At 43.2% G+C, this 72089-nt stretch overlaps 2 protein-coding genes across 2 annotated transcripts; both read right to left on the bottom strand.

Moving 5' to 3' along the window:
* Positions 1–9962: 9962 nt before the first annotated feature.
* Positions 9963–23945, bottom strand: kmt5c (lysine methyltransferase 5C). Its single transcript, XM_072694295.1, has 9 exons — positions 23666–23945; positions 22144–22276; positions 18915–19080; positions 18527–18636; positions 16818–16981; positions 16611–16630; positions 16313–16449; positions 15950–16107; positions 9963–15732 (listed from the first exon to the last, which is right to left on the bottom strand). The coding sequence occupies exons 2-9, from the start codon at positions 22254–22256 to the stop codon at positions 10040–10042; spliced, it is 6561 nt and encodes a 2186-aa protein (XP_072550396.1). The 5' UTR covers positions 22257–22276; positions 23666–23945; the 3' UTR covers positions 9963–10039.
* Positions 23946–32705: 8760 nt separating this feature from the next.
* Positions 32706–69175, bottom strand: ppp1caa (protein phosphatase 1, catalytic subunit, alpha isozyme a). Its single transcript, XM_072692912.1, has 7 exons — positions 68723–69175; positions 43445–43576; positions 41155–41385; positions 39355–39459; positions 37201–37424; positions 36594–36728; positions 32706–33945 (listed from the first exon to the last, which is right to left on the bottom strand). Exons 1-7 carry the CDS (start codon positions 68775–68777, stop codon positions 33829–33831), a joined length of 999 nt encoding a protein of 332 aa, XP_072549013.1. The 5' UTR covers positions 68778–69175; the 3' UTR covers positions 32706–33828.
* Positions 69176–72089: the final 2914 nt, after the last annotated feature.

The following is a 72089-nucleotide window of genomic DNA, read 5'->3' as shown; positions in this document are numbered from 1 at the left end:
CTGTAGCGGTGTAGCAGTGTAGTACTGTAGCAGTGTAGTACTGTAGCAGTGTAGTACTGTAGTACTGTAGCGGTGTAGTACTGTAGCAGTGTAGTACTGAAGCAGTGTAGTACTGTAGCAGTGTAGTACTGTAGTACTGAAGCAGTGTAGTACTGTGGTACTGAAGCAGTGTAGTACTGTGGTACTGTAGCAGTGTAGTACTGTAGTACTGTAGCAGTGTAGTACTGTAGTACTGAAGCAGTGTAGTACTGTAGTATCTTGAGATTTGTACAGGTTTATAACACACTGGTTATTTATACAGAACCAGTGCAGTGCCAGTTTGGCACTAGAGAGCTTTAGCTATTGCCTGCTATAGTGTTGCGAGGTGGTTGCTAAGGTGTTGCTATGGTATAGCTGTTGGTTGCGAAGGTGTTGCTAAGTAGTTGGTAAGGTGTTTCTATGGTTCACCTCTTGGTTGCTATGGTGATTTTAAGTGTTTGCTAAGAAAACCAGGGAAGAACCAGCAGCTTGGTTCAGCACCCTGGAGAGCGTGGTGTTGCTGGGCGGGTTTGGCTTCAGGCATGCAGCAGCCCAGCCAGGTCCTTCCACAAGGTGGTTGTAGTATAGGTGTTGGTTGCTAAGGTGTTGCTATGGTAGAAGTGTTGGTTGCTGTGGTGTTGCTAAATGGCTGTTAAGCTGTTGTTATGGTATTGGTGTTGTTTCTAAGGTGTTTCTGGGTTGTTGCTAAAATATGTTGCTAGGAGATTGCTAAGAAAATGCTAGATGGTCCCTAAGGTGTTGCTAGGTGGTCGCCAAGGTATTGCTATGGCATAGATGTTGATTGCTAAGGTATTGCCAAAGTGTTACTAAGTGGTGGCTAAGGTGTTGCTATACTTTAGCTACTGGTTGCCAAGGATTTCATGGGTGGTCGCTAAAGTGTTGCTAGGTTGTTGCCAAGCTGTTGCTTGCAAGTGGTGGCTAAGGCGTTGTTATACGTTAGATATTGGTTGCTATGGTTTTGAAAATGGGTCATAAACCCGTTTTTGGTGCATGAGCGCATACATCATACGCTGTGTGTGACTGATTGTATACGTGCTTCCACGGCAATCGGATGTGAGTCTGTTTTAATGCACCAACAGATCCTCCCAGAAACCCTGGCACACTTTCTACATCCTTTGATCAGCACAGCCCTGCCAGAGAGAGAGAGAGAGAGAGAGAGAGAGAGCGAGAGAGCGAGAGAGAGAGAGAGAGAGAGAGAGAGAGAGAGAGAGAGAGCGCATCTGCATAGTGGTGGTGGTGTTGGTGGTAGGGTGGGGGGTTGTAGAGCTCGATGGCATTGTCATGTACAGGAAAGTGGGATGTAGGGAAGCTGGTGGGGTGGAAGCTGGTTGGGTGGGTGGAGGGATTACTGAATAATTGAATGAGGGGCTCGAGCCCCTTTCACTCACTGTGAAATGGAGGACAGTGGAGTGTGTAACGGGGGCAGGACTGCATGCAGAAGCTCGAACAGGGAACAGGACTGAGATGTTGGGGTGTAGAGACACGTCGAGGTGCAGTGATCTGAACTCTGCACTGTGTCAACAGCCCCTTCAGTCTTATCTGTGTTTAACCCAGTTCTTACCCCAGTTCTAGTCATTTCCAGACCCCACCCACTAGCGAGGTCTCCCCCATTCCATGAGGGGTGCAGGGCTGCTGAAGGCTGGATTGAGCTTCCTCTAAAACACACGAGGCTTCATCTTTCAGGGTTCTTTCGTAAAGGCACGCCCACTGAGGGGCAAAAAGACAGAGTGGCAGAGAGCTGTAGTGCGACTGACTGTAGAAACAGTTCAGAGCTCTGCTGCTGCAGACTGCTGAAGGCTCTAGAGGAATGGATGGGTTTGCTGTAGTTCACAGAAACGACTGGAATCCAGGAACTGAAACATGTGGAATTTCACTGTTTGATGATGACTGACTCTAAAACAGGTGGGAAAACATCAAGCCCTCCGTGGTTCTGAGTTTAGGGACGGGCGAAGTTCTACTAAACTGCAGAGCAGGCAAACTTGGAGGCCTTCTACGAGATGCTCAGTGGAGAAACAGGGGAGAACTCTCCTGTTCCCTCGACTCTGTGCTCTCAGATACTCAGAGAGAATCCGGGTGGGATTTGAGCCTCAGTTGGTTGCTAAGGTGTTGCTATGGTATAGGTGTTGTTGCTAAGGCGTTGCTAGGGTGTGCCAAGTGGTGGCTAAGGTGCTGCTTTACTTTAGCTACTGGTTTCTAAGGTTTTGCAGGCAGTTCCTAAGGTGTTGCTATGGTACAGGTGTTGTTGCTAAGGGGTACCTATATGGTTGCTAAGGTTTTGCAGGCAGTTGCTAAGGTGTTGCTATGGTATAGCTGTTGTTGCTAAGGGGTACCTATTTGGTTGCTAAGGTGTTGCTATACTTTAGCTAAGGTTTTGCAGGCAGTTGCAAAGATGTTGCAAGGTGGTGGCTAAGGTGCTGCTTTACTTTAGCAACTGGTTGCTATGGTATAGGTGTTGTTGCTAAGGCGTTGCTAGGGTGTCCCAAGTGGTGGCTAAGGTGCTGCTTTACTTTAGCTACTGGTTTCTAAGGTTTTGCAGGCAGTTCCTAAGGTGTTGCTATGGCATAGGTGTTGTTGCTAAGGGGTACCTATATGGTTGTTAAGGTGTTGCTATACTTTAGCTAAGGTTTTGCAGGCAGTTGCTAAGGTGTTGCTATGGTATAGCTGTTGGTTGTAAATGTTTTGCTAAGTACTTGGTAAGGCGTTGCTATGGTTTAGTTTAGAGACTGAGAGACTGCTACCTAAGAAAGAAGCCAGTGCTCCAAAATTGTTAAACATGGTGGTGGTAGTGTCATGCTCTGGGGCTGTTTTGCTGCCACAGGGGGAAAATGAGATGGGGAAATGGGCGGGGTTTGGTTATTGGAACGTATGAGAATGGGCGGGGCTACACATTATACTGCAGCCAGCCAGCAGAGGCGCTGGAGGAGCATCAGCCCGGTTCTGAAGCTGCTGTTTGAAGGCTGACAGCACTGTGGGTGACCGGTCAGGCCTTGATCATGTGGGTCAAACACAGTCTTATGAAGTTTGCTTCGTCCGGCTGCTGTTTCTCAGAGCCTGTATCACTGACCCCCAGTTACTGTGGTCTGACAGGCAGGGCTTTTGGGACCACCCCCACCCCCCTCGCCATAGTTTTAGCAGAACCTCCTCAAGGGTCCGGCCTTTCACTGCACAGGCTGAGATCCGCTCGCTGAAGCCGCTGCCTCTCCGCCTCTCCGCCTGTGTCCTCGTTATGAAAAAAGCTGCCCCACTTGGCTTCGGAGTTAACCCGTCGCTCTCCACTGAGGAAGTAAGAAAGTGGGTCAGGAGCTGGAAGCGAGCGAGGCAGGCGAGGAGGAGCCGAGAGAGGAGGCAGGTTATTGAGACGTACAGAGGGAAGACAGCTGAATGAGGGAATGTGAAGAGGGGAATGGAGAGGAAGAGGAGGAGAAATGGGGTAAAGCTTGTACAGCTGTGGGGGGACGTTTCCGTACGCCCATCATGGACATGAAAATCATTAAAATCATGGCGATGTTGGGCTTTTAGGCGATTCCTGTTCTTTATCTGGGGCGGAATGAGTGACAGCATATTTTGTTTAAAGAAAATGGTTTATTTTATTTATAAAATCAATATGGTCAAAATTACAGGGTGAAAAATGTCCACACACACACTTAGATTATTAACTCCGTGCTGAAAGTAACCAGCCCTGGCCAAGGCCTCCCAACGTCCTGCTAGTGATCATGATGGACTACAGCTGGTAGCGTCTCCAAGCAACACCAAAAAGGTTCGTTTGGCAGCACCCCTTAAATCAGAAAACTCAATGATCGTAAATTTGAAGTCAGGAATGTCTCTTGGAGCCATTTTTATGTAAGTGGGAATTATTGGGAGGCGGAGCCACTTTGCCAAGGTCTAAAAGAACCAGCAAACAGTCACCCTCAGCTGAGAGGAAGCTGGTTGGGACGGTCAGAAACATCCCAAGAACCACCAGCGCAAGCTGCTGGAACAGCACTGTCACCGTCTACAGTCAGAGACTGAGCGACAGAGAGACTGCTGCCTCAGACAGAAGGCTGTGCTCCGAAGCTGTTAAGCATGGTGGTGGTGGTGTCATGCTCTGGGCTGTTTTGCTATTGAAACATATGGGGATGGGTGGAGCGGCAGAGCCACCAGACCTGTGGTTGCTTCACTTTTAAGAGAAGCATTTGAATATTAAGTGGTGCATGCCCTTTCTGCACCCCCCCCCCAATTATTTATTTAATAGGGGTCAAAAAGGGGTCGCTACCTCTGTCACACCAGCATGTGAAGCCAGGCACCGCCTCTTTTCGATCAGGCAGCCATCACACTCGGAGGAAAGTGCCGGGTCGCTACCTCTGCCACACCAGCTAACAGATGCCGATGCCGGCCAACATCGTTAAGGGGTGATGTGAGCAGAGAGCGCCATCTACCCATCCGGAGGTAGGGCAGTCGATTGTGCTCTCTCGGCCTCCGGCTGCTGATGGCAAAGCGGCATCTCTCGGGATTCTCGATCTTTTTTTTAAAGGTATTAATTAAATGTTGAATAAATTATGTCTTCAAATATCAAACTTTACAAAAACGTCCGTCCCGTTTTCATCTTTTTCCGCTTGTCCGAGTTAGTTTCCTCCGGGAAATCAGATTTTCCCACGCCTCCCAAAGATACACATGGTAGATGACCCTGCGATGGATGGGTACGCTGCCCAGGGGGGAATACCTGCACCAAATGATTTCAGGCAGGCTCCGGACTCGCCACCATCCTGACCGGGAATATGCAGGTACTCTGCCAAGTTAGATGGACGGATGCCCATCCCGGATGGGGGGCCTCCAGTTTGGAAGTCACTCAAGGCCCCCATGTGTTCAGAGACAAGCCCCCTGAACACTGCAGAAAAGCAGGAAGCCGGAGTTTCAGGAGTACAGACACCCAGGATGGGAAGATCCGGAGAAGATCCGGAGAAGATCCGGAGAGCGAAGGATGCAGCTGCAAGGAAAGCTGCTGCCAGTGGGAGAAAAGGGTTTAAGACAACGTGCGACGGAAAAGATGAAAGTGGAAGCGGGGGGAGGGGGTGGGGGGCAACAGAGGCTTAGTGATGAGAATATAAATGAGCAACAGACAAATATGGAAAATACTGTAAAGAAAAGTGCATTGTGGGTAATGTAATTCCGACAAGGGCTGGCACACTTACACACTGGCAGCTGAATCGCTCAGTAATCACCCTGGTTTAACCCACAGCATGGCAACCGCATGATCCTGACAGTCTTAACTCCTCCGCGTTGCCGACGCTGGAGGTGACTGTGTGTAATCCGGACCGGAGGCGCCGAGTCGCCTTTACCAGAACCTCTTCACATTTTTATTACTGTGGACGACTTCAGAGGAATCCTCTGCTTAATATTCCGGGATCGTCACTGAACCAGTTTTCCGCTACAGATCCAAACAAAGCAATTTGTACTCTGACAGGCTCTAGAAAAGCAGCGCCATAACCCTGTTATAGAGGTTTAATCAAACGTAAAAACAAAAAACTAAACACATTAGAGCAAACACTGAATTGTCAAAAGTATTGGGACACCTGCTCATTCTGTTTCTTCTGAAATCAAAGGTAATACATAAAGAGCGGATCCTGCTTTTGTTGGGAGTAACTGTCTCTACTGTCCAGGTAAAAAGCCTAGCCTAGATTTTGGAGGAACATTGCTGTGAGGATTTGACTGCATTCAGCAACCAGAGCTAGTGTTAGTGAGTTCGGGATGTTGGATGATCAACACCCCACCTCATCCCTAAAGTATTGCATGGAGCATCATCCATCATTCCAGAGAACACACAATTTCTCCCAGCTCAATGCCTCAGGGCTTTATACCCCTCTGGCCCACGCCTGGCATTAGGTGGCATGGTGCCAATAGGTCCAAGTCCTACCAGTTGTGATTTGGGGCCTCTACAAGCTTCATTGAGGATTGGGCACCCTCATGACAGTCTTGCCGGCTCACCGGTTGTCCCTCCTTGAAGCACTTTTGTAGGTACTGACCACTGGGGACACTGGGAACACCCCACAAGAGCTGATGCCTGATGCTCTGGAGATGTTCTGACCCAGTCTGACCCGTCTAGAACATCACAGTTTGGTTCTAATAGAAAGCCTCCTTCTTCTCTGGAAAGTAGAGGCAGTTACTCCAACAAAAGCCAGAGAAACTCTTTTTAATAGCCTTGATTTCAGAGGAAATGAGGTGAATGAGCAGGTGTCCCAATACTTTTGTCCAAATTGTGTTTATGTTTTGGCTGATTAGCTTTATACAAGATCCGTTTCCCGACCCAAAGTAAGCCTATGTTTAGACTAAAAACAGGGTATTGCAGTTTTTAGCCTTAATCCATGTTTAGGAAACTAGCCTTAACCCCTTCATCCACAGAAGGGTCTCTCTGTGTGTGTGTGTGGGGGGGTCTATGCTTCAGTTTAACTCTCATAACCACATTAATATCACTGGAGGTTCTAAACTAAACTTAGTGAGAAAGTCTTTAAATTAATAACAAGTTTAGGGTTTAAGAGTTATCGTCTGTAAACATAGCTAGCTTTAAATTCACCAAATATGGGCACTTAAATATTATTATAACCATTATCAGTAATAATAATAAAACATAATACAAATACCTATTATAATAAATAATACATAAGAATTATTAATTGTATGATATTAGTATTGTGTACATTATTATTAATAATACAAATGAAAACAAAAAAAAGAATAATACAAATGAAAACATTGAAAATAAAAAAAGAATAGACACAAAAATATTACATTACTGTTTTTTCATTAATATTGTGCAAATTATTAATAACAATATAAACAATGATAAAATAAAACTGATAATTTTAATAATAATAATGATGATGATAATAATACTTTTTTCTTTCTTTTATTTTTTTCCATGTTTGTTGGGATCAAGCTAACTTTAGACTCACTGTTCAGGCACGATTTTGCCCAGAAAAACTAAAATTAAACGTTTCCTCCTTTTACAAAAAGCAAAAATCAGCCAAACCTTTACACACGACATGGACAAAAGTATTGGGACACCTGCTCATTCAGTGTTTCTTCTGAAATCAAGAGTATTAAAAAGGTTTCTCCAGCTTTTGTTGGGAGTAAAAAACCGTAATGCCCTGATTTTAGTCTCGGTTCAGGCTTCATACTGGACCTGAAATCAGAAATAAAACGTTTAAACGGATCATTTTAAAAGAATCTGTCAAACATTTGATTTTATTTCGATCATTTCATCGTTACATCTTTACAGTGGAACAGTACTTAAGACTTCAACTAATCGTGTTACAAACTCTCTAAAAAGAGGATGGTCATCGGAGACACGTGGGGCAAAAGGGGGACATTACATCTGTAATCACTGATGTTCTAGATGTTAAAAAAAAGAGAGAAGTAAAATACATTGTGTTTTACAGTACAATCAAAACATTAAGTTATATTAAAGCACCATGTTTAGAGCATATTGAAATAAATAGATCATATTGGCCTTTTTTTTGTACACTGAGGAAACGCTGGACACGACATCACAAACATCAGTTTAATGTCCACTGCTCTCGGAAATCTGCAACTGGTAAGAAAACGTCCAGATAAAACTCACAAATCTGCTTCCAGTCGCTTACATAGAGGAGCTCAAATGCCATACACAGCATGCAGAGTTAGAAAAGTAGTGTCAGGCCTCGTGCCACAGCACCTGTAGAGCTACAGCACTTCTGTCCTGATCCGCCCGAACTTCCTAAGGCTAACAGTAAGGTTATTTAGTTATTTATTTATTTATTTAAAAACAAAAACAAAAAAAGACTAAACTGATCCCAGATCAGAAAACACTCATGCAGAAATCTCGCCTTAGGACCGTTTGAGCTGTAAACTCGGACGATGGAGGAGAAAAAAAAAAAAAAAAAAAAAAAAAAAAAAAAAAAAAACCACACAGGGAGGATCCCTCCATGACGATGTACCGTAAACTACTGCCATACGGGAAATAGGCGGGGGGGGATGTGGGGCGGGGGGATGTGGTAAACAGGCGGGAGCAGATTTCCAAATGTATCCAGCATCAACGCTGTAGAAAGACTACAGTACTACAAACACTAAAGGCTGTCATGTCCTGCTGTGATGTGCTCTCCAACACATGGTGAGGGAGTGAACAGTGTGTGTGCATGCCTTCAAAAACTCAACAGTACTCTCACTTCAAAATAATAATAAAAAAAAAACCAAACAAAAAAAATAATAATAAAATAAAAAATAAAAATTCCATAAGAACTCATAAGAACTTCGCCTCTGTGCTTAGAGCTTGAGCTGATGGCTTATCCAGACCAGCATTTTCACACATCACAGTCACACAAAAAAACCCAAAAAACCCATTTCCAAAATCTCAATTTTACAGGAGGAAAAAAAACAAACAAAAAAAACCACCTTAACTTTCAATGGAAGTCAATGTCAAAAAAACTTTAATCCGAGTTATTATTTTGGAGCGTTTCTATTGGTCCATTCATCGGGAAATTAGGTAAAAAACGTCCAGAAAGTCCGACTCACGTTCCGTCAAAAAGTGAAAACTGTCAGAAATGGAGAAATGCAGGACGTTTGCTTGTGTTAGCATGTGCCATCAATCATACGAGGCAAGCAAATTTGGCAAAATTCCAAAAAAATAATAATAGAATTAAAAATAAAGGGCTTGCTGAACCAGGACCAGTGGTTTCCAACCATGGTCCGGGAAAACCCCCCACCCTGCATTTTACTGGTCTTCCTGCTCCAACACGCCACCTTCAGCCGAGGGTTTGTTAACGAGCCGATTAGCTGGATCAGGTGTGCTGGATGCAGGGCAGGGGGTCCTTCCGGACCAGGGTCGGGAACCTCTGAGCTAGACGGTGTACATTCCAGATCAGGATGGGTCAGTCGGAGTCTCACAGGTTTACTGTTGCGGCCTTAAAAAAAAAACAAAAAAAAAACACACACACACACACACCACCACTATCCAGGTCATTTTGGAGCATTTCTATTGGTCCATTCATCATAAAATCTGGACCTAAAATAAAGAACAACTTCATTTTAAATGATGTGAAATTATTTTTTTTAAAATAGGCAAAAATTGAGGTTTTAAGGGTTTTGCGTGACAGCGACGATATGCTGGCAGCACCTCGCCTAAAAGTCCCACCTGTACAAGGTGCATTTCGGAGTGTCTGAGTCTCACATGCTTCTGGAATCGGATAAACGGGAGAATCAGATATGTGAAAGTAGTGATTGTGCAGATTAGTCCCGGACGAGATTTCACCTGTGCTGAAGAAACCGGCTCCGCTATTACTACTAATGCAGGCGCTGCTAGCAGCTGATGGAGTGACCACCTATGCGACACCAGCATCGTCTCAGAGGAACCAGCCTGGAATACAGTATAACCAATGTCTAGCGTTCGTTTGTGCGTTATTGGCGGTGCGTCTTGATGCGTTTCGGCGAAGCTGGGCCGGCCTGGGGGGAGGTGGATGACAGGGGGACCCCAAAAAACAATTGAATTAATGAAAAAAATGTAAAATTAAATAAATATCATAAAAAATAAACGCAGGCTTTCTGCCTCGGTCCAAGAACAGACCCAGTTAAACATGCCACACATGCTTCAGCTCTACATCCTCATGAACAAACCAGTTCTTTTAACCAGATGAGTAAATGACAAGATGGCCACAAGACAGTAGAACACCCCCATCCTGTGGCTGATCTGAGCTATGAAATGAGAACTGCAATGGTTTACATAAACCTACTACACAATCAAATATGGGTGGCAATGAAATAATCATTTTTCATTTTACATGAAATACAAAAAAAAAAAAAGCTTATTATCAGAAATGCTAAGCACAATGCATTTAAAAGTACTTTTTAATATATATTTATTTATATATATATATTTTTTTATATATATTTATATAGTTATATAGAGAGAGGGAAAAAAACAAAAAAAACAAACATATTTGCATTGTCATAAATATCAGTTCAGGAACCAGAATCATCATAAAAGTGTCTTCATTTAATCTGTGTACTGCAGATCCAGGTCCACGGTACCATCGGTTACCACAAGCCTCAGTCTCTTGGGCTTGCGGTCCGTCAGAGAGGTGCTTTGCGAGTGTGACGACGGGAAGTGATGGGAAATAACCGAATGGCACCCGGGCTGCCCGTGCTGCTGGGACTCCTTACTCGTCTGCTCCGGCAGGCCTTTAGAGCCTGCAAAGCCGCCCACAGAGGGAGAATGCGAGATGCTTGAGGGGCCGCACGGTTCTAAAATAAGCCTACCCTGAGTTCCAGAAGGCTCCATGAGGCAATGGTACGTGTAATTGGTGGGCACCGACGAGGAGTAGTTCAAGCATTCCCCATCATCACTGTAGTCCAGGGTAACGGAGTGGTCCCCGGTGAAGTTGACGACGTATGATGGGTGAGCTGACTGATTGCACACGAAGGAGGATGGCGGAGCTTTGGTCGCCGGAATGTTCTGCGCTGCGGGTTCCCTGTAGCCCACTTGCGGGCTGCCGTGCGAGACGGCGGGGGAGAGCGTGGAGCTGAAGTTCATGTCTAAAGGATCACAGTTTGAGAAGCATAGCTGGTTTCTGTCGAGGGGTAGAGGGAGCTGGGAGTTCTGGCTGGGGGCTACCACCGCATGGGGCTTATCCTGCCTGGGGTTTTTACCGTGGGCTAAGTGGCCGTGGCTTTGAAGGATCGGATTCGATGGAAAGAACGTAGGAGGAACGCTGGGATTGCTGGGATTGTTGTCAGCCCTAAGGTTTTGCGGCTTGTCCACAGACGTGGCCTTTACAGCGCTTGCCGTGGTCCTGCTGGAGCTGAGGAAGTAAACTGGGTACACTCGATCGGTCTGCGGTTGGAGCTTAGGTAGTCCCTTGTTTGATGTAACAGTCTTGGAGTCTCCTCTGGAACTTTCCGAAAACCTCAAGTATCCAGTCTGAGGACAGCTGGCGGGTAAGTCTTTGTGACCGTGTGAACCTGATGGACCCGGACTCGAGTCAGTAAGGTCAGACTTGCTGCTGTGGGGCTTTGAGGTTACCAAAGAACTTTTACAAATGTTCTGAGCGTGTCCTTCGATTTTCACCGAACTGTTGGAGCTCTGGAAAAGCATGGGCTTCTTCTCGTAGCCACGCAGAAACGCACTGCCAAGGTTGAGAGGCCCCGGCAACTCGGAGTATGCGGTGGCTTTGCTTCCTGTATGAAGGGAGTGGAAGGGTTTAACAGGGTTACCCTGTGATCCAGCATGGTACAGGCTATGCGCCGACTGGCCCAAAGACAGATGCTGGGGTTTATTAGCAGAGTTGAGGAAGTTAGCTCTGTCCTTTGCTTGGATTCTTCCGAAGTCTGACTGGGCTGGCAGAGAACTTTTGGAACTATCAAGGGGCAGCTTATCCTGAGACTGTGGGCGAGAGGGGAGTGGCACCGCCTGCTTTGCGTTTGAGGATGCGTTGAACATGATCAGGTCCCTTTGGTTGCCTAACGACTTATCTGCCAAGCACAGCGGAGTTGCAGAATCGTCCTTGGTCTGGAAAATCACGTTGCGCTTCAACAAGGCGGCATCGGGAAAGTACTGATTCCTTTCCGGATCTTTAACGGACCCTGAACTCGTTTCGGGGCAAAAGGTCTTTTCTTTGGAAGAGAAGTAGGGTCCACTGTTCAACGATGCCGCTTCGTCGCGCGTAAGGCCGAGGTCAGGGAAACTCAGGTCTTCAGCAGTACTAAAGCTACTCCCTGGGCTCGGTGAGCCAAGGTAAGGGGTCTCGGCGTTCCAGCCGTCAGCTGGACTTTGAGAGAAGGGGCTACTGAAGGATCCGGTGTTATGCGGCTCGCCAGGGCAGTAGTCTGTCAACGAACTTTGTGCCTGAGTTTGATCGTAGCTTTCGAGGTTCAGACACTGGAAGTCTAAAATGTCCTCGGAATAGTTCGAAAAGGTGCACTCGGTGTTGAAAGGGGAAGTGGGAGGAGACAAGGGCTTCGACGGAATTTGACAGGAGGTAGTTCCACTAGTGTACGCGGGCAAGCTTTTATCGGCTGGCTGCTGCTGCTGGCTCATGGCTTGAAGTTTAGAGAGGCTTTTGTTGATCTGTAATAAGTTCTGACTCAAACAAACCTCGCTCCTTTCGCTACTCTCAGTCCGTATAACCCCTCCCGCCTTAGGCTTTTCGCCCCTTTCGGGATTCTCCGGCGCAGACGCTTCTCGACCTCTTCCTCTCAGATCGAAGCCGCTATTCAGACGAACAGCAGCGTCCGTCAGTCCCTCAGCATACGGGGAGTTCAGCGACAAGGGGGACAGAGATAGCGACAGAGGTAAATGCTCAGAGTTTGGCACACCTTTCGAGAAATCCCGAACCCTGTCGTAGCTGCCGGCCATCGCACGGTGTTGGCAAGGAGACAGCGCTTCCTCTTTGACTTTACTGACAGGCATCTCTCCCAAAACCGTTCTCTCCGGGGGGACGCAAGTGACCAACCTGGGCTCCCTCAGAACAGAAGGCCCTGGTCCCTTGTTTCCATCTTGTTTCTGGGCTTCGCGGCCTTCCACCTCCCAGCTTCCCTCGGCCCTGCGGCGCAGTCGAAGAAGAGGCAAAGGCTTGATCTCCGCGATGTCCACCTCCTTCTTGAGACTTTTCATGAGCACGTTCTGTCGCTCGAGTGACCCCTGAAGCCCACTTCTACCTTGAACAGAAATTTGTGGTCTGCGGTCCTTCTTTTCCGTGCCGATTCTTGAAAGCGCTGGTCTCCTCTTGCGTCTTTTCTTCGGCTTGACGGTGCTTTCTTTCCGGCAATGCTCCAAGACGTCCTGCACGGCTTTGGTGGCTTGCTCCAGGCCTACGCTCTTGTCTGCTTCTCCGTGACCTCGAATCCTCTCCATTTCCAAGTTTAAAATCGCGACAGAATCTAAAATAGCTTTAAAGGGGTCAATCTCGTCTGTGCACGTTTCTGGACCTCCGGATTCCTCCGCTGCACCGTCCCCTTTGGCTCTACTCTCCATTTCCCACTCCATTCCCCTCTTCCTCTTCAGACGGATTTTGAAGTTACAGCTCTGCTCATCCTCTGTATTAACAGAAGACTCTGTTGCCGACAAATCACTATTAGCGGTCCTGTGCTCAAGCTGTACAGCTAGTTCCTGTGCTCCCTTTTGACGACCATCTTGCCCCTCTCGTAATCCCTCCTGGGTTTCTTTTACTGCATCAACATACTCTTCGATGCTCTCCAGCACAGAGGTCATTTTAGAGGTCCTGCTGCTATGGTTTAAGCTCTTCCCTGCCTGCAGGCTACCTGTTCTACCCCGGTCTCGGAGCACTCGAGCGTTCGAGTGGTCTTGCGCTAACCTAGCCTGAGCAGGTCGAAGGCCTTTTCTGGAGTGTAGCTTTTTCAGCGCCAACATCTTAGACGGCCTGGCTGTAGCACGATTTTTCAGTCCCGTGATCTCGTCTGTTAACGCCGAATCTACAGGTAACAGACGACCTTCGTTATGATCCCCACTGTTCCCTTTAGACATGTGTAACTGACTGTCCACCCTGGCCTTTACATGTTTACTGGCACACTGTGAATCCACTATAGTCACGATTGCATCCTGATCTGGATCCTGATTGTCGAGGGATTCTCGAAATGCCCGTTTCTTTAAAGGTATGCTACTCTGGGAATTGTGGTCCAGACTGCCCTTAACAGGAGAGATGGGCTCCGTAGAGAGTGGAGTCCCACCCACCCCTCGCCTTTTGGCTGTCTGTACACCTCCCTGGTCACCTGAATGCAGGATCTGTGCAATATCCTGGGAGGCTTTTTGAGTCAAGATCTCACTGTTCCTTACTGGACCACTGCCTACACCTGAGCCCTTCCTCTCGCTATCAGGGAGGGTCATCGATTTGTTAACATGCTGCGTCTCGTTTTTATTCGGAGTACGCCGCGGTAGATTCCTGAGCACACTGTTGTACCCTTTGCCATCCTGCTCTTGGCCGATCATCTGACTGCCCAAGCTCTTAAAAACATCAGACAGGAGGACTCGTGCCTTCTTAAGGACAATGGTTTTACTCCCTAACTGTAACAGAAAATCGGTCTTGCTTTGTGCAATAGCTTCTTGTAGGCCCGTGACCTCTGCCTGCCTTTCAACTGAGCTCTTTTCCTTACCTTCCCCTTCAGCTATGCCTTTCACACTCTCTTTTGTTTGACCTCCTGTGGCATGTCCTCGATTCTTAGCATCAGTCCCTATCTCCTCACCCTCTTTTAAAGCTTTCTCAATGCTAACATGAGCAGAGATAACAGTGAGCCTCTCACGGTTACTTTCTTTCCTGCCCTCAGGATCCTGCCCGTCATTACCCCCTGCGCTTCCCAATTGAGCTTCCTGCGTTTCCTTCACAGCATGTTGTGGTGTGAGCATGTTAACAGCATCCCTGCCACTTAATAAATCACACGTCATTTTCAACCTGTCTGCACTTCCCATGTTCACCGGCGTGAAGTACATTTCCCTCACCCCTTTCTTACCTTGAGCTCTAGCGATAGCTTTGCCCCCTTTGCACTTAGATTTCTGCGGCTTTGCGGATGACAATGTTCTTGCGGGTTCTGCGTTAGCTTCCCCGTTTGCCTGTCCCTCAGCTGCCTTACCTGCTGCTGGCTCTCCCGGGAGAGACACTCTGACCAGACTGACTTTCACATAGCGATTCAACCCCGAAGGGGGGCCGAGAGTAGAGCGACTCGAGGAAGGGGGCATGGAAGAGGGAACGTCGAGAGCGCCAGAAACAACAGAAGGTCTGTTTTTTTCCTCTCTCTCCCCTGAGGTCGCTGAAGCAATCGGGGAGCCGAAATCCCCTTCCTTAGCAGCACTGGAGCTGGTGATGTGTTTCCCGCCGTCAGCGATCTCCTTGTGACAATCCGCGAAGCCGCGCTGCACAAGCTCCTCGTTTGTGGTCGCCGGTGAGATCCGGGATTGTAACGACTTGCCCGAATTTGCGTTCCTCCTACTAGTGTATTTTTTGAACCGGGACTTATTTCCTTTCACTGAAAGGCGCCTGAAGTCTTTTCTGCCTCCATGGCTTCCTCCTCTGCTTTGTTGAGAACAACCTCTGCTGCCCATGTGGAGCTTCGACGTCTGCTTGAGCATTTTCACTCTCTTTTTATTGAAGGCAGAGAGTTTGGATCGGTCGAAGGCTCGAACACCTCTCAGGCGACTTCGCAGCATATTCCTGGTCCTTGAAGAAATGGCCATCTGATGAACAACTCGAACTGCTGAAGCACCTAAGCTTCGTCCCTTCGCCTTTGGAAAGCCTTTATCACACACACTCGACACCGATCTTAAAGTGAAGGGTTTTAAGTTCAATTCAGCCGCGGCTTTGCTATTCGGCAAGTCGTTGAAACCGCCCCGTCCGTCCTCACCTGTCTTTAGCTGCACGTCCGTAAGCGCGGAGGGGTCCGGTCGGTTGTCTCTCCACTCCGGTTTTGGTCTCTCGCTCTCGATCTTCTGCAGAAGAGCTCTTTCCTTGCTGGCAGGGTCTTTGCAGCTTAAGAGGAAGTCCAGCTTGTGATTGTACAGGCAAACGCTTACGTCCTTCAGATTGAAATGAGAATGGGACGGCATGAGAAGGTACCGCTGCCTCTTCTCCGCTTGTCTGGCTCGCTCCTCCCTTTTCCACCTCTTAGTCTTTGTCACCTTACCGCTCACAGTAGGGGCGTTCCTCTTCATCTGCTGGGAAAAGGAATTCCTCAAAGAGCAAGCTGAGAGACAGGACATGCAGAGAGAAGGGGAGAGTTAGAAACAGGCTGAGATGGGTGGAAAAACTCAAAGAAAATGCAGATATGGCTTTGAGACACTTTAGAATTGAAAGGTCACTGGGCTTTATTGAACTGTGCTCAGCAGCAGGAGTGTGTGCCAGTATCTAAGATCTGAACCTCCTCGGCGTAAATGTACTGAATCATAACTGGAAGGAAATACCTGGATTGGATACAGTAAGAAACGGTGTACCATTCCCCTTCTCACGGTTCAGTCGCAGATCAGTCTCTCTGAATTTGTATTTCTGGCCTAATGGATCACTCGGGCCTACCCACTCAGGAAGCCTCTCCAGCCTGTGCCTGAAGAATCCTTCTCCCCTCCTAAAAAAACAAAAAACAAAATAATAATAATAATAATAATAATAATAAGTAATATGACTGTTAATCAGGGGGATTCATTAGGAATGAATTATGAAAAATAAATATACAAATAAATGTATGTTAATACAATTATATATATATATATAATATAACGACTCATAACGGACAGCTGCTGTATAATCCACACCCATTTGTGGCACCTTACCTCTCACAGGTGCAACATTCACACATCTCATTGTCCTCCCCAAAAAAGCTGTCGCCATAGTAACAAGTGATCTCCTCCCCAGGTGAGATGGGCCGGACCACTTTCACACATGCTCCGTTCTTATCCCCAGGTACAAACTGTCAAAGGAAAAAAAAAAAGGAGGGGCAGGAAGGAAGGGTGTGCTGTTAATTTGTATTTGACAATATCAAAAAATAAATGTTTAAATAATAATAATAATAATAATAATAATGGCTAAATAATAAAGACTATAGGAGAAGTGAATCACTGGATGGCTTACCTTACAGTTGGGCCTGCAGTCTTCAGCCGTGAAACAGAGAGTAAACAGGAGTAAGTGAACAGGCTTCAGAGCAGTCAATCAATTACTCAATCAATAATGTTCTGTTATGTTAACGGAGTGTCCGTCCGCACCGTGTCATATTACAGTTTGTATACATGCAGTAACCGAAACTCACGGCTCTTATGTACGAGTGCATCGAGCTCTCACCATGGTTGATGAAGGCGGCAGGCCCCAGCCAGAGCTGTGCACACTGCTTACGCGTGGAGTACATAACACTGAAATCATTCACCCCAGTCCTCAGCACAGCGCTGTCTGCCGGACTCAGCTCAGCTATGCAGCCCTGCAGCACCTCCACCCGCTCTCCAACCAACCTGAGTCAATCCACAGCATCACAATTACTCACAGAGAAAAACTTCATATGCTCAGATATTCTTCATAACAACACATTCACAGACAGACGCACAATATAATATGATTCAATATGGTTTATATATTTAGATTACCACATCTTATTTTCAGAGTTTTAAGAACTTAATCAAAATATGAATGAGAAATTCCTTAATAACAGCAAACAATCCATAATAAACAATTATTTAATATATATTTAAAAGATTATTTACATATAATAGCAAAAACTAATATAATAATCATTATTATCCTTGCTACATAAACAAAAAATGTGAAGTTGTTGAAGATGTTAAGTTTAATAATTAGTTAATTATTAGTTGTATTAATTTGTTTTTTTATTAATTATTATTACAATATTATGATACTGTAAAAATATCATACCAGAAAAAACATAATATACACACACTAATATATATAATATAACAATATAATAATATATATATATCCCATTTACTTTAATGTATAAAAATCTAGGGTTGCAATATATATAATCTGAATTATAGGTTCTTGCGACATCATTTCAGACATGAAAACTAATGAGCTGTGACAAAGATGACCAGTCCAGAAAACAAAACCCTATAATGTTATTTTTTTTATGTGAAAATAAAACTTTTGCTGCATTCAGACCCTTAAAATGCAAATTTGAATTATTAACAAACTATGCCAATTTAAACCATGCTGAAAAAGCACCTCTCACTCTCTCTCTCACACACACACACACACACACACACGCGCACACACGCGCGCATACACACACGCGCGCATACACACACACGCGCGCACACACACACACGCGCGCACACACCATATAGCCGTTATAATTACAGGCTATAATTTGTGCTTCATTGGCTCCATAATGAGGCGTTGTGCTTGGACCCCAATAATTGCCACAATGTAATTTGAAGACACTTGTAATAAGATGATGATGCGCCGCTCCCAAAGCCACAGTTATGAGAGATCAAAGAAATCAACGTGCTCTACATCAATTCAGACTCCAGCTAAATATTAGCAGGTTACCCTGGTAACAGACAATGATCACTTACACAAATGAACTTTTTTTTATTGAAGAAGGAAATTAGAATATAAGAAGATTAATCCAATTCTAAACGCTCCCAGAACAAGGCTTCCCTTTCATCTTTGGGTGAAGGTTACCGTGGCTCTGATTGGTGCAGAAATATGAAATACTATATCTATGAGTCTGGGTGAAGAATGTTGAGAGCCGTTGCTGTGCGGTGTTGGGGAGGAGGGGGTGGGATTCTCCCTCAGATTTAAAAACGACTCAGAGCCCGACTCAGAGCCCGACTGACAGGTGACAGGTTTGCACCAGAGGTTCTCGGCCCTGGTCCTACATATGTAATTCAGCTCACCTGCTAATGAACGAGCTGTTCCTCAGATTACAAGGGTGTGTATCAGCAGGAAACACAATAATTTTACTATGCAGGGTAGCGGGACCCGATTTACCATTTTTATAATTAAAATATTTAAAATAATAAAATGTGGAGTCTCACCAGTGTCTTGTTGCTGTGATTTTGGCTCCATTGGTCTCTGAGGAATACCGGTCACATGACTCAATCTGCACTCCACTGTCCAACAGGAACGCAGTGAGATAGCGGTACATCTACAAAACGAGATACACTGTTAAAACACTGGGACACACAGTCTGCTCCGCCCGTCTCCCTAATGACAGCCATAACCACTGTGCACTGAGTGACTCAGCGCCAGATCATGAGGAATTCCCTTTAGGCTCAACAGAGACAGCTCTTTTCTTTTGTCAACAATAAATCTCTAAAGACAGAACACACACACACTTCACTGAGTTGATGAACCAGTGACACCACTGTGCTTTAACGAGGCGAAACCTCAGCAGCTGAGAGCAGAGAGAGAAGGTCCACTCACGTGCTGTTTAAGGAGCTCCTGCCGGTGGGTGCCCAGACTGGTGAAGTAGCCATTGGTCCACTCGCCATCTAGCAGAGCATCGAAGGTGGCCTGGAAGTCCTTGGTGCGCTTGAAGCGCAGCAGAGTCTCTCTCAGGTAGCCCCACCGCCGGATCTCTGGAAGAGGACTGAGTGAACACGGTCGAAAAGACGTTATTCTAACGACGTGGGAATCATTGCAGCTATAGATTATCTCTAGTGATCAAATAAATGACACAAACGTCATGATATTCTAATTCTAGTTAATTACAGGTAGACACTGAAACTGACCACTGACTTTGTATATTCTAATGTTATATAGAGTTAAATACAGGTAGACACTGAAACTGACCACTGACCATGTGTATTTGGGTTTATTCTAATACAGTAATTCACACCCTTATCATAAAGAGGTGTAATTAAATAGTATAATCATCGTCGGATCAGACGGCGTCTATGGAAATGTATAATTCACTATTATTTACAATGCAAATTGCTCCGGGTTTGCATGTCCTTGTAGGCTGCAAACAGTGCACGACTGTATCAGCCACAAATCACAATGACGCATGTGACAGGCGGCACTCTCCAAAAACACAGAAATAAAATCTGACCTACAGATAAAAACCAGCCCTCCTACTGTACTCCTGTCCTCAGACTTACTGTAGAAGATCTTAGTCTTCACTCAGAGGTTTAGTGTTATTGTCTTGTAACAGCTGCAGTTAAACAGTCGTGAAGGCTGTGGTTACTGCTGCACCCTCAGCATCCCCACTTCCCATGGACCTTTATTAAAGATTAATGAAGGATCACTTTATAATGAACACATGAACAGCAGATGGCTCGCAACACCAGTCTGCTGGACAAACCAACAGAGACCCTTTTATATGAATAATAATAATAATAATAATAATAATAATAATATATTCTATATATATATATATATATATATATATATATATATATATATACACTGTATTATTATAACAAATAATAATACCTTTTTATTTATACATTTAAAATAATAATAAAAATATTATATTATATATATAAAATTCTTCTCTATTGTTTTTCACTTTTCAACAAAATGTGAATCTTATTTTTTAACATTGTATCTAAACTTCATGATAAATTGACCAATAGAAATGCTCCAAAATGACTTGGAAGAAAATCTTCTAACACTGACATCCATTGAAGGATAAGAAGGTTATTTCCTTCGATGTTATGGAGATGAGTGTTGTTGTTTTTTTACAGCTCTATATTACTTTTAGTCCTTAACTTATTATTCTTTATTCTATTTATTGTTTAGTGTATTTGTATCTCAGTCTGTTTGTTTGTTTGTTACAGGTCATACCTGTGTTGCTCTCACCAAGTAAAATGTCTCGTATGTGTAACAAACTTAAAATAAAGATTCTGATTCTGAGATCCGGTTTTAGCACGACACCAATGATATATCCTCGACTCAAAGAATCGCTAGGAGAACAGTTCTTTAGATTAATGGGTTCTATACGACACTTAAATTGGTTCCACAAGTCCAAGAACCAAGAACCTGTTACTGCTTAAGAGTGTTGTGCATTTATGCATAATTTAGCGTAACACCTACATTTTTTTGTATTAAAAGCAATGATTACTTAATATACACAACTAGAAATACTGCATGTATTAGTTAGGGTACTGGAAATGGACAATTTGGACAAATTGCCTAACAAATACAGTCAGTAAACAAGCGTACATACATACTGTATTATAATAACAATAATGAAAATATATATTTTTTATTTAAAAATTGTTACCATACAGTATGTGTGTATATATACACACATACTGTATGATAATAATTACTTATATATATATATATATATATATATATATATATATAAATAAATGAATTATTGTTATTATATATATATATATATATATATATATATATATATATATATATATATAATAACAATAATTCATTTATTTATATATATATATATATATATATATATATATATATATAAGTAATTATTACCATACAGTATGTGTGTATATATACACACATACTGTATGATAATAATTACTTATATATATATATATATATATATATATATATAAATAAATGAATTATTGTTATTATATATATATATATATATATATATATATATATATATATATATATATATATACACATACATACATACACACACTGTATTTTTTTCATTAATTATTGTTATCATCATACAGTGTGTGTGTGCGACTGGATAACTGATATCAAAATACAATTTTAGAGCCTCTAATGGATGTAATCTTGACCATGTCAATTATACCCACTGTGTGTGTTCATGTACTGTCCCCTTACACACATACTACTGCATGTGTAGCCACATGACTCCACCCTGTCCATTCTGTGACAAAGACGCAACATGGAGAACTCAAACACGGAGCCAGCTGAGCAACTCGAGCAGTTTCTACAATCTTCCTAACGATCGAAATCGAGAAATAAGTTCAATTCATTGTGTTATTAATATAAGGTCACATCGCCCAGCACTAATTATATATATATATATATATATATATATATATATATATATATATGTGCATTTATGCATATATATATATATGCACTGTAATCTATGGTCAAAGCATAAACTCTGTGGACAACCTTTACAAACGTAATGTGGAACCAAATTGTACATATATATCTTTTCTTAAATGTGAAAATAAAAAAAAAATAACTGAAAATATTATTATATTAATATATATTACAGGAGACAGCCTACACCCCTTCACTAGGCCTCCTCTTCACGTCCACTTCCACTAACTTCTCCCTGTTCCTACTAACTAACAGTGTATTTGTATTTGTTTGTTATCAGCTCTGATGTCTATAGACCTTCACCAGTGGTCAATTTCTGACCACAGATCACTGTCGGCTGCATATTTGACAGGCGCACAAGTCACGAGTCACCATATAATAAATCAACAGTTTACAATCTATTTAACTGAATGATGTAAAAATTAATAATGCGTCTTTATCACCACAGGCAAAGGCTGTTCTAGAAGTGCATTCACCTCAACCGAACTGCACAGAGAGTATTTTATAATATTGTGAATTTATTAAAAAAAAGAAAATCGTATGCTTCCAGCTATCATCTGCTTATCTATACTACTAAGCAGTGTGCTGTGGACTGTGCCTGTGAGTGTGTGCGTGTGCTAATGATGAGTGCAAATGCTACCTTATGTTCATCTTATGGGTGCTGAACCCCAGCAAGGGGTCCAGCACCAGGCTTGTGGCCAGATCATCCGTCTCGCACAGCTCTCTCACACTCATTCTATAGGATCCTTCCATGTTCGCCCACCATCCACATGCTGAAAGACAAGAGTACAAGAAGGTACAAGAGTTCAGCTCCAAACCCATCCTGCTACAACTCATCTACAAGACATGTCCAAAAGTTTGCAGACACTGGCTCGTCCAGACACTCTTCAGGGTACTGATGACAGCCTATACCCTTCTGGGAAGGCCTGTACTCTTCTGTACATCCCGATCTCACCTATATCAGCTAGATTTGATCATTAAATGGGGTAATTAGGTATTCTGGGCGCACAGTGATGCCAGAGATCATTATTCGTTGAGCTTGATGAGCTGGGTTAGGTGTAACTGAGGTGAGTTCCAGTGCCTGGACTCTGTATGAGTGATGTTGGGGTCTACTGATTCACCAATAACAATAATAATAATAATAATAACAATAATAGTAATAAGCCAGCTGTATAAGCGCTGTAGACCATCAGCACCATGCTACAGGTTCTCTACCCTGCACCAGCTCCCGCCAGCCCTCTCTGACCTGCCACTGTTTACATCTCACTGATCTCTCACATCATGCAGGCCTTTTTTAAGAGGATCCCCTTAAAGTGGCTGAAGGCGATGATTAGAAAATTCATCTGAGCAATTCCAGTGCGGTCAGGGTCATCTGATTGCATCCGTGCTGTAATCACAAGTCATATATATATATAATAAATAAATAAATACATAAATAAACAAACAGTCAGGGAGTTTAATAAGCTTTGCAGTAGGATTGCAGAGCCAGCATGGTGTGCAGGACAGAAATCAGCTGGTTTGCAAACTTTAGTCTTCAAAACAAAAAAGCAAATGCATTAGATAAGCAGGAGGTGGAGGGAGGTGGATGGAGGTGGGCTGTGCCTGATCCCTGCAGGACTGATGAAGGTGGAGACCAGTGCTTCAGAAAAAGGCGCTAAAGGACTTAAAGGTCTATATATTAATTTATATATATATATTTAAAAACAATCTAGACCACATTCAAGCCCATAAATCATCAATCATCAATCAAAGCCATGCCATTGATTAGGCAAAGCCAGTGCAGCCACTTTCCCTCCAGCTGGGATTAACAGCATTAGTTCTGTTCCCCATTAAAACCAGTGCTGCTAAAACAGCCAGAGAGTTAAATAAGCACTACAGTGCGGCTGCAGAGCCAGGCTGGGCTGCAATCGTCGTTTAGGACGTCTAAAATTAGACGTTTGTGGCGTTTTGTGTTTTGCAGAGAGTGAGCGGAGGAGAGGGAGACGCTGCTGCTGCTGCTGCTGCTGCTGCTGCTGCTGTAGCTGCGGAGGCTGCAGGGATCAGCCCAGCTGGCCTCGATTCCCCCCCAAATCTGTGCACTAACGTTTGCATCCCTTCCGAGCACAAACAGCTGCAGGTTCAGCCCTGGAAAGCGCGCTGTGTGTGAGACGGGTGGGTTTTACCTGACGGGCTTTCGTCCCAAACCTCGATCGGCTCGTCCGTAGTGAAATATTTGCTAGCCTAGCCTAGCCTAGCCTAGCAATTGTTGTTATCGTCCGCTTCGGGAGCCCCATTTCCCTCTTAAGTCCCTCTGTGTCGGTCTTGTCACGTCGGTTAGACTCCAGACTCATAAATCCAGCTCCTCTGAAGCGGGGAATTTAATCCATTTGTTTGTAAATTGCGGTTTTTATTCGAAGCTGGAAGTTGGACTCCGAATAAGGCAGAAACCAGTTCGACCACAGTTATCTACGGTCGCGCGCTGATTGGTTCATTCGTAGGACCGAAGCACCGTCCCTGCGCTCCTATTGGTCTAGTGTGCGCGAATTCGCCGCTGGACCGCATCGGATTGGCTACGGGCTGTCCGCGGACTGCAGTTCGTCCCGCCTTGCTCCCTGGGGCTCAAGCTGCTTCGACCCACAAGGACATCACTGCTACTGAAGGAGGCGCAGCGCTTCAGAACCGGCTGATAAATTCCCACCAGTTTCAGACAATCTGACACTAATTTTGTGACTTTTACGACCCCAGGTTTGAAAAACATGAGGTGTTACATATGTTATTTATTGCACCAGCAAAAATATGCACTATAATAATAATAATTTGCATTATTTAAATATCAATACTTGTGTATGTTGGCCTTTTTAAGGTCTGTTCCCAATCCAGACTTCTATAAAATGTGATCAGTTCATTAAAAAAATCCCAATGTATTTTTTTCATAATTACTTAAATGTATTTAATATATTTAGAATATATATAATTGCATATTTATATATTTTTTAACATTACCGTAAACTATTCCTATAATAACTTTTTCAATCCAGACTTCTATAAAATGTGATCAGTTCATAAGTTTCATAATTACTTAAATGTATTTAATATATTTAGAATATATAATTGCATATTTATATATTTTTTAACATTACCATAAACTATTCCAATAATAACTTTTTTTTTCAATCCAGACTTCTATAAAATGTGATCAGTTCATAAGTTTCATAATTACTTAAATGTATTTAATATATTTAGAATATATAATTGCATATTTATATATTTTTTAATATTACCGTAAACTATTCCTATAATAACTTTTTTTTTTCAATCCAGACTTCTATAAAATGTGATCAGTTCATAAAAAAAATCCCAATGTATTTTTTTAATAATTACTTAAATGTATTTAATATATTTTGAATATATAATTGCATATTTATATATATTTTTAATATTACTGTAAACTATTCCTATAATAACTTTTTTTTTTCAATCCAGACTTCTATAAAATGTGATCAGTTCATAAAAAAAATCCCAATGTATTTTTTTCATAATTACTTAAATGTATTTAATATATTTTGAATATATAATTGCATATTTATATATTTTGTAACATTACTAACTAACTAACTTTTATTTATTTATTAAAAAAAAAAAAAAAAATTTAAGGTAACACTAGTTAATGTCGCAACAGTGGAAACTAAGACTGGCGGGGAATCACACAAGTCAGCCACAAGACAAGAGTGACTTTCTGGAATAGGGCAAGAAATAGGGCAAGTGCATCGTGTACTAGCTGTGGAGTGAAGTGGTAGGTGTGGTGTGGTGTGGTGTGGGAGACTGGGGTTCGACTCCTGGTCTGGGTGGCTATGCTATTCTACACCATTAAGAGTCCTTGGGCAAGACTCCTAACACTGCATTGTCCACCTCTGTAATACGAGTCCCCCTGTAGGCCGATCAGGATAAGCTTGGTTGGTGTGGCGCAACAGAAAACACCTCCACCGGCCACTGAGCTACCACACCATGTGGGAGACTGGGGTTCGATTCCCGGTCTGGGTGACTGTGGGTGCTGCACTACACCAATAAGAGTCCTTGGGCAAGACTCCTAACACTACACTGACCCTCCTCTGTAATACGAGTCCCCCTGTAGGCCGCTCTGGATAAGAGCACCAGCTAAATGCCATTAATGTTAATGTAGTTAATTTTAATTAATGTAATTAATTTTAGTAGTTTACATTTTTAATTAATTCATTTTTAAATCTTTTAAATTCTTTTCACCATCAGTATCTTTTATTTGATGTATTTTATTTTTATTTTTTAATTATCCAGTGGTGTTTAGGTGTTTTAGGCTGTGTTCAATCACCATGTGGACTTTCTACTAGATTTTGGAGGACCACTGCTGTGAGGATTGGATTGCATTTACCCACAAGAGCGTCAGAGAGGTCAGGATATTTGATGACCACCACCCCGTCTCATCCCATCCTAAAGTACTGGATGGAGCACCATCCATCATTCCAGAGGCCCCAGTTCCCCCTGCATTGCGCCATGAAGCTTTATACCCCTCTACTAGCCCACGCCTGGCATTAGGTGGCATGGTACCAACAGGTTCATGATATTCATCTGCTCCAGAGGTTCCTATTCTAGTGGCAGAAACTGGACAAGCCGTGTGCGCACAGCCAGCTGCACATCTAACTTAAAGTAGATGACCACATTCATTAGAAGCGGTGTCCACAAACTTACATTTTTTAATATTTTAAATTCTTTTCACCATCAGTATCTTTTATTTAATTTACGTTATTTATGAAATTAAAGCTCAATCTAAGCTAAAATTAAAATAGCCCCTAAAATTAAAATTTTCCCTGTTTATTAGTCAGTCTGGCCATCAGACATCAGTCGAGAGATCCATTCAGAATGACCTGGATAATATCTTAATTCTATATGAGCTCAGACGTGGAATGATGGCCTTCATCAGGTGTTTCTTTGAAAGCCTGTAAACACGGTCTCGTCATAAAATAAAAAAAAATATTTAATTAAAGACTAATTTAACATTTAGTAAAATATAAGTTGATGAAGAGCCACTAGGGATTAAGGATTCGGCCGTAAACAGAGATATACAAGCACAGGCCTGTGCAAATGTTTGTGCACCCCTGTTTGTCCTGTGCTGTGTAGATTTTCTGAGTGTAAATAAGTGAATAATCACCTACAAGGGAAAGAGGGGCATTTCCTGTGTTTCAGACACACATTTACGGAAGGCCGGTATTCCCAGTTCCAGTCCTTCGTGGGTGCGCTCAGCCAGGGGGAAGAAGGGCTTTGGGAACATAGCCGGTCAGTAGGCTGGGGTCAGCCTGGGTTTCACACTGTCTCTGGTTCAGTGTGAGCTGCTTGTCGGTCTGTTTTTATACTATTTCTGATTAAGGGATTTGATCCTCTCGGGATTTTAAACCTTGTCCATATTTACTGCACATCCAGTCCTTCTCATTTTCCCTGCTTTCTGACGCTTCTGCCCCCTGGTTGCGCCCATATCTCTGTGATGACGTTGCATAGAAACCCATCTAGACAAGGTCTGGAGTTCACAGAGAAGATCAGCATCCAAACTGGTGCTCATCTTAATATTATATATTAATATTAATAAATAAACAAATATAATTATATCTTTATTCTAATACTATACAGGTAGACACGCTCACTGACCACTGACTTTGTGTATTTGGGTTTATCCTAAAGTCAGTGGCAGGGGAGAGTGTCTACCTGTAATTAACTCTATATAACATTAGGATAAACCCAAACACAATGTTATATAGAGTTAATTACAGGACGACACTCTCACTGACCACTGACTATGTTTATTAGGGTTTATTCTAATGTTATATAGAGTTAATTACTGGTAGACACTCTCACTGTCCACTGACTTTGTTTATTTGGGTTTATTCTAATGTTATATAGAGTTAATTACAGGTAGACACTCTCACTGACCGCTGACTTTGTTTATTAGGGTTTATTCTAATGTTATATAGAGTTAATTACAGGTAGACACTCTCACTGACCGCTGACTTTGTTTATTAGGGTTTATTCTAATGTTATATAGAGTTAATTACAGGTAGACACTCTCACTGACCGCTGACTTTGTTTATTAGGGTTTATTCTAATGTTATATAGAGTTAATTACAGGTAGACACTCTCACTGACCGCTGACTTTGTTTATTAGGGTTTATTCTAATGTTATATAGAGTTAATTACAGGTAGACACTCTCACTGACCACTGACTTTATGTTTATTAGGGTTTATTCTAATGTTATATAGAGTTAATTACAGGTAGACGCTCTCACTGACCACTGACTTTATGTTTATTTGGGTTTATTCTAATGTTATATAGAGTTAATTACAGGTAGACACTCTCACTGACCGCTGACTTTGTTTATTAGGGTTTATTCTAATGTTATATAGAGTTAATTACAGGTAGACGCTCTCACTGACCACTGGATTTAGGATAAACCCAAATACACAAAGTCAGTGGCGGGGGAGAGTGTCTACCTGTAATTAACTCTATATAACATTAGGATAAACCCAAACACAATGTTATATAGAGTTAATTACAGGTATACACTCTCACTGACCACATGCTTATTTAGGTGGTTGGGATGTTTTGACCGAGAAACTCAGTAGGACTGTATCAGTGTGTGTGTGTGTGTGTGTGTGTGTGTGAGTTGAAGTAAATCCTGCAGCTGTGATGATGTACGCTGCTACATAAATGCACTTATTTACCAAAACTAATAAACTGCTTTAATAACCTGTAACTAAATCAGCTCCTCTCAGTTCAGCTGGAGTCTCACAAGATTAATTCAATTTAAAAGCAGATTACTTTACAAAAAATTACAAAAATAAAAGTTGCCTTAAATAACCTTAATTCTATTTTATTTAATTAAATAAAATTAATTCATTTAATTAGTTTTTTTTGTTTGTTTGGTGTTTAGATGTTTTAGGCTGTGTTCAATCACCATATTGGCTTTCTACTATATTTTTGAGGAGCATTGCTGTGAGGATTTGATTGCATTTACCCACAAGAGCATCAGAAAGTCAGGATAATGGAAGATCACCACCCCGTCTCATCCCATCCTAAAGTACTGGATGGAGCACCATCCATCATTCCAGAGACCCCAGCATTGCGCTGTGAAGCTTTATACCCCTCTACTAGCCCACGCCTGGCAACAGGTTCATGATGTTTATCTGCTCCAGAGGTTCCTGTTCTAGTGGCAGAAACTGGACAAGCTGTGTGCGCACAGCCAGCTGCACATCTAACTTAAAGAAGATGACCACATTCATTAGAAGCAGTGTCCACAAACTTTTGGACTTTGCTGCACAGAGACCAGGTGTGGTGGTGAGAAGGCGGGGCTTGAAGAGGCAGAAGACAGAAGATAGGGCTTGGACCTGTCCCCGTCCTGGAAGCTGAGGACGTACGGTCTCTTGGTCTCGGGACTGAAGCTCATGGCTGAGACGCAGAGCGCAGGACACAATGAAAGAACCAAGCAGCGAGTACAAATACACTATCTTTATTTTCTACCCGGTAACAGAAAGACGAAGATCTGTGATAACTCGGAAACAGAAGAGAGACATAAAAAAACTAACAGTTTTACTTCTTACTGCTTAAATTTTCCTCCCACTCCAAACAGCCGACTCCCGTCTTCCAAACCTTACAGGTATAATGATTATAGGTCACCCAGCATCAGTGCATGGAGGAAAAGAACATCCCTGATTGGTCGTCAAAGATAAAACAAAGTACAGACATTACCTAAGTCACCTCACTGCTGTCCATCAGGTAAAAACAACAGATCAGAAAGAAAACTGAATCAATAATAATAATAATCAATAATAATCAATAATAATAATAATAATAATAATAATAAGTAGTAAATCTTTCCTATCAGTGACGCTGTAGTTTAAATAGTTAGAAATGTGCACACTCACTGGGAAGGAGATGACGGATGGATAGCGGGCCTCTTATCGGACAGCCCAAAGCTCTGACTGTAGAACACGTATTTATTCGGTCCCAAAAATTTGGGTATTAAAATGTTTAAAAAAACAACAAAAAACCCCAAAAACAACATTTTAACCCCACCCCCACGACTCATTTCGGACCCCACCCCCACCCAAGAGAGCACAGCAAGTGAGATGGGAACAGAAGAAGGAGGAGGAGGATTAAGGGCAACTGGGGAAGAAAAGCCTGGAAACCTGACTATTGCCTTTTGAATGCAGCAGCCATCAGCCAAGAACACCCCCCCCCCATCTGAACTCCACACCCACCATCACTGCTGAACCAACCCCCCCCCCTCCTGAAGGGGTGACTGTGGAAAAAGAAACCGGCGCTTCACTTTAACGTGATTTTATTCTGCGATGAAAGCGGCCCAATATGTTTAATAACATTTTTAATTTGTTAATATGTAAAATCAGCTGCTTTTCTAAAGTTTAGTTGTTTTTTTTGGGGTAAAATTACATTAAAAGTCTCTATATCTCGAATTAATCGTCGTAAAGACAAAATAATCCAGAGAAAACTGAGATCATTGTGTTGAGAACCATTTTTCACGAACCATCCTGAGATTTTTTTTTAATAGAAATTAAAATCAGGATAATTAACTGATGTTAAAATAAATAACAATAAAAAAAGTTGTATATTCTCTCCGGATCATTTTCTCAAAATATCAGTTTTACAGGATAATTATGGACATAATTATCTAATTTAATACAGGGACTTTTATTCTGTCACTGCAGCCATTTATCTGAACACTGAAGGCTTTTAACAGTCAAATGTTTTTTTCTTGTTTTAGTTTTATTAACTATTATAAACAAACCCATTTCATTTTTAACATCATACCCTGCCGAGGGCTCTGCATCAGTACCGAGGTTCTGATCTGACGGCAACAAAATACAGCGCACCGCCTCACGGTAGCGTTCAGATATAGCCTACAAACAAAGCCTCACACTGAGGAGAAGAAGCACCAGCTTGATAGCAAGCAAGCTACCTACCCAGGCTAGCTTAACTGTCTCCTAATGTGAATGCAAGCTCCTTACACCAACACAAAAATAATAAAATAATAAAATACAGGCTAAGGTTAGCATCATGTTAGCCATGTTATCTCTTCAGATCTCGGACGGTAGAAAACATTGACACCACAAAGCCAAAACTGTCCGCCATGTTGCCAAATTTACAACCAGAGTCTGCGCAGTAGAGACCAGAGGAGGAGCCAGACTCTCCTTCTCGTTTGGTAGACCCGCCCCTTTTTCCAAGACCAAGCCTCAGTGTCTCAGACCGCCTTCACTGAGCTTCCAGCGCAGAAGCAGAGCGGCTTTCCCCCTGGATTCCCAGTCTGTCCGGTAAGTGCACAACAGCTCCAACAGTAAAAGGTCAGCTTGTGCGAGTTCCTCTACAGCTCAGCTCCTCCATGTACTGACCAGAAAGGACAACATGCAGCAGAGGCTGTCTGTCAATCACTTCATTCCTTACTTAAGTGTAGCTCCGCCTTCTTATGATAGAGCAGAGTAAGGGTTAAAAAAAATGGCCCAATATCAGCACAGAGAGCACTAACTGCTGGAATCTGGAGACACTGGAGATGGAAAGACAGTTTAGAGGAGGAGAATGGGCGGAGTTGTGTCATGGAAACATATGGGAATGGGCGGAGCTACACTTCATACTGCAACCAGCCTGCAGAGGCGCTAGACCTGTGGTGGCTTCACTACTGAGAGGCGCACATGTTAAAGAACTTGAATCTCACTAGCCTGACTAGACTGACCTCCACTCAGGGTGGGGCTTCTTCAGTCCGAGCAGAAAGTGGAACAGCGAGGGTGCAGCTATAAGCTACAGCTACAAGAACATCCAATCAGCGAAACGTCTCAAACCAGACTCATCTCTGCTGAATTCCACATAGTTGATGATTGCAGCCGTGCTACAGGACTTCATATTGACAACAGTGTGTGTGTGTGTGGGGGGTGGGGGGTGGGGGGTGGGTAATGAGAATTGCCCAGTTAAGCCCTGTTCCCATTTCTGCTGGCACCTCACTCAATCACAAAAGCCCAGCGTTTTGCTTAATCATGGCCTCGTTCAGGCTAGAATTTAACGAGAAAAAAAATAAAAATAAACAGTAATTAAAAAAAAAATAAAAAATCATGGCTTTCGTTGGACCTGAAAACTGATTCACATGTTAAAAGCAAAGTCCTCCATCAACTAGACAGAGCAGTCCTTTAAAAACTGACCGTTTACCAGTTTAAATAAATCTCTGACCCCCAAGCAACTCCCTTCTCTTTGCTTCAAGCTGTACCACTGTACCAATCACGAAGACATACATGACTTTGTAAGGGGGGGGGGGGGGGGGAAGAAAAGAGGTATTTCAATAGTGCCAAACCACTGCACTGGCTCAGCACCCCCAGTGGCCAGCAGGGGGCAGTGTTACTGCAGAATTGGATGCTCAGCCAGTCCTCGTTCCTCAGCAGAATGATGTAATGGAGAAACGGCAGGAACGCTGGGAAACGTGGAGTCAGCAGGGAGGGGGTGTTGGTGAAATGCGCCATCTGGCGGAATCAGAGGCAGGAGTCCGTGAGGCTGGCCAAAGGATTCCCAAATCCTTAAATAATTACAGCAGTAACTCCACTGTAATCCCAGTCAAACTTTAAAATCCAGCCTGGCGACTCACACGCAGAGCAAACGGGTTGGAATAGAAGAGATCGAGGGTGAGGGGGGGGGTATAATAAAAATAATAAAATACAAAGTCTAGGAGGGACAGCGAGGGTCCAAACATGAAGTGTGAGGTCAAGCCCCAGGTGAAGAGAGAAAGAGAGAGAGAGAGAGAGAGAAGCAAAGCAAAGCAGGTATGAGCTTAGAAGTTCAAGGAAAGCTGTAAAAGGTGTCCATCAGGTGGGAAGAGTGGGAATAGGATGGGGGAGGAAAAAGGGCAAATCCATGGGTAATTCCAGTCACTGCTGAATTTTGCCAAAATCAGCAAAAATCAGCCCAACATCTTGGGTGCAAGATATGTTTGGACCCCTCCCCAAATCCAGAACAGAATGATCAGATTTAACAGCGGAGAAGGAGAAACACAGCAGTGCCAACGGAGGCGGCGGAAGGAGGGGTACACATGATGCAGGATGGTGCGGGATGTTTAAATAAACCAATTCTCTTTATTGATAATTGATATTCAAAAAAGAGACTTAAAAAAAAAAAAAAAAAAGAAAAAAAAAAAAAAAGGAAAAACACACAAATTAAGCAAGAAAGTTTCAAAGCTGATCCATCTACAAAAACAAACAAACAAAAAATAACAGTTTCAACATGATTGTTTCTCTAAATGGAAAATGATGCACCTGTGAGCTCTTTCCCTCTTTAGGCCTTCGCTGCACATCCGCACAATGCAGCCAGCTAGCGCCTTCCTGCACATTTTGCCTATTCTCCCAGTCAAAGGGTGTGTTCTGTGCGAGTGTGTGTGTGTGTAAATATCTCTGTATTACAGTTCATAATCAGACTACTACCTAAAAGAGGAGGATGTGCAGCTGCGTGTTCAGCATTAAAACAGCAGGGCCTGAAAAGTGACACCTTAAAAAAAAAAAAAAAGGAAGAAGTTGAGTCACCTATGCCTTTCTCTGGACCCCTGGTGCACCCCCCCCCCCCCCCCCCTCTTCTGGCCGTTATCATGGCTCTTCCGGGACAGAGAGGCTGGCCAGCGAGAGGGCGAGGGGAGGGCGGGGAGAAAGAGGGGTAGAAGAGGGAAGAAATAAAAAAAACAAACAAAAAAAAAAAAAAACACAGTATAACAAACCTCACAGACGGTCCATTCACATTAATACACACGCGTACACACTCGCACCGCATCAAAGGGATCAAAGGGAAAGATCAGATAAAGAACAAGAAAAAAAAACAAACAAAAGAAGAAGAAAAAAAAAAAGGAGAGAGAGAAAGGACTTTAAACCCTGGGTACTGTTTTGCTTTGTTGCCATTTGGTGACCGAGGGGAAAGAAGCAGGGAGGTAGAGAGTGGGGTAGGGGTGGAGGGAGGGAGGGAGAGGGGGTTAAAGGAACGCTCCAGTGCTTTTTCAGCCTAATCTCGACCTGCTGAACCCCAGACTTCTAAAACACACAACCTACAGCAGCATCCAACGGGCCGATGCTTCACCGGTTGCATTCTGAGACTGTTTCAAGTTGACAGACACTGCGGACGAGAGGGCGAGGCAGAGAGAGAGAGAGAGAGCACGTGCGAGAGGGCACGCGGTCAGTCGTCAGCTATGGACGCAGCAGGTAGAAGTTAGGTGGTAAAACACTGGAAGATTCCTTAAAAAAAAAAAATTATAATAATAAAGGGGTGGGATTAATGGGGGTGGTCCAGCTGGTGCTATTTCTTGGCTTTTCCACCCTTGGCAGAATTGCGCGGCGGAGTGACCGGACGCCCTGAGCCCATTCCTCCTCCTCCTCCGTACGAATACAGCTTCTTATCGGCAGGCTTGAGGATCTGGCAGTGGGAGAGAACAGAGGGAAGAGGGAGGGAGGGTGGGTGAGTGAGGCTGCTTTTTAGAGCTACCATATATAGACACACGCCCCCACACACACACACAGAGAGAGAGAGAGCGAGAGAGAGAGAGAGAGAGCGAGCGAACACAGTGAGCCTTGCTTGGCTCCAGTGCATTTACCGCGCACACACACACACACACACACACACACACACCCCCACCCCCCCCGAAAGTGCAGCATACATGCACGGAAAGGAAAAATAGGTCAGGCTTATTCTGTACATCAGGCATCAGTACACATTACTCACATTACACAGCGCTGATAACCGGGAACGGGAGAATGGGAGATAAGCAGGGTGGAAAGGTCTGCGTATAGGACTGCGCGATATGGACAGTATAACAGTATTGGGATTATAGTGCTGCTTGAAGTAGCCGAATTAGCTGCATTCATTAGGAAGGGTGTCCACAAACATTTGGCCATGCAGCGTATCACACGTGCGCTACACCTTGCAACACATCAAACCCCACACTGTCAGTCACGGTCAGTCTTCAACCACCTTACTGACCTATCGCTATTTAATATATTGCAAGGTGCAGCACACTCACGACACGCCATGTCCAAATATTTGTGGACACCCCTTCTGATGCATGTATTCATTCTACATACTTTAAGCTGAGACAGAGGTGCAAAGCACACTTGGCTTGTCTAGTCCCTGTAGAGAAGTACTGCCAATAGAATAGGGCTCAACATGAATCTATCGACGCCATGCTGCCTGATGCCCGGCGTAGGCAAGAGGGGAATAAACCCCGCCCCCAGCATTGAGCTGTCAAATCCTCACAGCAACGCTTCAATACTCCAAAATCTAGTAGAAAGCCTTCTTCCCTGGACAGTAGAGATGGTTATACCAACAAAAGCAGGATTTAACACTCCCTGATTTCAGAAGAAGCAATGAATGAGCAGGTGTCCCAATACTTTTGTCTATAGGGTGTACTGAGCACTATAACACGGTCCATATCGTGCAGCCCTAAACGTGATCCCAACTTGCAATAATATTAAAACACACGATGAGGAGATTTAATAAGGCAACATGGTGAAAGCCTGGCCTGCAGTACTTTGACCAAAGTAGTTACCCTCTGATGGATTATAAGGTAAGGATGCACAGTAATCGGCCTTGACATGACAGATATGGTTAAATTTGCTATCAGCATCAGCCATGTTAACCCTTTAAAGCCTGAACCATTGAATAATTGGCAAAGCCAAGTAAATTCTTTAAAACCAGGATGGTAATTTGATCTTTGGAATAATTATAAAGTAAATTAAGTAACATTAGATATGACTTCTGGATCATATTTATCATATTTAATAATCTCTGGATTTTACTTTACAGTAGGTTTAGTTTATTTAAATAAATAAACAAATAAAAATAGGAACCATTCAGCCAGCAAAGAGCAAAATTGTTTACATTTTTTAAAGATAACTTAAGGGTTTTGGGAGTCATGCAAGTAAATTATATGAACATAAATATTTATGTATGTAGTGTATTTCTATATTTATTTTATAGCATTATATTTTCATATCATTTAACCCTAAAAAGCTCAAAAATGTCATATCAAATCTGAGCTTTATCAAAAGATAAATCTATGACAGAGTACGTCTACCAGAAGTCAGCCTGAGCATAAACGCGAAGCCCAACCCAGACTCACAAGTTCGAGTCTCGACTGGCACTGGTCTAGAGGTCGAGAAATGTTGAGCCAATGCTTGGTTACCTATAGAATCTGTATTTCTCCGTACTGCTGAATCAGGTGGGTGCAGACTTAGTTTATAAATGTTTATATTTATATATCTTATCATAGATGACCAATTCTGGCCCTGGACATTCGGCTTCCTGCACAGTTCTGTGCTTTTCCTTCTACCTGTTTATTGCCAGGTTTAGTAGGTAGGTCTGTTAGAGCAGGAAAATCAGCAAACTGCGCTCGACTCTGGCCACAGTTTCATATATGGACAACAGTATTGGGACGCACCTCTTAATCACTGAATTCAGGCATTTTATTCAGTCCCTTTGCCACAGGTGTATACAATCAAGCCCCTAGCCCTGCAGTCTGCCTTTCTTACACACATTAGTGAAAGAACGGGAGGTTCTGAAGAGCTCACTGAACTCCAGCGTGGTTCTGTATGTAATAGGAGACACCGCTGCACCAACAACAACAAGTCAGCTGGTGAAATTTAGACCTTCCCTCCTAGATCTTCCTCCATCCGCTGAGTGGTGTTGTTATTGAACAGTGGAAGAGTTTAGGAGGAACAGCTCACAGAGAGCAGCTCGGCCACCGAGTGTCTGTCAGACCACGTAAAGTTACAGAGCGGGGTCAGGGCCGAGTGCTGAGCTCAGAGCAGAATGCAGAGAAGCCTCCAACAACTGCAGCAGAGCTCCAGACCTGCTGCTGTTAGAGCTCAGAGCAAAAGAGGACAGACTCCATATTAATGCCTCTAGGTTTAGAATGGGATGTCAGAAAAGCTCCAGAAGGTGTAACATGTAGGTGTCCCAATACTTTTGTCCATATAGCGTATTCAGTATCTCATCACCCATACCATCAGCATTGGTTTCACTGGTGTGTTACTGGGAAATAATGGTGGTTGTGTCGTTCTCCTTACCTGGAAGGAGCACATGAGCGTTTCATCCACACTCATCATGGCTCCAGCGTTGTCAAACTCTCCGCAGTAGTTTGGAGCAGAGAACAGGGTGACCAGCTGCCTCTTTGCAAAAAACTCGTAGCCGTCCTCAACCACCTGCAGGAACAGGAAGAGCTTTCATCATGGGCTCGGGAGCTGACCGGAGCGGGACGGCGCTCAGCAGAAAGCCCATCAACACTGCGGCCGAGCTTTCAGATGCAGGCCGCTTTGTGGAAGAGCATCAAAGCGGCTTAAAAGAATTCACAGGCTTGGAAAAACCTCAGCGGCTGGAGCTTTGGTCACAGCAGAGGCAGCACTGTGTGAAGTCTTTCTGATGATGGTAGATGGTTTTACACTGTTTTCGGCCTTTATGGGTACAGGTTCTGTCCACACTCAAAGGCAGTCCTCCAATTGTGGCAAATTCCGGGCCAGAAAGTGAAGAAAACAAAAAAAATCCTCTCCAGGATTTTGCTCCAACTGCCTGGACAGCTCTGCTGCCCCCCCCCCCCACCCTTTACTTTCTGGCCCAGAATTCGCCCCCCTCTAAATCTCAACAGCAGATAAGAATAAACACCCGCCGTTTACTGACCTGATGTGCCCTGCATATGAGGTCCATGTCGTGCTTGTGCAGGAATTTGGCCACCACGTCAGCACCGAAAGTGAAGGAGACTCCACGGTCGTTCTCGCCCCAGCCCAGCACGTCTTTATCTGGGTCGGCCCACAGCAGGTCGCACAGCAGGCCCTGATCCGGCACGTCCGTGGGCCGCATCACACGCCGCACCTGCTCCATAGACTGCAGGTCTGGAGAGAGACCTGCCGAAAACGCACCACCACGTACCGGTTAGGGCCGCGACAACTGCCTGCCCACTACATCTGTACCAATTATGTTCATTTTGGTTCGAGAGAAAGGTGCAGAGCCAGAATTTTTAAGTCAGTGGTGGGGAGCCTCAGGGCCTCTGACGCCTGAGAGCATTTTAATGGTATATAATTAATATATTTTTTAAAAATTAAATAAATAAAAACACGTAGGTTCACTATTGGGTTTGGATACTAAATAAAAGGGCAATATTTGGGCTGCTGCAGTCCTGGAGACTCCATTCACCACCATTGTGAAGAAATCTGAGACTGTAGGTTTCTCTATAATGAACTAGAGCTGGGCAATACGACAATATTTTATAGTATCGTGATAATTTGTTATTGTGATAGCAATATGCTTTTCTAGGTATACAGAGGATACTGCTAATGCTTAATAAACACTGATCAGCTGCAGGTTTCATTACTGACAGTGTAATTAGACTAATCTAATTAGGTTTAATTAGATGAAGAGCAGCAGACGTTCAATATAAATAAATAACTGTACTACTGAATAATAGTTTATAGGAATCGTCGCTAGTGAGGTCTGAGTATTGTGATAAATATCGTGATCTAGTATTTTTACCATATCGCCAAGCCCTATAATGAACCATTCCCCATTAAATCTCACTCTAAATTACTTTACATCTCAACCATTGATTAAAACAATGGCATCCCCCCTTCTGTCCCTTTTACAGGAATACTACAGTTCTCGGTTCTCTAGCAGAGTCAGTTACCAAGACATCAATTCTAACACCTACCCATTTATTCTGAAGAAACCAGTGGTCCGTTTATTCTGAAGAAATCATACGATTTTAGTATAATTTTAACACTCAGAGGTTCTTAAGAATGTTCCTAAATACAATTCTCCAAAAACATTTGGAGAAAAAAAGCCTTGATATTTGTATTTAATACTTGAGTATTAAAGAGGCAGAATTTCAACGTCAACAAATTAAGAAAGTCAATAATAAAAAAACTACATAAAAAATATATATTAATTAATTCAACTCCAGTATAAAGTTTAAAAAAAGAAAACAGCACATCTAAGAGGAATTTCTTTAAGACACTTTTGTGAACCCAGCTCAAGAAATCAGCCAAGTAAATTGGCAACTGCTTACAAAAATAAAATAAAATAAAAATATCAGACTAAAGCCTTGGTAGGAAGTATTTGATCTGTGTTTCTAATACAGGAAAACGTGTCAAAATGGTCACTGGCAATATACTGTGTGGTACAAACGGGACAGGCAGCGTTTAGGTTGGGAAAATAAATAAATTAATAAATAAATAAAAATGAAGGACTGCTTTATCTGCATGCCTAGTCACCCCATTAATGCCCAGAAAAGCTACAAACCCACTGCATCTACCTACAGCTATCCACCCCAGCTCTCTAACAAATGATCATCGAAGTGTTCAGCATATTATTGTTGGTTGTGAAGGAATGTGTTGGGCATGACTACCAGATCCCAATCTACCGGAGGGAAAAACCGACGTATTTACATACTCCGCCTTCACAGATTCAGTTCTCGACTGGGCCAGATAATAAAGATAATAAGCAACAGAGTTCTAGAATAATATAACAGACAGTCCTCAGTTAGCAGTGCTCCTTAAATATCACCTCATTGAGTTCTCTGTCCCAGACAATCCCACCAGTGAAATGTTAAGACACAATGGAATAAGCAAATGTCAAAAACCAATAGTGAAACCCACCTACACACAAGTTCTATTCTTAACACTGAAGTATTACTCAAATACATCCGACACCAGAGAGCGGCAGTCTAGTAGAATCATGAGCCTCAGCGAGTTTAATAAAACAGTATAAACACAAGCTCATTTCATCATGAGACGAGACGGATATTAAAATAAGCTCGGAGACGCCGCCGTCTGCACTCACCTCCATGGCAACAGAAAATCTTCTCGTCTACGATGGCGGCCACAGGTAAGCAGTTAAAGCAGTCTGTGAAAGTCTTCCACAGCTTAATGTTATACCGTCTCTTACCTGAACAAAAGACACACACACAGAGACACCATTAGGATCTAGACATGCTTTATAAAACCACTCATTACACATTAGACTCAGGCTCACAGTCTTTTTCTCACCAAGAGCCCAACTACTCGAAGACAGAGGCAGTCGCCGTATGAACTAAGCACTGCAGAAGTGTCAGTGTGAGTCTTTGGACGGGAAAAACTCATAACACTCAAACTTTCCTGCCGTTCAGATCGATTGGGCATGTTAGGCATCAGGTCTGGGTCTAACCTGACCATCAGGATACACAGAGTGTGAAAATGTTTGACCTCATGATTCAATTCAATCAGGATTCTTTAGCAGTTGATGGATTATGGAACATTTTCTTACGAACCCCAACTGAACTGAACAGCGTGCTAAAGAGACCCTAATTGAACTGAACAGCGTGCTAAAGAGACCCTAATTGAACTGAACAGCGTGCTAAAGAGACCCTAATTGAACTGAACAGCGTGCTAAAGAGACCCTAATTGAACTGAACCGCGTCGTCATTAAGAAAGAACCCTTAAGAATTGTTCTTGATCTAAACTCTAATAAAATACAACAGTTTATAGAACAGTTCCTAATCCGTGAATCAGGAGTCAGTGAATCAGGAGTCAGTGAATCCCCTCAGAGCTCTTCATCGCCACACAGATGCGGTTTCACAGCCCATTTTTCCAGCCTATTTGAAGACAATTTCTGAAGCCTTTTTCTGAATCCTGACCTTATTATCCTGGCTGGGTTCAGAGAGATCATGACTAACCATCCCGCTTACTGGCAATCCCCTCATGCACAAACACTCTGCAGAGCGCCAGCCTGAATCCGTGGAGGACAGGGAAAGGGAAAACTCTGAAAACCTTGTGGACGTAGCCCTCCTTACCCAGGATGAGGGAGCGTATGTTCAGTGATGTATACACTGCTTTGCTACATGTACGCAAGGTGTTTTTACACAGAGAACCGTACACAGGGGCTTGTAAGAGCATGTGTTGTGTTTACACTGTCTGGCCGATTTATCGGAAACCCGATATGGTAGCGCCACTTTGCTGGTAAACAGTTTTTGAGAGAGATTGCGTTAGCCAACCTCTAGCCTGGTGCCCCACTAACCCCCAGATGGTCCACATTTCAGCTCCATCTCAAGTGTGGCCCTGTGTGAGTCACGGCTGGTTAGAAACTAAATTACGCCATCATTTTTGTTGACCAAACGGCACCCTACAGAACCCTGAACAGCGTCCTTAAGAACCCCAGTTGAACCAAACGGCGTCCTTAAGAACCCCAGTTGAACCAAACGGCGTCCTTAAGAACCCCAGTTGAACCAAACGGCGTCCTTAAGAAGCCCGCTTAAAGAACCCTAACTGAACTGAACAGTCGTTTCTCGCTCCAGGCTAGTCTGCTCTACGTGTCTCATTTCATAACCACCAGCCAAATAAATGCTCTGCTCAACAGAAGCAAGCCAATGATGAATGGTGTAGTGGAGGCTAATGAATGGTACAGCTACAGCACATACAGTAGACCTATACGGTAGCTCAGTGGTCAGCTGGCAGAAGTACAAGTAGTTCCTAATAAAGTGGACAGCAGACGTATGTCCGCAGGCATTAATCTAATGGGGTCTAATGGAGAATGTATTAGTGCTCTGTTGGGAGCATAGATCCATGAGGGCATGACTGAACATCTCGGATTGGGTTAAGTGCTTACACTCATCGTAGAAGCCGTAGATGCGGTTGATGGAGGCGCACTCGTGGTTGCCGCGGAGCAGGAAGAAGTTTTCAGGGTATTTGACCTTGTAGGCCAGCAGGAGGCAGATGGTCTCCAGAGACTGCTTCCCTCTGTCCACGTAATCCCCCAGAAATAGGTAGTTGCTCTCTGGAGGGAAGCCTCCGTACTCAAAGAGTCGCAGGAGATCATAGTACTGACCATGGACGTCACCTGTAAGGACGAAAGAGACGATTTAAGAATTGAGACAAGCCTCAAAGCATAGAAATATGATTTAAAATCATAATTATTACTTAAATAAATAAATAAATGGTGCTACAAACAGTTCTTTGAGCAAAGAAACAGAACAATTTCCAAACGCCGTCCACACATTCATTCACCCTGTCTTATTGTCAATATTTAAAAGATTTAATTGTCATGATTTACAATATTTTAATATCCTGACCCACAGAAAAAAAAAAAAAAAAAAAAATGCATCGGCAACATATTTTAATAACTACTCTCTAAAAACTCCCAAACTTACAATACAACAATACCACCAAGTGGTGCAGTGGTGGCTCCCCAGCGGTTAGAGCTCCGGGCTATTGATGACAGGGCTGCAGGTTTGATACCTGGACTCAGCAAGCTGCCCCTGTGTGGCCCTTGAGCAAGGCCCTTCACCCTCTCTGCTCACCGATGTGCTGGAGTTGGCTGCCCACCGCTCTGGGTGTGTGCGCACGCTCAGTGCACCTAGTTCACTAGTGTGTGTTTGTTCACTACCACAGATGGGTCAAATGTGGAAGACTTTTCACTGTACATAGTGCAGTGACTAATACTTGCACCTTTACCTTTTTTTTGTTGTTGTTTACTTCACTAAAGCTAACCACGGCCTAACTACACTCTTAATGACTGGACAGTAGTGCATCTACGGCACGCTCTGAAAAAAAGAACAGTGCACCACACTAATAACATTTCACAGTATAATATAATAGTGAAAATTCCCACGTGCAAAGCGAAATCTCAATACTTAGATGCAGAGTATCGATATAAAATTAAAATCCTGTATTAATTTGTATGCGGGTCACACTGTAACGACAGGTCAGCAGCTATTTTGTTTTTAGTTGTTAATTTATAAGTTTAAAAGCCCAGATTATACAATTTTCTTGTACGCATGTTCTCTTCTCGCTGAGCTCCACTTGTGCTTGTGATGTTTCACAATCCTAAAAGATCCAAATTCCTTTTCACTTGATCATTTTTTTAAACTCCGTCTTTCAGGTTTAACCCGGCTGTGTGTCACTGTGTCTTTAAGACTGCTGAAATAAATGAGCCCTGTTCTGATTGGCTGTGCCTCCTTTAAAAGCTACTCTCCTGAGAACTGTAGTAGAGGCGGGGCTAAACTGAGGTAGGCTTAATCAATCAAGAACAAATCAAAGAATCAAGGATCTCAAAACTGTCCGTTTTCATAAATGGAGAGTAGACTCCTGCCCTTAACAGGCTTAAAAAAGTAAAGGGGTCGACAATGAGTAAAGGCAGGGTTTAAACAGGCACAAGCATGATAGAAGAGCCTCCAACTGGCGAAGAGTGGAAGCATCAACATTGGTGCCCACCTCCATGTGATCGAGGGGTTAATAATCCCTTTAATCATCAACTGAGGCAGAGTTATAGAGGTAGGTGATGTAGTTGAATTTCCAACCACTAGGGGACGCTTTAGACCATAGTCAAGTTTGGAATAAAAATTAAATTTTTGTTGTATTGATTAATGTCTTGTTTAATGCAAATGCTTCAAGTAATGCGGGTCAAAGTCTGTGAATTTTTAAAAATACAAATAAATTTCAGATTTTTATGAAGTTTGTTGAACAAAAAATAATTATTTTATTTCATGGGAGAAGCACAGAATGAGGGAAAAATAAGAAATAAATCCCTGTCTCCATCTACTAATACATAAAACATCTACAAATACAGAACCAGGGCTGTGTTTTTCCACTGGAGCTCAGCCTGATGCCATAACTTTCCCCCCTCTCGACTTTATAAATGTTTATTATCTGCAGGTGACGTTACTAAAGCAACAGACGGCGCAGGGCTGAAGGGTCCGCGCCATGCCTGGTTTATTAGCGGCCAGATAGCACATCATACATGCTGTAAAAGCGGCGTCTGTTTATTCTTCCCTGCCAGCGGAGGCTGCAGCTGTTCTGCAGCCGTTTGCTCAGGCCGGCAGCTGATGATGCGGGGCTGATAAAAACCAGCGCTGTCCGAAAGCGCTCAGCGCTCAGCCTTCGAAGATCGCCGCACTCACCGCAAATCTTCAGTGGTGCCTCGAGCTCCAGGAGGATCGGCTGGCTGAGGAAGATTTCCCGAGACTTGAGACAGAGGCCGCGGATCTCGTTCTCTGTCAGCTGGACGTTCTTGCCTGGCCGGGAGCCCTTAACTGTACGGAGAGAAAGAGAGGGGGGGGGGGGGGGGGGGGGGGAGAGATAAATAAATGAGCATAAGGCGAGACAGTGAGACTGAAAGCACAGTACAAACGGTAGGGCTTATTGGCAAGGCTTAAGATGTTAAAAATAGCCGACCTTCTCACAAAGAGACACGTTCTTCACATTATATTCGATTATTTGAGGAATCGACAGATTTGGACAATTACAGAAGTAAGAGAGACAACCATGCACAGTTTAACTATCCCAAAATATCGTAAATAAGATTATTATTAATAACTGCATGTGCATCAGGCTCCGTTTCTTAAGCCCCTTTAAACGAGCACTTTCCTGCAGGAAGGTAAAGGGTATTTAAATGGAAAGTGGCTCCGTGAGAACGCTGGTAGAATTCCAGAGAAGTGGATGCGTGCAATTACACCAGCAGAGGAGCCGGTACAATTCCTGAGAAATGACACGCTACAGAGACGCTCGCATATCAACAGCACGAACAGAAACTGAAACGTTACCAGAGAAAACACGGCAACAAATAACAGCTCCCTCACAGATGGGCTGTGGGCGTGTCTTAGCACCAACATCTGAATAACACAACACCCAGAAATGTAATCAATTCCAGCTCTTTAATAATGCAAGACTGTTTGTACCAGTTCTGCAATACATGATCACATCACTGGGAATTGATCAGACAATGTGATCAGTTACTACTGAATACTGAGAGTTGATCATTTTATTGTACCATTTTATTACCTTTATTGATAATAGATCCCTACATTATTAGGAATTGATCACATTTGCACTGCGATAATTTGTAATACTTTACTGGGAAATTTTAGGTTCAACACATTAAGCATGGTTGGGGCAGCACCACACAACTACCTGCCAGTAAGTTACCACACCATGTGGGAGGCTGGGGTTCAATTCCTGGTCTGGGTGACTGTGGGTGCTGCGCTACACCAATAAGAGTCCTTGGGCAAGACTCCTAACACTACATTGGCCCTCCTCTGTAATACGAGTAACCTTGTAAGTCGCTCTGGATAAGAGCATCAGCTAAATGCCATAAATGTAATCACACTTTATTGGGCATTGATTACCTCCCCCTCCCCATATTACCCCCCCCCCCCCACACACACACACACACACTATTGCACGTGATGCCCCCAAAACTAGTGAGGGCGTCTGGAGGGAAGCGCTGCAATGCACCAACCCGCAGAGGCCAGCGCCGGCCAGCACGGCATAAAAAGCGTTGATCGGAGAGAGCGCCATCTACCCCACCCTGCAGAGAGCAAGGCCAACTGTGCTCCCTCTGGCCTTGGCTGCCGATGGCTAGCAGCATAACCGGGATTATTATGAAAAATTGCTGAAAAAATAATTAAAAATTACTGAAAAATGACTACAATATTATGCGCATAGCAGGAGTCGGCACACAAGACTCAGAGGAGTGTAGGAGCTGCTGTCCGATGTTCAGGCTGTTCAGACTGAGAAGTCGTTTGGGGTTTGTGTCCTTCACACTATAAACAGTGGTGAGAGTCACCCAGTAAAAAGCCCCAGGTTAAGAGTGAAAGGGGCTTTACTGGAGTGTAGAGGTACTTTCTAATCCATTACGTCTTAATTGAGTAACTGGGACTGGTACAAACACTACATGTAGAAAAGTAGACTCTGGTAGACGTAAGCGTGCATTCTCTGACAGACATCAGCACAAACATCTCTGCTAGTAAATAACTGCTAACTAATTCATGAGGAGAGAAAGGAGCACCGCTGAGAAGATGCTGACTGACAGTAATGCACAGCATTTGTTAAAACACTAAACCGTGCAGGGCGGGTTCTCCAGGACCAGGGTTGGGAACCACTGCGTTAAAGAAATCGGGAGCTCTCGCCAACCTCCCCCAGTCTAACAGCAGTCACGGTGCCAAGACCTTTGGTTTGGTGGCTTAGCTTTTTGCACTAATGTAGGCTAATGTAGCTAAAAGATAATGAAAGCCTAAGCCAAACTGCATGTCTAGATCTTCACACACTGGTTTCGGAGCCACTGTTCTCTATAAACACAGACTAATGCAGGATGTATAGCTAAAAACACTAGCCAGTAGCTTCTGCCCAACAGCGGGACTGAACATAAATGATATAGAAGGGATGGGACCCGGTCCTAACAGCAGCTGAGGGCGTTTTTTTCTTAAGTCTGGTTAAACTGGACTCCGGTTCCTTTTCACCCTTGATGCGAATCGTTCAGACAGGTGTGAATCTGATCCATCCTTTAGGTGTACCCTGCGCAAGTCCAGGCGTTAAGCTGGTATACGACCCAGCTATCAACATCGGCCACCTCCAACCGTTCCTCCACGTTAAACTGCACTGACCTATGCAGCACTAGTCTAGAACACAGGACCATCTTCCTGCATGTGCTTTCTTGCTCCGCCCCAGACAGTTCTGACCAATCAGCGGAGAGAACGCCCTCATGCAGTTCCAGAAAGCCGACCGAACGAAGGAAGTTGACAAAATCAGACCAGAGGTGTGAAAACGGCCTGATGGTGGTCTTAAGTAAAGGACCCGGGTCATTTTCAGTGCATCAGGACTAAACCAGGGATTTCTAAGGGATTTTCATGTTCAATCCCATGTCCCTCAAATGCTGCCGTTTTCCTACACATACGCAAGTGTGTGCGCCCATATGAGCTGCACACACACACACACCCCGAGGGATCAGAGAACTGCTGTGAAAGCAACGCAGGGTTCAGGCCTGCTCTTCTGGGACGGCCAACAAAAACACACTCTGATCTCTCTGAAGGAGGAAAATACGTCAAAACCCCTTACTGTTGTTTAGCGAATTGCAGCGCAGCACTAAACAACACCAGCTGTCACCACAGGGTTCGACAGGAATCATCCAAAATTGCTTTAATAACAAAAAATAAATAAATAAATGAACAAATAATAATACAAAAGTGATTAGATGACTGTTCTTATTCTTAGTAGGTTTTATTAAGACCAGGATTAAATAAAGACGTTTAGACCTAGGGCTGCCCCCCTAGTTGGAGGCTAGTCAGTCGACTGGGATTATTCAAGTCAAGTCTATTTAACGTTAGAGCGCCGGCCATTGATAACAGGGTTGTGGGTTCGATTCCCGGGTTCAGCAAGCTGCCACTGTTGGGCCCTTGATCAAGGCCCTTCACCCACTCTCTAAAAGAGAGTCTAAAAGACATGACCATCTACATGACTGCATGAGCTGGTGGTTCAGCTAGCAGTTGAGGCTAGCTGAAGCCGAGAAGCTAGGCTAGCAAAGACAAAGTTTCAGAAAAGGTCTAAAGTACGGAGGCGTTTCTAAAGGAGAACCTCTGAAGCTCTGTCTGCAAGAATCCGCTCATCATTCAACACGGCATCGTCCAACGCAGCAAACCATAGGCAGCCATTCCCCAGTGATCAGTGCAGATTTACTGCCGGCAGTATGCAGTTTATTTACAGGCCGATTCAGGATATCGGTTCTGTAGATCTCTGCTGAATCCATCAGAAGAGGGGAAGGCGCGCATCTGACTGCCGGATCCGATTTCTACAGGCCAGACTTTCCGTTTAGACCGGTTAGCGTCTGAAGACGAAACTAACCAGAGCCTTCGATTCCCAGGCCAAGCTTTGGGCCCAGGCAGTCCCCTTCCTCTGCATTGAGAGAACTGTGATTTTAATCTGGATTTCCAGAAACTCCTCCTTCAGCGCAAACGGTCAAATCAATTCGGCCACCTTCTCAACCTAATCAATCAACAGCAGCTGACGAGCTGTCCAGAGCAAATGACCTTCAAGCTGAAGGCTCGGGTCAGTGTGTTTTTTTTTTGTGGTTGTTCATTATGTTACAGATTCATTTTGAGGAGGAACCATAAATACACACGTTAAATCAGCCCATTAAAGCTGTAATGTGAACGCAGCCTTGCAGCAAAACAAACGCATTTTCTGAAAGCTCATAGCAGGTCTTCCGCAAAGTAAAACTTTAATGAAGAGCTCTGCCTGAAGGAGGGAGGGAAGGAATATGTAACATGCACCAGCTCAGGCAGATTTTCTCTTTAGAAATTCACCCTTCAGTCAAGTGTGGAGTAGCGCAAGAGACCCTTCCTTCAAGACGGCCAAAAGGCTGTTCAAAACAGAAGCCGAGGAGAGAGACAGGACAGGCACAAAAATAAAAAGGCAGCCAGACTGACCAGATACCTGACCAGACACAGCCAACAAGACCCTCATTTACAGCTTCATCTTTTTCAATACAGATACATGAACACTGCATAACGGCCGATACCCAATACCAATCCGATACCATTGTTGAATTAATAAAGTGACCTGACCATCTGAGAGAGACTTGAGGCTCCAGGATTGGCTGAAAATATGTCTTTACTAACTTGATACAAACTATAATAAATGATCACAGACATTAATGAACCCAGTTTCTGTTTATTGGTCACTAACATGAATAACAGTGCTGGACCTCGGCACAGAGTAGTCTGGGCTCAGGACTTTTACTCTGTAATTCAAAGTCTGTGAGACTAAAGAGGAGCGAGCAGCTCCTCCCTTCTCGGTTCTCCTTATACAGATAAGATGGATTACTCGCTGATAGACAGGGGGAGCCCTGCTGTTTGCTATGATCTGTGTATGTCTGTAGGCTACTCTGATCCTGGGTTATGAAGTCTAGAATACGGAATCTGGTTCCATGAAATGGATTGGTCCTTTCGATCAGAATAATTATCCGATACCTGATCCAGCTAATTTTGTTAATATCGTGTCGATATCCGATCCTAGTATCGGATTGGTGCCCGATCGGACGGCAGCCTGAAGGACCTGCTGAAAGCGTCTGCAGAATTTGGAGAGTTTGTTAAAGGCATTGCTTAAAAGGAACAGCACAATCAAATAAGCATAGCCGATGATCCCTGAGCCCAGATGCAGTCGATCAGCAAAGACGCGTTTGGTATCGGACTGTATGGGAGATGCTAGGCTAACGCTGCTAACCATTACACCATCTTGTGTGTAAACACAGGCCCAAAATTAAGCATTTATTAGCTTCAAAAAGCTCCTAAACGTTACAAATATGGACTGAACAAGCTTAAACTTGAAAGTCTAGTGTTCACAGACTAGCATCATTAGATTAGATTTAACTAGAGGATGTACGATGAGTACAAGCCGATGATTTGCTGATCGTGTGGTTAATAAGCCCTACATTCAATTGAAGCCATATAGAGACACGGAAAGCCACAATCTCTCACATGAGACTTGAAACGTATAGAGAACGGCAGTCAGTTTTTTGGTAAACAAGGAATGCAATGGGCAAGTTACCTAAAAGCTAACGTTACTGTCCAGCGCTGTACAGCTCGTATCTTTCAGCTGGAGCAGCCAGTTTACAGTGTGTGTATGTGTAATATAACAAAGCTTGTTTTGCTTGGTCTACCTTCACTATATTACATTTTGTGTGGGCCAGCTGCTGCCGCCACCGCCGCTGAAGAATTTCCTAGAGGAAACCCTGCATTATCTCAGTGGCATAACACTGACTTAAACAACTACTCCTTTTATCGCAATTTCTGGCACAGTAGGTCCTCCATCAAACATAAAGCTATTGTGAGGGGCCTGGAGATCGCCTGAGCCCAGTGTTTGTTAGCAACGTGAGCCTTTGATCTACATCTTCAAGCTAAAGCTGCACACGTCAGACACCAAACCTGTCTCAGCTGATTGACTGCACTTAAGGTCAGTGATCAATCACGATCATCTGAAACCGTTCCTTTAAGTCCTTTACGTTCTGGACGAGCTGGACGAAGTGGGGCGAGGAAAGTGCAGGACGCATTAGCCCGCGCAGGCTATTCCCCAGTGTCGCAGATCATGTGCAATCAAGCTTTTCCTGCAATCAATTATTCAAGATACAATACAAACAAACAAGGCTGGGGAATGAAATGGGTCAACTGATCCTGCACTCCCGCACCGGAAGGCAGGCGCTGGCGGCCGGCGTGCCCCAGCAAGTCTGAGGAAACCCTGCGCCGTCCGAACACACCACAGACCTGCAGCACTACTCAAACATGCCCTTTCAAACCGGCTTTCCTGAAACGCTCCGAGGCGACAAGCTTGAGACGTTCAGAGGAAAGGAAACAGGGCCTCAGAACAGAGCGCTGAACTAGAGCCAACAAACACCATGAGACAAAAGTATTGGGACACCTGTACATTCAGTGTTCCTTCTGAAATTAGGGGGGTTAAAAGGAGCTGATCCTGATTTTGTTGGAGGAACTGTCTCGACTGTCCAGAGAAAAAGGCTTGCTATTTTGGAGGAGCACTGCTGTGAGAATTTGGTTGCATTGCAGGAGGTCAGGATGTTGGATGATCGGCACCCCACCACCTCATCCTCAACTCCCAACAAGGAGTGCTGCTCCACAGCAGCTCAATGCCGGGGGGCTTCATACCCCTCTAGCCCACGCCTGGCATTAGGCAGCATGGTGCCAATAGGTTCATATTTATCTCCTCTTCTCCTTCTCCTTTCCTCTTCTGTCCTTCTCTACTGAGGAACTAGACCCTGTGTTTTTAAAAGTAGCTGAACATAATAAAAAGGGGTGTCCACAAACATTTGGACATCTAGCATTTCCTTTCAAATCAGCATAATGAAAGTGAGCAAGTGTGCAGGTGAGGGTTAGCAACAGGTTAACTCATCCAACTTCCTATTTCACTCATCGTCCACTTCAACAGCCCCTCCAGCACGGCCAAAAACGGCGAAGACGGGAGCCTGAAGTACGGCGTCACGAAGTGAATCACAACAGTTGAGCTCTCTCCGCTTTAAATATACATCTCACATGGATGCCTGCAGGCTGGAAGAGCTGCTCTGAATGCATTCCAGTGAGTCACAGATCCAGGTTTGTTACGCAAGGCAGGGCTTAGCGCAATTTGGAATAGGGCTTGTTTGTGTACCATCAAGGACTCGATCCCACCAACCTACACCTGCCAGTAAACAGGTTTCACATACAGGTAAACCCCTCACGGGCAGAACGGATGCGTCGACGGTTGCAGTTGAAACTCCGCTCAACTGCAAAGCCCACGTTCCTGAAGAAGGTAAACGATTCAAGCAGCAGAACCTGGCCTGCACCACTTTCTGAAAGTAGACCAAACCAATCTGCCAACCTGCTGAAGCCTGGACTTCACAGGACCTCTGAAAGGGTCCCACGGTCTCTGCTACCAAGATGAGATGTGAGCAGCATATCCTTTAAGTCCTGTAAATTATGAGGTGGGACCTCCATGAGTACCCGATTAACCGGTTGTCCTTCCTTGGTGACCACTGCATACCAAAAGACCTGCCTAATGTTTGGGACATGTTCAGACCCAGTCGTCTAAAACATCATAGCTTGGTTCTTGTCAACGTTCCAGTCTCAGATTCCTACGATGGACCATTTCTCCCGCTTCTACACCCCCGTCGCCTGACTGCTCACTTGCTGGCTATAAGACAGAGGTGCGTCAGATGGTTCTGTGAGCAAGAACACAAAAAAATAAACAAGCACTTTTGGTCCCATAAAGGCCTAAATTCATTTGATGTAAAGGTTCTTCACACTCACACAGAAGATAGTGGTTCTTCTATGACGAAAGTCTTCAGACGTGGACCTTGAATCCAGTTTCCAGTCCAGGACTTTGTAACCCTTGATAAGCATGAAACCACGTGGTCAAGCCATTACATTTACTGTTCCCCTAAACGTCCAGCAGGAACAGAATTCAGGACTGGAAACTGGACTCAAGGCCCATCTTTGAAGACCTGGGTTCTATGGCAGCGTACCCAAACCTTTGCTACTGGAACCAGATAATCAATGTTTTGATCAATGTTTTGATTGAATATTTCAATATTGAACACTGAATATTTCAGTGGTTTTCAATGATTTGGCTGTGTGACAATGGTGTGTGACGACATGAGCATCACTACCTGTATCTCAGCGTTACCCTAGGTGGGGTCTGAGCTAGAGCTGGGCGATATGGAAAAAAGTATATCAGGATATTTAAAGACATTTTATATATGATATTTATCACAATATTTTGTCATGTAGACAAAACACACCAACAGCGTAATAAATCTAATATAATAATAATAAAAAAAAGCTATTCAAATACTCTCCCATTCTGAGTACTGTGATTCTCAGTATACTTCAATCTATTAAATTAAATAAAACTGATTACACTCTTTACAATGAAACCTGCAGTTAAAGCAGATAGCCACATACAAAGCATATTGTGAACCATGGTAACAAAATTGATCACAATACGGTAAAATCAATCAAAATCACGATATTGGTGCAGAATCTGTTGCTGCTGATTTATTTAGTCTGTGATTATCGTTGTATCGTTAAAATTTCTTTAAATATTGTGATGCTGTATTTTTACCATGTTGCCCAGTTCAAGTCTGAGCTAGAGCTGGACAACATGGTAAAAATGCATCACAACAGATTCTGCATTAATATAGTAATTTTTCATTCAACATCTGCAGCTCTCTGTTTAATTAAACCAGTCTAATTACACTGTTTGTAATGAAACGTGCAGTTGACCAGTATTTAAGCACCATCAATATCCTCAATATGGTACAATAAAATATGATCATCATCATCATATCACCCAGCTCTAGTCTGAGCTTTAAAAGGAAGAGGTGTAGCATAAACAAAAAATAGCCAGGAAAAATACTATTAAACTTTACACATAAGATCACAAGAACTGAGGCAGGCTTTTCCCTGGAGTTAGGAAAAGTGACTGACGCTGGATCATGAGGGGGTGAAAATTTCCCATTAGATTAATGACGGTAAATTCAACCACAAGTGGGAAAATAAATACATAAATAAAAAATACGTACAATAAAACAATCCCCTTGCACTTTAAGAGAACCTCTCCTTCCTTAATTGATCATCAATAATCCAAATAATAATAAAACCCACAACCACAGCATGGAAGCAGCTACTTCTCTTTTTCCAGCCATTTCTAAAAAACGCAGTACAATGATATCTGAGCTCTATTCCCTTTTTACTGAGATCACACAAACAGAACAGAGAGAAGTGAATGTGGGGCAGAAACACAGTCCAGGGAGGGTCAGAGAACAGGGGGCGGAGCTCGTGGACTGCAGATTCTGGTAAAGCCTCGGTGAACGAGCGAGTTCAGGGCCTCGCCGATGACCGGAAGCCCTTGGGCTCAGCCAGTGAAAAGTGAGTATAAATAGGGTGGTGCGCCTCGTCACTTTAAACCCAGATTAAGGACGGCTAAAGCCCTGACAGCGCTTACTCTAAAATTAGCCACGGGGCCAATAAGCAACCCTGAGCTTAGACCAAACGCAGGAGGGGGAGGAGGTGATGTGCACACAGCGAGATGATCTGAGGCCAGTTAGTAAACAAACATGCCGGCTAGGAAGATCAGCAGGGCAGGGTGGAAGGTTATGTACTGAGCAAGGTACAGAGATACAACACGTACTGTGCTGAGGGGGATTTACCCTCCATTTCCATTGACCGTTGCACCATTTGGAGAATACCTGTGCAGCATAGAAGCTTAAGCACCCTTCAGCTGCAATCCTCTCTCTGCAGAAGCTCCAGGTGAACGTAAATCCAGTAAATAGAAAAGAAAGAAAGAAGTGAGATCTTGTCGGTGAGCTAGTCTGAAGAACAGAGCTCGGTTCCTCCAGGGTTTCTCCTGGACGCCCCCCAGTCCAGCCAGCACAGCGTGGAGGATCTGTTCAACTCCATCAGCAGCAGCTCACCTCATTTACCATCATTAAGCCCTGATTTACCACCAAACCAGGTGTTGATCTGAGGAGAACTCTAAATAACACTAGACTCCATGAGAGAGGAGAACTTTGGAGATGTTCTAATGATGGTTCTCCACACAGTGATGGAGAACCACCACTACCACTTTCTGTAGGAGTGATATTAGTGTTTTACTGAGGAGATAAACATCAACACAACACTTACAGCTCAGATCAGGAACTTTTATTAAAGCTCCATGTCTGTTCATTTCCAACACTAGCGAACCGGTGAGCGCTCCCCACCTGAACCAGGCAGATATCGCAGACTCTACACGGTGAAGCCTTGACACGTAGCCTAATCCCACTTAAATGAGTGTCGCAAGTCGTGACCCAACTCTTAATTGGTTTCGTATGAAATCAGCCATCACACGGACGTCCATGTGCACCCTCCCGCCCCCACAGAGAGGTGTTAAAGCAAATCCAATGATGGTAAGCAAATGCAGAACGGTCTGGATGGCAGCTTAAGAGGGTTGCGTTAAAACACTGCCAACCAAACATGACATTTAAAAGGTTTGATGGAACATTCAGGTGAGGGATACAGGGTTTAGTAGGTATGAAGGATGCGGACGTCTAATATTTCCTATTCAGAGAATATAATATATTAGAGATTAATAATCCAGCCTGTCAGAGGTCAATAAACACATCAGCAAAGATCAGGATATCAGCTGATCTCACTGTGGATCCCTAGTTTTTTTTAAATTACACTGGTACAAAGAAACCAGTGGTTTACTGGTTTAGGAAAGCATTTTAGGGCTAGAACTGCGGGGAGGCATGGTCACCATTTCCCTAATGCAGCACCCAAAGGATAGATTAGAGGTTTGCATTAAAGCTAAATTAATCTTAAATGGGTCCTGGACTGTCAAACAGCTGTCTTGGCAGCAGAACAAGGAGAATTCAGTACATGGAAGTGATTAAAACCACGAGGGCCGTGTCGTCTTTCAAAAGAACGTCCGTCAAAACGGGCCAATTCCGAAACCCCAAAACTGTTACATCACAGTCTCGACTCGTTATATTTACACCCGTAAAGCTACACTAAAGGACAAGCGTCGACCACGACTTTAGGAGAATATGGTGGCGTTGAAGATGAAGAGCAGCTCACCACCTCCAGACTCAGAACACAGGTTGCTATGGAAACCAGGTCTTGCAACCATGGCTTTTTCTCTTTTTATTGCAAACTATGCTATTCCATGTCCAAATGTTTGTGGACACTAGAGCTGGACGATATGGGAAAAAAAATGTATATCAGGATATCTAAAGACATTTTAACGATGTACATTATGTAGCCAAAAATGCATGAACAGCTTAATTAAAAAAAGTACCGTGATTTTTGCTCACAATATTCTGCACAAATTAGTTGAATAAGACTGATTACACTTAGCAATGCAACACGCAGATAATTTAAGCACTGCCGATATCCACAATTCTAAAATGCATACTGTACCACAATAACATGCTAAAACAGTCTACTGGACACCCCTTCTAATTAACACATTCAGACATTTTCAGTTGCACCCATTGCTCACATAGATGTGCAAATGCACACATACACAGCTTGTAGAGTCCCTGTAGAGAAGTATTAGCACCTAATGCCTAAGGTGCGGGCTAGAGGGGTATAAAGCACCCCAGCATTGAGCTGTGGAGCAGCGAAGCTGTGTTTTCTGGAATGATAGATGGCGCTCCATCCAATAGTTTTTGATTTACTACAAGTATTAGATTTTTTTGCATGACTGAAGCTCCCAGCAAAAGTACATCGCAGTTCAGTGCCGGGGCCCGAAGAACACATGTTAAAAAGCTGCAAACAGGCGATTCAATGGAGCAAAAGGTTATCATGGACATGTGCAACACCGATCTCGGTACGGATGATGCATAACTCCCAGACCCAAGGACTGCCAGTGACAGTCTGGCATGGATACAGTGTACTGGGTAGCACTGCCAAACTCCAAGCGCACCTCGCCCCTCGGACAAGACTTCCAAGGCCAGTTTCACACTTACGGCGCCTGCATGGTAGAGTGGGCCGCGGTTCAGAAACGCCACTGTTTGTAAGCAAGTTCTACGGAGGGCTTTTCCCAGCAGGGTGAGGAGCCCAATCTATCAATCTAATCAGAGGTTTTCTGACCGGTGATTGGATAAATACTTGAAGCTGGCCGATTTACCAGAAACGTGTCTAGAACACCACGATTGAGCAGTATCTGGTTTGCTCACGGTGCCGAACTGCAGAACTGCTGTCCATGCTTTTATGCATGACATTTTCACCGTGTTTCATAGCCACGGCTTATTTGACTGTACCGCTGCTGCGCGGCTGGCGGCCGTGTGCGGGTTCTAATCTGTTAGCACGGGTGCCAAAACGAACAGCACGTGTGAAGCCAGCCTAACACTACAGTCAGCGGCCGCTGTAAGGTGACTACGCGGCAGAGCCGTTCTGGGTAGGACGCCATAAAACGCCACGTGCAGTTTGAAGCTCACTGGATACGTCATTAGTTAGAGGAGTAGCCATAAACCACCATCATGGACTGCATGCGGTACGTGCTGCTCCGAGTGATGGCCGGATCACCGTCCAGCATGGAGAGAGAGAGAGATGTCAGAAGGAACGGCTGGAGACTGAAGAGCTCATTTGCATGAATCTCTCCCACACATATTCAGACTAAATACAGGAAATGCAACATGAGTCACTTGAATTCATTGTTTGGAGCACTACAAACAGGAGAATGACGCACATTCGTGCGCGCACACACACACACACACACACACACACACACACACACACACACACACACACACACACACACACACACACACACACTCTAATAAGCAGAGTGGAGATGCTCAAGTCAACACTGTTGAACACTCAGTCACCCAGAAACAGCACAGACTAAACAGTGAAGCCGAGTCGGCTCAAGAAGGCGGCTGTTTGTGCACAAACACTGACCGGTCGGGTCAGCATTGGAAACACTGCATTTTTTTTCTACTCTTCAAGTGGATCAGCAGCCTCGAGCTCACAGGGTAAAGAGCAGGGGGCAGGAAGCCTTTTTAGCCTGATTTCCTGCATGGTTAGCATTTCTTCTAGTAACGTCACCTTCACTAACAACACTGCATCCTTATTTCTACTAGGGATGTACCGATCCGATATTAGGATCGGGTATCGGCCCTGATATCAACAAAATTAGCTGGATCGGGTATCGGATAATTAGGCCGATACATAGAACAGATCCTTTCGCTTCAAAGCTTATATTAATATTTTATTTATTGCTATTGGTCCATTCATCTTGAACCTGACATTATAAAGAACAATCAAACCCACATTAAATAACAGATCAGATTTTTATCTGACAGTAAAAACACAGTTCATCATGTAAACTACCAAGAAAGCACTGCGGTTTTACAGCGAAGCTAAATTAAGCATGTAGTCCATCGTGTTTCTGTAAACTGAGAGCGAGCGGACAAACCCAGCTCACTGACGGAAAACCGGTCAGCAGAATTACATAACGAGAAATAAACACTGCTGTTATCAGTCCTGTCCATTTTGTGTCCTGCTTAGCAGACAACCTTCCCACGGACTGCAGATAAACACAGAGTAAAGACAACAGTGCTGTCAGCAGAAGTCATAACAACGTCCGGCACGACGGCCCGGCTTCCTATCTCTCGTGTGTGTGCTACATCCAGATGTTGTTAACGGACTGAAAGACATACTGCAGCACAAAACCGGTCCCTTAAAGCATCAAATGTTATTTTATAACTCAAATATAAAATAATAAATATTTATAACCATCTGCGTGCAATGCATGTTTATTTTTTAAACAGTGTAAAGTCGTCAACAGTCATCAAACAGATTTAATTATATTGCTATAATCTGAGCAATAAACAGCAAATCAGTTCGTGCATGCATTTACAGCTACATGATATCTGCGTCAATAATATCCATCAGTGCTATTTAAACATTCTCAGGGTGTCCCACCAACACTGATCTCACCCGTCGCTGCCATGAATGCAAATTCACAGCCATCGCGGTTACAAAATCTTTAATAATAAAAAAAAAAACTGAACATCAAAACAGAACCCGAGACAATGTAACCAGTCTGGCGTTTGTGCCAGTTTAGTATTTTAGGTTTGGAAAGAGCAACAAAAGGGCCTGTAAGAATAATGAACGCTACTAAAAGCTTTCAATCAAAACACTGACGAGATAAAAGCGCCGCTCGCTAAAACCTTTTGACATTCATCCACCACATGGGCTTAAGCAGTGCGCTGAGCTGATGCCAGAATCTGACTCAGACGAGCTCATACCACTCGCTTCCACCAGCTCCCTTCAAATCGCCGCAGTCCGTCGACACCAACGGCGAGAATCTCCCAACTGCGGCAGAAAAGTCTACGGTGTGGTCAACCTTCCACAGAAACACCGCATTTATAGACGGTTTATTAACTATTACAATATTGCTTTTTGCGATACACCCCATAATAACACGGAATGCTGACTATGTTAATTTACTAATACTAATTTAAAAGACTACACTAATTTAAGGCAGCTTTCCTTAAGAGGAATTTAATGCATTCCTCTAACCAATCCAGTTCAATGAACTTAATGCAGAACCACATTTCACAAGCTGTAGTTTCACCCGGAAACAAGCTGGAAAACACACACCTTGCAATTTCTGGTGTGTGTGGGTGTGTGTATAAAGGGATATAGATTGGTGAAGTAATGGTAATAATAAATGGGCAGAAATGGGGATAGATGTGTTTCGGGACTAGATAGATGGGCAAGAGTATCGGTATAAATGAGTATGGGATAGATGGTTTTTTATATTTATATTTATTTATTTATTTATTTATTATATATATATATATATATATATATATATATATATACACACACACACACACACACACACACACACATACATACATACATACATACACACACACATTCATACGAGAGAGAAATGAGTAAAGGGTATATATGATTATTCTGTACCTATACCCGTCTATACCCCTACTGGTCTATGTTCTTACTATCTGTACCCATACAGATAAGTATAGTACATGATGGTATAGTAGTGGTTAAGGATGAGAACAGATGGCTATAAATGGCTAGGGGCATACATGGGTAGCTTGGGTATATATGGTTATGAGTATAGAGGTGTATATAGGTTGTGTGTATACGGGGTTACAGGGTGTCACAGCAGGCATGGCAAAAGTTCACCCTGAGCCTAATTTCTACTTCCATTTCCAATCTGTGCTGCTTTAATTAGAGCTCTGCAGTAACGTGACATCAGCAAAACGTCAAGCGAAACCCGAGGAAGTGCGTACAGCTACACCTCTAATCTTCCCTGCATTGTTCAGCTCTACTCCACAGCCTATCAGCGGCTTCTGTACCGCTGACCTGAGAGCAGCTCTCAACGGCAGGCCTCAGCTGCCGCGACCTTTCTGCTCGCTCCACTAAGAGCGGAAGCTGCAGAGAGGAGACGGTCGCTGTGGAGCAGACGTCCTGTTACGCAACACCCAACAGGTTTAATTACCTGCTTGCTTGCTTTCTCCCTCCTCCTCAATTAGCGTGCACACACACACAGTTAAAACAGAGTGGCAGAGTCATAAAATGATGTGATAAAGTCATAACTCTGCAAACACAACAGCTCAGCAGCAATCAGCTGAAGCTGCACTCCGAGCAGGAGCTCATGGATGCACACTACTGTGGATCCTGATCTATAATTCTTTACAGCAACGCAATCGACCTATTACTCAAACCAAGCCCACGAGAGTGTGATTAAAACCTGCCTTCTCAATAAATCAGCAGTGAATAGACTCTAAATGGTGATGCATAATTTACCTTCTCTCATACAGTAAGGAGGAGTCAAACTGGCACTCATTTCTATGCAGTTTCCCCATGGTTTTATACACAGATATATTTAATAAAGTGTTTAGGGTTCCAGTTCATTGATTAATAAAGTATTACCAAGGTAAAACCAAGGCCTGTATTTGTTGCAGATTTATTGTAGCTGTGCATTACAGCTTAGAAATTAGAGCCACTGTCACTCATTACGCTGTTTATTTCTTAGTCTATACAGAGCATCACAGACACCACGTGGTAACACCTGCAGCCTGCACCTGAGACACCATAGCAACTACCTGGGATACCTTAGTAACTGCCTAGTAACCATCTGGGATAGCACAGCCAACTGCCTTGCAACAACCTAGCACCTAGCACAGCCATCACCTAGAAGCACCATAGCAACAACCTAGAAAAACTACATCAACCTCCAGGATACCAGAGCAACCGCCTCATACCCATCTAGCAACACACTTGCAACCCCCTAGGATGGCACAGCAACTGCCTTGCAATGACCTAGCAACCATTTGGCAACATCAAAGCCGCAACCTTGCAAAAACCCCAGCAACCACCTAGTAACTCCCTGGAAAACCAGAGCAACGGCCTCGTACCCACCTAGCAACACGCTTGCAACCCCCTAGGATGGCACAGCAACTGCCCTGCAACTACATAGCAACGTCATAGCCACCACCTAGCAAAACTCCAGTAACCACCTAGTAACTCCCTGGAAAACCAGAGCAAGTGCCACGTACCCACCTAGCAACACGCTTGCAACCCTCTAGGATGGCACAGCAACTGCCTTGCAATGACCTAGTAACCATTTGGCAATATCAAAGCCGCAACCTAGCAAAACCACAGCAACCACCTGGCAACTATTCCATAATTATACCGCAGAAACCACCTAGTGAACAGCGTTTCACCCTAGTGAACATGAAGCAACAGCCTAATAACTGCCAGGATGCGAGACCCAGTGACTGCTCAACTTTCCTTCAAAAATGCACTCATTATTTATGGTCCTTAAAACTCTCGATTCTGCAATTAAATATCCAATTAATCCATAAACTACTGAAACACCACCCTGTAATCTACATATGCACCGTTCTCCCAAATCAGTTTGTCCGATTACGGCGTTTTTCTAAGCCGCTCTGGCTGGAGGAATGGCTGCCAAACGACCGCATGTAGACGCACCAGATCAGCGCAGTGACTCAGAACTTCACACACTGCCAAGCAACAACAGCCACAACAGAACTGACAGGCATTCATCACACCTTTTTGTGTTCCGCCTGTTCCAACACACCTTACTCCACTCACAGAGGGCATCATTATAAAGCAGCGAAACAGAATCAGCAGCTAAAGGCTACAGAAAGCCGGGAGAACAAACACACAGGAGGAGTCATCGCCGCTCTGCCTCGGGCCACCCAAAAGACACAGAAGCAAGCTTTTATAAATGACGGAGGCGTGTAACACTTAATGACGTCCAATAACGTTTACGCAAGAATAAATGATCCAGACCCACCCTGTACTTCAGTTTCCAAACAAAACGCCTGCTTCAGCTGCACACGTTCACATCACAACACTGAGGTCTAGATATACACCCACACTAACCTGGAGCAGCGAAAAGGGGAACAAGGTGTCAGCCCTCCTGACTGGGGGAATTTCGTGATCCTTATTCAGTTTTTTATATTAAAAAACAATAAATATATACACACCAAAAGAAAAAAGGCATATATTGCATATTGTTATGGACGGGTATGGAAACGGAAGGGTATCAGTATAGGGAAGTATAGCTGGGTAAGGGTATAGATGGTAGAAGAGTTGGAGGTATGACTTCGAGGTACAGATGAATACAGAGGGTACAAGTAAACAAGTATACCTTAGTATGGATTCAGAGATGTATGGGTATAGATGTCTACAAATGGGTAAGGGTATATAGATGGTATAGATGAATATAGAAGGAATAAATAAAACCGAGGATAGACGTCTATGGATTTAGAGGAGTATGGTCATCACTTGCTGTCTTCAAATGCAGACTGAAGACCCTCCACTTGCAAGAGTACTTGGGCGAAGTGTACATTGACCAATCTTGTTCATATACTGACTTCTGTATTTGGTAGTATCTAAGCTCCGAGGCCCTGGAGAAGAACGTCTGCTAAACACCTTTAAATGTAATGTAACTGTGTAGATGGGTACAAACGGGAAGACGTATGGACGTATGGACGGAGATCAGATAGTTATTTATAGTATTTGTACAGGTGAATATGATGGATAACAGAGGAAAAATATTAATATGATCACAGTAACTGATCCATCCTTAAACAGCACACACAGTCACACAGTGCTTCTCTTCCTATGGGACGGTCAAGTGTTTGGCTAGTTTGAGCATGCTCTACTTTTAACATTTAGTTTTTAAAAGCGATGGTCAAAAGCCGATCTGCACCCAGAGCCCTTCGAGCTTCAACACGGCTCGGCTCCACCCGACCCGCCAGTCCTTAAAATCCACGGAAGACGAGCGTCCAGACTTTTTTCTGTCCTGCACCGAAGTGGTGGAACAAGCTTCTCCTGGGGGTCCGAACAGCAGAGTCCTACGCTCACTGTCCTCAAACCCAGACTGAAGACCCTCCTCTTCTGAGAGGACTTTGGTGAAGAGTAGAGTACTATGGTCTCCATATTGACTTGTGTTTAGTAGAGTCTAAGATCAGAGGAATCTGAATTTTTGGTCTATTCAAACTAGCTGAGGTTTTTCTTGAGTAAACAGTGAAGCAGTTTTGTAAGTCGCTCCGGATAAGAGCGTCTGCTAAATGCTGTAAATGTAATCGAGGAAATTCTTGGCCCAGCATCTGCTGTTCCTCAGGGTTTTAATATCAGTATACCATCTACAGTATGTGAATAACTTAACAAAAACTAACTGTAATTAACAAAAATCTGACTGATGGACACGTGCAATCAAAAAAAGAATCAAGCCTTCTTAAATATCTTTAGATATAAAACCCCACAACTTCAGTGCAAAGCAATGTTAACTCAGATTCAAGCTTTATGATAAACATTTCCAGCAGCCTGACTAAACGCCTCTGAGACACACTGAAGCCAAACAGCTGAAGTCGTGCAGATGCATGGATACCATGTGATTACCTCTGGTCAACCACATATGAAGCCTCTTGCAACTTGTTTTGCAGCAGAAGACAGACCTCAGCATTCACTGAACAGCAGCAGTCTGTGCACAAATAAATAAGTGCTACAGGACAGAAAAGTCTTAGTCTGGAGACTCGAAGAAGCCCTAGCTGCTTTTAAAAGGAGTAAACCTCCACTCCAGAACCTGCTACATCTTCCTGAAGGTCATAGCAACTGTTCTCATCCGGCTGCTATAATCACCTTGATTATAGTACACAAGCAAACCCTACCTACTAAACGGGATACTAACGCAACCACACAGCATCAGAACTGCAACCACCTAGCTACACCCTAGCAACCACCTGGGAACCTGATGATGATGGAAGACTGGAAGCCTACCCTCTACTCCCAGCATCTGCTACACTCCACACCTTTAATCTGTGTGTGATGCTGATGTACTAACACTTGGACATATCATGGGACTGATTTAGTATTACTACTACTACTACTGTTGCTGCTGAGCATATCAGTGACTAGATCAGCACATCTGAGCACATCAATAGACTTGCGCTGCGATTTTTACCACTATTTATTTGTAACATATGAGGTTCTGACCCGACAAGAATGCAATGTGTCCTGCTTTGGGAGTCTTGGTTCCTCCCAAGGTTTCTTCCGCTAGTTTTGAGGGAGTTGTTCTTGCCACTGTGGTCTTCGGGTTGCAATTTATTCAATTCCTTTTGTCTTATTCCTGGATTTCTAAAAGCTGCTGTGCAACAATGTTAAGTTTAATTTGCTTTACAAATAACTTGGTTAAAAAACAAGGGGGCTGTGGAAAAATGACAGGTTAGAGTAACAATTACTTTTCCCAGTAACTAATTATTTACATTGGTTTAAATACTTGTAATCAGATATATATAATAAAATCATTAATCAATTTAGATATTTTGCTCAGATCAGATTTGGCCATCTTGACTGTTCATATACATAGATGCAAGACCCCCCATTTACACCTGGTCACTTCACGTGAATGTATCTGGATTGTATCCTGGTCAGATTTTAGCCACATGCATTTACACGGAGCAGTCAAATGCGTCTCCGGTTATTCAGACCGAAATCTGGCTGCTGTGTGGGATGGAACATGCAAATCTACAGTGCTAATAACTGCATTGCAACAAGTATTAGGACATTCTTGGAGAAATGGATGCGATTGCATTTTATAAGTGGTTTGGGTGACAGGATTTGGATGAGTTTTGGGTGGGTTTCACGCGTATATTTACTGGGCCTTACCCAGATATAATCCAAATCCTCAAGATGCACGAAGTAACCGGGTGTGAACGGGCTCCAGGTGACCTGTCTCTGTCTAACGTGAACAAATCTGTCCCGGAAATGGCACGCACTCATTGATTTCCTCAAATTGTCAACACCATCGTCCTTCGTCACAGCTGTTGCCCTCCTCCACTGTTGGTCGGTGCTGGCTAACAACAACGGCAGCACCAGGAACTTGTGTACAGGCAAGAGGACACGTGGAATTCAACCGGACCGTTCACATTCATGTCGCGTAAACACAAATCGGACATATATTCAATCTAGGACCACACGTGAAAGGGACTCAAATCGGATTTGGAAAGATCAGATTTGACTTTCACACAACCCTGAAAAAAATGGGGCTCAGGGTTACATTAAGCCCCCCCCCCCCCTCCAAAAAAAATTAACATGAAGCCTAGTAACATGAACGCAGCCAAGTCTCTTAAAACACACACAATCTGTTGGCTCCTTCACTCCCCTACCCCCCACTTCCTGCAGGTCCAGAGGATCAAACCGCCGACCTTGCGACCTTCCAGCCCTCCCATCTAACCTTTAGGCCATTGCTGCCCCCAATGGGTATCCAGTCTGCTTCTCCCAGCGCTCTGCTGCTGTACGACACCAGTACTGACACAGTATCGCCCCTCAATACAAACAGCAAACCAGAAATAAGAGGCCTGAAAACAAGCCAGATTCACCACAGCTTACCAATACAGTCTTAATCTCGACACCTGGTGGAAACCGCGTGGCCGTTTACACCAAACAGAACAGCTTCACCGATTTACATCAACACCCATCAGCCCTCAATTTAACAAAAAGAGGTGAGAACTGTAACTCTCCCCACAGCTGTCGCTGCACATCAGGTTAGGCCATTTCTTCTCGGGCTGTTTTGTCACAAGACACAGTTAAGCAAACAATCCTGCAACTTAATCTGAGCTCAGAGTGACGCAGGCGAGGAGGAACAGCATAGTATGGATACCTGTGTGTAAAGTGGCCATTGTCGAAGCCTACTGAAGTAAACAATTGGTGCAAGGCAACACTATACAGCTTCTAGTTCAACATATTACCACAGTTTTCAAACAAAACAGACTCCGTATATACACTGTCCAAAAGTATTCAGACACTCCTTTTAATTAGCCTTTCCCCCAGAGCTGAACTCTGTCCACCGTTAACCCTCACACACGCCTATATTCTGATTAATGACTACAATGTACATCAATGGAATATTATCATAGTTTCTACATATTCAGAATATTCTGAATATACATTTAAGATACACGTATCCAACCCTTCCACTGTAATTTAACCCAGGGCTCTGCGATTTGGTAAAAGTACTATAGCACGATTTTTAAAGACTTCTTTCACAATAACCAATATTACAGTTATCACAGATTACTAATTACTAAACCACCAATTACATTGTATGTAATGAAACCTGCAGCTGATCAGTGTTTAAGCACTAACAGTTTCCTCCATATGCTTAGAAAAGCATATTATCACCATAACAAAATGTATCTCAATATATATTTGTATTAATAATAATAATATACAAGTCATATTAACCAGCTCTAATTTAACCTATAAATTAATGCATCTGTATGATGTCTACAGTATTTATTAAATCAGTATATTATGCCCACAACACCTCTATAATATATTCAAATGCATATTTTATAATAGCCTATACTATCTACCTCTATAGGTAGAGGGAAAAAAACCCATCTGTACACACATACACTAACATTTATATCACACATACACACAGATTTTACAATACCTAATGTATATTAGTCCACAGATCTGCCTATATTCTGTATTCATTGTATATTCTGCACTTATTGCTAGTTGCTAAATGACATTTCACAGCCTTGTACTTATATAATTACAAAAGTTGAATCTAATCTCACCAGTAAATAATACTTTAAAGACAGCCCAATAAAAAGGGACCCTCCAGCAACCATAGGGTCACCGTGCCCAACACCAAGCATCACCTACAGGGGTATAAAGGCCTCCAGCATTGGCCTGTGGAGCGGTGGAACACTCTGGATGAGTTGAAGCACCAAGCTGAACATCCAACATCAATACCCGTCCTCACTGATGCTTTTGTAGCCGAAGGCCCCCAAATGTTCCAACATCTAATGCAAAGGCTTTCCAAGAGTAGAAGCTGTTACTGCAGCAACGCTAAACCAACATTCACGTGTCTACAGACTTTTGGACACACTGTGCACCTACATATCTGTGAACAGCCTCACGCTGGTTGGCATGTTGTGCGTCAGATCCGTTCTCCACATCTTACCACGGTCGTACTCACAGTACCAGCACTAGCGTGGTTGCTGAGACTCACCGCTGTGGTCTGCGTCTTCTCTAATAAAGAGAGCTTTTCAGTAATGGAGGTCATGTGCAGCTTCCAAGCAGCTCACAACGTGCATGCACCGTATTTCAGCATCTACATACTAACAGGGCTTGGTGGAGTCAACAACTGGTGCTGGGAGCAGAGAAACAGCAGAATGTACAATACTGGGGATTCACACACCAAGATTAGGAGGCACTGGTACAGCTTTACTGCCCACTTGAGTGAGATAAAGACTGAAAAATCAACAAATCTGACCAACTCTAAATTAAACCTGCTTATAATTGCTTTTCATGCAGTGCAGAGTCGATTATCAAAGCGACACAACAGCTCATAACCTTTTTAATGTAGTAATTAAGAAATAAAGCACAAAAAGGCATGATAACTGACCCAACAGCACAGATATGAAGCTAACCTCCATGTCTAACGTTTACAGGTTGGCTCATAGCAAAAACCCATAACATTAGAGCATTTTTAATTATGTACACTTTATCCTGGACTCAACAGTTTTCAGAGTATAATGGGCTGCAAATAAAACAGATTATTTATTATATATTTTGATGAGAAATAAAACATTTCTGACTAATATAAACCACTTGTGTTTACGGTAAACTCAAGTTACTGAGAAAGTAATCAAGACACTGTAGGATGTACTCAAGCACCATTTAGAGCACTTTATATATTACATACACACGCTGCAGTCCGATGATAACCATGTATCTCCATTTTAGTTTTCCTCACGGTTAGCTGCTTCTGTACACTGTGAGAATAATTCAGGACGAATGGACCAATAGAAATGCTCTGAATTATATGAAAAATAAATGTTTACACTGATCAATTAAGGTTAAAAGCATTCTATGCTTAAATGAAATATTAATATATACACACACATACATAAACACACACCTATATATCTATATACATACCCACATGCTATATATATATATATATATATATATATATATATATATAAAAATAACTTATTCAATTATATACCACACACAGACAGCTATTTCTTAAGAAATTTCTATATTGTGTATATTTATATAGCTATAAATTGTGTGTATATATATATTATTAAAACAAACCAACACACACACACATATACACACACACACATAGCTAAGTTGTGTGTGTAATATATACATTTGTGTGTGTGTGTGTATATATATATATATATATATGATAGATATAGATATGTGTGTGTATATATATATAGATATATCTAGATATGTGTGTATATATAGATATATCTAGATATGTGTGTGTGTATATATCTATCTATCTATATGTGTGTGTGTATATATCTATCTATCTATATGTGTGTGTATATCTATCTATCTATATGTGTGTGTATATATCTATCTATCTATATGTGTGTGTATATATCTATCTATCTATCTATATGTGTGTGTATATATCTATCTATCTATATGTGTGTGTATATATCTATCTATCTATCTATATGTGTGTGTATATATCTATCTATCTATCTATATGTGTGTGTATATATCTATCTATCTATCTATATGTGTGTGTATATATCTATCTATCTATCTATCTATATGTGTGTGTATATATCTATCTATCTATCTATATGTGTGTGTATATATCTATCTATCTATATGTGTGTGTATATATCTATCTATCTATCTATATGTGTGTGTATATATCTATCTATCTATCTATCTATATGTGTGTGTATATACATATATATAGATATATCTATATGTGTGTGTATATATCTATCTATCTATATGTGTGTGTATATACATATATATAGATATATCTATATGTGTGTGTATATATCTATCTATCTATCTATCTATATGTGTGTGTATATATCTATCTATCTATCTATATGTGTGTATATATCTATCTATCTATCTATATGTGTGTGTATATACATATATATAGATATATCTATATGTGTGTGTATATATCTATCTATATGTGTGTGTATATATCTATCTATCTATCTATATGTGTGTGTATATATCTATCTATCTATCTATCTATATGTGTGTGTATATATCTATCTATTTATCTATCTATATGTGTGTATATATATCTATCTATTTATCTATCTATATGTGTGTATATGTCTATCTATATGTGTGTATATGTCTATCTATATGTGTGTATATGTCTATCTATATGTGTGTATATGTCTATCTATCTATCTATATGTGTGTGTATATACATATATACAGATATATCTATATGTGTGTGTATATATATATATATATATCTATCTATCTATATATACACACACACACTCGAGAATGAGATTATATATATCAGCGTGATATATATACACACACACATCACATACGAATAATAATAATAATAATAATAATAAACACTACAGCTATATAAATATAAACAACTGTTTCTCGAGGAATTTCTATGCTAGATAAATTAAAGTGGTTAAAGTCTAAGGCAAATAAAAAGGTCAGTTGTTTCTAGGTACTAATTTTGTTCCTATTACATTTATTTGTTATTTATTTATATTTATTTATTTACGGTTAATAACGTTAACAAGCGCGAGGCTGAAGCCGCTCAGTGTAGCTAGCGTTAGCATTAGCATTAGCGTTAGCGTTAGCATTAGCATTAGCCAGCGAGCTACGCTCTCGTCACCAGCGCCGGTTAGCCAGCCTAGCTAGCGCCCGCCAACCCGGCCACACAACCTGCTGTTTTTTTATCAGTTAAGTGACTTTAAACGCCCTGTTAGAACAGAAAACACAACACATCCCCATAAAAACGCTGAAACATTTGCTACTTCATTGACGAGCCGCGAAGCTAACGAGCAGAGCAGGAGTCCTCACCTTCCAGCAGGCGCTGTATTATGGAGTCGATGTTTAATTTGTCCGGCTCCGCCATTTTACGTTTTTAAAATATTTCTGTCGTCTGTTCAAGCAGGTCAGGCTTTCACTCGCCTCAGACAACCGTCAGTGAGCTAAATAAAAAAATAAGGCCCCAACCCGAGCGGGTAAGTTGTTAAAAAAGGAAATACGCGGTTATTAAACGCTGAGCTTCGCTGCTGGCTGTGTTTCCTTTGTCGTTTGGTTGTCCGTTAGCCTGCTGATGCTAAGGCTTAGCACGCGAGCTACAGAAGCTATACCCGTATTAAGAACCCAACCAAAACGGCTCAGCTTTACAATACAAAAATACACCCGCGGGACTTTCTCCACGCCGTTCTCCTCGACTCCGAGCCCGAACCCGAACCTGGACCGATCTGGACACTTTTCTCTCCCTCTTCCCTCCGCGCGCGCTCGCTTTCCTTCACTACGGAACTTTAAAAAAAAAAAAAAGAGGAGGGAGGGGGGCGAGGGGCGAGGGCGGGGACGTTGTGCTTTGGGCGGCGGTGATTGGACAGACGCCCCGGTTTGAAGGCAGAGTTGTAGGCGCGTATTGGTCGGTTGTCACGTCGATCACGCCAACGAGGTTGCGAGAGTGTGATGTCACGAACGGAGTACAGTAGAGAGCGGGGGGCGGGGGGAGGGAGCGGGGGGGTCTGAACGTAGACGTTCACTTAACTTTCACACGTCTGAGGGTTTAATAATAATTAGATATAATGTACTGTTCTTATTAATGCACCCTCTCACCCCCCCTCACCCGTTCACTACCTCACTCTCTCTCTCTCACTGCCTCACTCCATACTGTCAATCCCTCTGTCACTCACTCACTCACTCATTTACTACCTCACTCTCTCACTTCCTCTCTCACACCCTCCCTCATTCCCTTACATATTTATGCTTCCTTACGCCTCCCTTCTTCCCCCCTCACTTACTCTCTCATCCCTGACTCACTCACTCACTCACCACTCATTTACTACCTCACTCTCTCACTTCCTGTCTCACTCCCTCCCATACTCCCTCTCTCACTTTATGCAGCCCATCTCTCACTCTCTCTCTTTTTACTCCAACCCTCTGCCATTCACTCCTTCACTTTCTCACTCACTAATACCCTTTTTCACATAGTCACTCACTCCCTCACTCATTCACTCACCCACTCATTTACTATCCCACTCTCTCACTCCTGTACTCACTCTCTCACATCCTCTCTCCTATACTCACCTCACTCTCACTCCTAGTCTCCCTCCCACCCTTATTCACTCTTTTCCTACTCCAATTCACTCACTCTCTCACTGCCCATGTTCTCACTCTCTGATACCATTTTTCATCTAGTCATTCACTCCCTCACTCACTCACTCATTCACTCACTCACTCTCTCACTGCCCATGTTCTCACTCTCTTATACCATTTTCATCTAGTCATTCACTCCCTCACTCACTCACTCACTCATTCACTCACTCTCTCACTGCCCATGTTCTCACTCTCTTATACCATTTTTCATCTAGTCATTCACTCCCTCACTCACTCACTCACTCATTCACTCACTCTCTCACTGCCCATGTTCTCACTCTCTTATACCATTTTTCATCTAGTCATTCACTCCCTCACTCACTCACTCACTCATTCACTCACTCACTCTCTCACTGCCCATGTTCTCACTCTTTTATACCATTTTCATCTAGTCATTCACTCCCTCACTCACTCACTCATTCACTCACTCACTCACTCTCTCACTGCCCATGTTCTCACTCTCTTATACCATTTTCATCTAGTCATTCACTCCCTCACTCACTCACTCACTCACTCACTCTCTCACTGCCCATGTTCTCACTCTCTTATACCATTTTCACCTAGTCATTCACTCCCTCACTCACTCACTCACTCCCTCACTCACTCACTCACTCACTCACTCATTCACACACTCACTCCAAACCCCCATTCCCTCTCTCCATCATTCACTTGCTCACTCCTGTCCTCTTTCGCTCACTTCCTCTCTTTTATACTCGCTCACTCTCACTCCTAGTCTCCCTCCCACCCTAGTGAAGATTACGAATGATCTCCTTCTTGCCTCTGATCAAGGCTACGTATCTTTATTAGTCCTACTAGACCTCAGTGCAGCCTTTGATACAATAGATCATTCTATATTACTAGAAAGATTAGAGAAAATGGTTGGAATCACAGGGACAGCCCTATCATGGTTCCAATCATATCTAACGGGACGCTTCCAATTTGTAAAGATAAACGATTTATCTTCAATCTACGCAGAAGTAAGATATGGAGTTCCGCAAGGCTCAATTTTAGGACCACTATTATTTACATTATACATGTTACCACTGGGCTCAGTTATAAGCAGACATGGCGTTAATTTCCACTTCTATGCAGATGACACACAGCTCTATATATCAGCCAAACCTGACGATAAATTTAGATTACAGAAAATGGAGGACTGTGTAAAGGATATAAAACTCTGGATGTCACATAACTTCCTTCTCCTCAACAGTGACAAAACCGAAGTTCTCCTTTTAGGTCCAAAAGACTCTAGAAATAAACTCTCAGACTTAATGTTAGACTTGGCTGATTCTCCCATCATTCCTGGTTTAGCAGCTAAAAATCTTGGCGTCACATTCGACTCAGATTTATCATTTGAGCAACATATAGGTAATATTAGTAGAACAGCCTTTATGCAGCTTAGGAACATCTCCAAACTAAGAGACTTCTTATCACTACAAGACGCAGAAAAGCTAGTACATGCTTTTATTACCTCAAGGCTAGATTACTGTAATGCATTACTGTCAGGTTGTTCCAGCAGGAACCTCAATAAACTTCAGCTGGTGCAAAATGCTGCAGCCAGGGTCCTTACTAAAACTAGAAAATTTGACCATATCAGTCCAGTTCTATCAGCACTTCATTGGCTCCCAGTTAAATTCCGTATTGAATACAAAATTCTTTTATTAACATATAAAGCCCTACATGGCCTCGCTCCTGAGTACCTGCAGGATCTTATAGTATATTACGAACCATCAAGACTACTTAGATCTCAGGGTGCTGGCCTCTTACGCGTTCCCAAAATTAAAAAAACCTCAGCAGGGGGAAGAGCCTTTTCCTATAAAGCCCCCCAGCTCTGGAATAACCTTCCAGATAATGTTCGGGACTCAGACACAGTCTCAATCTTTAAATCTAAACTGAAAACTTATATGTTTAGTTTAGCTTTTGGTAATTAATGTTTCTTAGATAAGGGCTGCAGGTCCAGGGGTTCGCGGACCCAGGGAATTGTAGTACTCTGAGATGCTGGAGCTGTCGTCTCGCTGCTTACACGCGATCACTCAGGTTTGTTGAC

Source organism: Salminus brasiliensis, chromosome 12, assembly GCF_030463535.1.
Source record: "Salminus brasiliensis chromosome 12, fSalBra1.hap2, whole genome shotgun sequence".
Lineage (NCBI taxonomy): Eukaryota > Metazoa > Chordata > Actinopteri > Characiformes > Bryconidae > Salminus > Salminus brasiliensis.
Note: the sequence above shows the minus strand (reverse complement) of the source record. Positions and strands in the feature narration are given on the sequence as shown.

Excerpts from the sequence above, each read along its gene's own strand:
- kmt5c (XM_072694295.1), bottom strand. The coding sequence starts at position 22,256 with ATGGAAGGATCCTATAGAATGAGTGTGAGAGAGCTGTGCGAGACGGAT. Across the intron at positions 16,631-16,817 it reads TGCCGCCTTCATCAACCATG|ACTGCAGGCCCAACTGTAAG; the intron begins GTGAGAGCTCGA and ends TCACGGCTGAAG. Across the intron at positions 15,733-15,949 it reads TCTTACTGTATCCAATCCAG|CTTGCTCTTTGAGGAATTCC; the intron begins GTATTTCCTTCC and ends CCTGTCTCTCAG.
- ppp1caa (XM_072692912.1), bottom strand. The coding sequence starts at position 68,777 with ATGGCGGAGCCGGACAAATTAAACATCGACTCCATAATACAGCGCCTG. Across the intron at positions 43,577-68,722 it reads AATACAGCGCCTGCTGGAAG|TTAAGGGCTCCCGGCCAGGC; the intron begins GTGAGGACTCCT and ends CTCTCCGTACAG. Across the intron at positions 41,386-43,444 it reads GGCACCACTGAAGATTTGCG|GTGACGTCCATGGTCAGTAC; the intron begins GTGAGTGCGGCG and ends TCGTCCTTACAG.